Here is a 69,594-nt window from a genome sequence, read left to right as displayed (position 1 = left end):
CCGAGCGATTTGCATATCTACGAAGGTCGAGAGGGGGGTGCTTTGGGCTTGTCCCCTTGCTGCTCACAGCTCCCGAGCCCCCCCCCCCTGCGCCTGCCCCGGCCCTCCCCCCCTCCCCCCTCCCTTTCTCTGCCTAACTTTGATCTCTGCTTAACAACAGTAACGTCACACGGACTACAGGGGAGTTTTGTTGAAGTTGCAAAGTCCTGCAGCCTCCAGAGGGCTGTCGGCGCAGTAGCAGAGAGCAGCAGACTCCGCGCTCCGGAGACCGGCAGTAGAGCGCGAGGCAGCGCGCGCCAGCAGCAGCCACCCGAGCCCAACCAGGTCCACAGCCCTCCCCAGGCGGCCGCGCCATGGAACACCAGCTCCTGTGTTGCGAAGTGGAGACCATCCGCCGTGCGTACCCTGACACCAACCTCCTCAACGACCGAGTGCTGCGAGCCATGCTCAAGACCGAGGAGACCTGCGCACCCTCCGTGTCTTACTTTAAGTGCGTGCAGAGGGAGATTGTGCCGTCCATGCGGAAAATCGTGGCCACCTGGATGCTGGAGGTAAGGGGCTACAGGGGCTTAGGATCCCCTGGCAACTTATTGCCCCCACCCACATCTTCCTCCTTTCCTTTCCGACACGGAGTTTCCCCTGTGTGTTGGTAGGAATCCGGATTCTCAAAATAAATAGATACTGCGGGTCTTTGTGACTGAGGAAAGTGTAGGAGTTGGGGTGATGGGGCTTCCTTCTCCTGGTGGGGGGCAGTCGGGGAGGAGTGCCTTTGAGGGAGGACGGTGCCAGAGGGTGCCAGGGACACCCCAGAGGGTGCGGACTGGGCGCCTTTTGTGGCCCCTGCTTGCGCCCCATTCCTGTTGCGCCTCGGCCGTGGCCGCCTCCGCGCGTAGCCGCCAGCTCGGGGGGAGGGGGCATAGATTTGATTTTTAAATTAATATCCGTGGACACGTATGCAAGGGCCGCTCGTGCCAGTATTATGCGCCATCTTTGCTCCTTTATTGCAAAGCAAAAGTGTTTATTAATAATTGGGGGCAGGGCGGGGAGCGGCGGCAGGGGCGCTGGGACAGGCACGAGGGGCCTCGCGGCAGCCAGGAATCACTAAATAGGACATAGCGAGGGATTTTGGGGAGGGACCCTTTGTTCAAGCAGCGGACCCCTGGGCACCCCTGCACAGGCTGCCTGGCCCAGAGAGCACGCCAGTCTGCAAGGTCGCGTGGCCCCCTAGTCACTAGAGATTGACCGTCGTCCGCGCGGGTCTGCACTTGGGGGTTCCTACCCAAGTCAAGTCGGGGAACCAAAGCACATTTTCAGATGTTCAGTAGGAGGCTCAAGGGCCCCAAAGTATTTTAAAATAATTTCTAAAGTGCAGCATGGTGCCCTTGCAGAGGCACCCGCACCCAGCAAAAGGGGGGCCCCCAGAGTTTGAGTCGCTGGGGCTCATTCTCTAGCGTACACCGAGCTCCTGACCCTCGGGTTGTATCAAGGGTCGCCCGATGGTTATTTTCGGGCCTTTTTAAGGCACCTAGTTATTTTTTAAATATTTTTAAATATTTTTTGAAAAGATGACGTCTGGGAAATGAGGCGCGGCGGCCTGGGACGCCACCTTTGTGTCTCGCGTACGCGCGAGCGGCGCCCAACCCCCGGCTCCCTGCCAGCTCCGCGGTGGGATTCCCTTGGCCTGCGGCCTTCTAATTCCAGCATGGGCCGGGGTCCCCAAGGCCACCACTGCTGAGCTCCCCAGCGCCAGCTGCCCAGGGACTTTCCCTTTCAGTTTCAGGGTGGTGAGTGGGTACTAGCCTCCCGCGCATCCCGGGGAGTTTGCCACGACGACCCCTCTCCGCGCCCTCACCACTCATTCACTATGTAATCTAGGAAAGGGATGCAGGATCACATTGAGCCACGACCCTCTCCCTCATTCCCCTCCCCTGCCCCCCGTTGACGGTCATGGTCCCGGGTCCCCGCAGGTCTGCGAGGAGCAGAAATGCGAAGAGGAGGTCTTCCCGCTGGCCATGAACTACCTGGACCGCTTCCTGTCGCTGGAGCCCCTGAAGAAGAGCCGCCTGCAGCTGCTGGGGGCCGCCTGCATGTTCGTAGCCTCCAAGATGAAGGAGACCATTCCCCTGACCGCCGAGAAGTTGTGCATCTACACTGACAACTCTATCCGGCCCGAGGAGCTGCTGGTAACCGAGGACCCCACACCTGCCATCCTTCATTAGCTACGCGACCCCTGGATGGTGGGAGCTGCAAATGATAGGGGGCCCAGCCAGCCTCGGACACATATCCAGCCCCATGGAAGTCACCCACACTGCAGAACACCGAAGTGGCAGTGGGCAGAATCCCAAACCCATTCCACCTCTCTGGGCCCCCCTCTCCTCCTGGACTGCCCACCATGTCTAGCAGTGAAGCCACTCTGAAATGTGGGTGGTGTGCGCCCCCTTGCGGCGCTGGAGCTGCAGCGCTGGCGGTGGGGGGTCCTTTTTGTCTAGCACTTGTGGCCCACTTGGTCTTTATATATTTGTTGTTTACCTATCTGTGGTGCCCGGTTGAACCCACTCTCTAAACTTACCCCCAACCGGCCTGACCTCTTACTGACCTTGTTCTCTGTTTTCTGCAGCAAATGGAACTGCTTCTGGTGAACAAGCTCAAATGGAACCTGGCCGCCATGACTCCCCACGACTTCATCGAACACTTCCTTTCCAAAATGCCAGAGGCGGATGAGAACAAGCAGATCATCCGCAAGCATGCGCAAACCTTTGTGGCGCTCTGTGCCACAGGTAGGGCCCCCACCCCCACTCTTGTCCGGGAGACTTGCAGTTCCCTGGCTAATGCCTCTTGCTGTCTTTTCTGTACCAGGTGATAGTCTCAGGCACGTGTAGAAGGGGGTTCCCTCATCTCTATTCTGAGTCCAGAGTACAGGTAGCTTGTTGGGGATAGATGGTGCTGGGGGTCACACTGAAGGTTGGAGACCTAACTAGATGACCCAGACTCCCTGTGCCAAGCTTTCCACTGCCAGGTAGTGGTGTTACCACTGCATGCTTTCTGAAAAGGGTTTTGCCTCTGTTCCTGGGCTGCCTGTCCCCACCTACCTCCTGTCTGCCTGTGATTTCAAGGAGCCAGCTGGGGGAGGGGGGGGCGGCTCCTGGCTTCTTCCCAGTCTTGGCCACCTGCCAGGAGTGTTTATAGGGGCAGGACAAATGGCCTCATCCCCAGTCCCACAAGCAGGGTGACCAGCTCAGGGGCTTAGATCCCCCTCCCCAGGGGTGCTATAGGTTGGTTCTTTTTTGGCAGAGTCCTGGGAGGGCTGATTGGCAGCAGAGAGACAAAAATCTCCCCATGGTTCCTCCAAGGGACCCTCCCTGGAGCCAGACCCCAAGTAGACAGGCAGACTTAACTCAGGGTAGACAGACGTGCTGCAACACACACAGACATCTTGCTGCCTCTGCGTGTTCCTGATACTACATCTGGCAGCTGCTTCCCCATCTCTAATTGGAAGCCCCGGGGAGGAGGTTTAGAGATGCTGAGGGGTGTTGCACTCCCTCCCACCTGCTTAGGACCCCTCCACCCAGGTGGCCCTCGTCAGGCCTGGGTTGCTACATCTGTTTGGAGCTCAGGCTGGGTGACGTGTAGGGCAGCCAAAAGGCAGCATGGTGTAAGAGGGGCATGTAGTGTCTTCTCCTACCTGCCATCTCTGTGGCATCTTTTCATGTCTGGCAGCCCCCGTGGCTAGTGTTTTCTGCACAGCTTGTGCCGGATGTGAAGATTTGGGGACTCTAGCCTCCCAACTACCTGCTGAGGCTGCCAGCCCCTCTCCAGAGGCCTACGAAGCGGGGGTGGGGGGGGGGGGGGTGGCACATGGGAATGCCAAGGCCATCAGTAGCCTGGAAGGATCTAAGGGGCGGGGGTGGCCCTGCTGGCTGGCAGGCAGGCGTCTGGCTGGGGTTCCTCTGGGGAGAGCAGAGCCTTTGGAGGCTCCAGGAAGCCTTTTATGGAGCTGAAAGTGGCCTCGGAGAAGCTGCAGAGTTTCCCAGAGATAACATGAGGGATGGGGTGGCACAGCCTCCCCAGGACGGTTCTGGCAGCAAAGTGCCCCTCCCAGGACCCCTGGATTCTAGCAGGGAAGCCAACGAGCATTAATGCATTGTGGGTGTGGCTGGACCCAGCTTACTGTATGGCCTTTGTCTGTGATAGGGTCCACTAAGAGCCCCCAAAGACAGGTGGAGGGAGAGGACAGCTTGGTGAACTTCAGTAGTCCAGTGTTCCGGCCCTGGAGGCTTTGTCCCCCTAGAGGAGTAACCAGCTCTTCTGTCCCATAGAGGTCACTCCAGAAAGAGGCCAGAGGTCAAGGCCGGGAGATCTGCCATCTATGTGGCAAAGAGATGGGAGGATATGACTTTGCTTCTCCCTTCTGGATACCCCCAGACCTGGGTCCTGCTCGTGTGAACAGTGCACTAACCTAGGTTGGGGTTGGTCACACAGGCATGTATGTGCAGGTGACCAGAGTGTACCCTTGTGTGGATTCAGACAATGGGAGACTGAGCTAAATGGAGGATGTTGGTGAGTGTCAGCCATGTCACTGAGCTGGGTGACGGCTCTGCCAGCAGCAACCAGGCAGTGTGAGGAAGCAGATGTTAGGGCTCCTTACGGGACCTAGAGGATCATGCTATTGCACTTGGGAAGAGAAAAAACAAGCATCCGAAGGAGGGGCTGGGGACTTTGGTCCATGTGCCAGCTGCTGGTTGGAGTTTTTCTCTCTCTAAAAAGGGAGTGTCTGATTTGAACTTGTCCCATAGCAAGTTTGGTTTACTGGACTGAGCTTTGAGTCCCCAGTGCCACCTGGAGGTATTGTCTCCCTTCTGGGTGGGTGCTCTTCTTGGTACCTCTGACCTTCAACAGAGCCAAAGCTGTAGACTCTATCAGGGTGGTCTCCAAAGGGCCTCACAATAACAGCTCTCTCCCCTGGTGATTCCCATTCATTTTCTTCAAGCCTCCTTGTTCCCAGTCATGGGGTGACACAAGGTGAGGTCATGAGCACTGACACCTGTTCTTTCTTGTGTCCTCTGGCCTGGAACCCCATATTCACAGGCTAAGTGAGTGGCTGTCCTTGTCACCACTTTGTTGTATGTGACAGGAAAGCAGCTGGGTGGTGGGGTTGGTGGAGAGGCATTCCATCAGTGTGGCACACCACAGTTAATGCTGAGTCCATTTGGGTGGCAGAGGGGACAGCTGGTGACCCCCAGATAAAGTCCTAAAGTGAAACCCTGCTGCAATACTGCGGGGGAACATGACCCCAACATTTACTAGTGGACAGGCTACAAAGCTGGAACTCCCCTGGGCTTTACCTCCCACCTGGGGCCTGTGCATATGAGAGAGTCCCCAGGACTGTGGGTGAGGGAGGCTTCCTTCTCTAGGGACCCTGGCCTGGAGTTCTGGGTTGACTATTCCCAGCCCCCTCTGGGGCTACTTCCAACTGGTTTACCTGGTCTGGGGTCACATGTCCTCTTCCCTAACCTGGCATCTGTGAACCAGGAGAGCTAGCTCTGGGTTAAAGGGTTAAGAGCCCGCACCTTGGATTCTGTACTTTGCCCTCTTAAACTTTGAAGTGCTTAAAGGAACAAATGGGGGGTGGGGATTTAGCTCAGTGGTAGAGCGCTTGCCTAGCAAGCACAAGGCCCTGGGTTCGGTACTCAGCTGGGGTGGGGGAGTGAGGGACAAATGGGCCATGACCTCTTCCCTGGTGTTTGCTTGAGGTGCTGGGGATGGAACCCAGGCCATGGTCAGCGGCTCGGCTTTTTAAAGCGAGACAAGGCCTTACTGAAAGTTGAGCCAAGGCTCTGGCCTGGAACTCTTGATCCTCCCTAGTGCTGGGGGTAGCAGACCTACCTGGAGCACTATGCATGCATCTAGCGCCACCTAGGGGTCTCCAGAGGAGCTGGAGTTGCTTCTCGCATAGGGAGGTTTGGAGGCCGGGTTGAGGCTATGTTGAGAATTGGGTGGGAGCTGAATCACCGGCCTGTAGCTGTCCCTGCTCACAGCCACCTCTGTCCTTCTCTGCTGCAGATGTGAAGTTCATTTCCAACCCCCCCTCCATGGTGGCTGCTGGGAGCGTGGTGGCTGCAATGCAAGGCCTGCACCTGGGCAGCCCCAACAACTTCCTGTCACGCTACTGCACCACGCACTTTCTTTCCAGAGTGATCAAGTGTGACCCGGTGAGTGGGTCTCATGGAAGGGAGGGCCAGGGAACCCTGCTGGGGGCCAGTGTCAAGACACTGTGTGACCAGGCTAGGGCTGTGAGGGGTGGAGCACTCACCGGTCTCTGCTGCAAGGGGGAGCTGAACTTGGGCTCCCTCGCTAGCCTCTTCCCAGGTTTGAGGTTTAGGGAGCTTCCAGAAGCCATTGATCCTAAAGGCAGGGGCCGGGGGCGTGGTATAATTGGCAAGTAAAGCTCAAGTCTGGCCCAGCTACAGTAGGACCACATCTCCCTCAGCGCAGCCTTTGGGGGTGGAGTCCACAGAGGACTCTGGTATAGACCTTTTTCCTGCGGAAGACACACTCTAGAACTTTCTTAGTGGGGGGTGGGGGGAGTGAGGGCTTTGCATTAGGCCACATGTGAATACCTTCTCACTGAGGAATATGACTTGATGGAGCTCTAGCCACAACGGTGTCCTCGAGGACGTTGCAGGCTGTCATACACAGAAGGACAGACAAAAGTACAGTTCTGGCTTGTACTCAGCTGGGGGTTCAATGGAGGCCAGAGCCACTGGGCATGTGGAAGGCTTCCATGTGTGACAGACTCTGCCCTGTCTGACATCACCTGCGGGGACCCTGATCCCTGCACCCATCAAGTGTACCTCAGCATGTAGCCTCCTTCCCCCAAGCACCTAGGGCTCCTGAGAATGGAGGGTAGGGTATGTGAGCAGGTGGGAGCCCTTGGGCTTCAGAAAGGGATTCAAGGATGCCTGTGGGTCCATACCAAGGTACCTGGGCCTCAGTTTGCCCCTTCTGTAAAATGGGGCCATTTGCCCTGCCATCTTCCTTAGCTATGGTATCCATCAACCAAAGAGGAGCAGTACACAAATTCTGAATGTGGGAGCTCAGGGGTTCTGCAGAGTACTGCTGGCTTGAGGAATGTAGGCCATGCCCTAGCCTCATCCCAGCTAGACAGGACTTAAGATGTTCATGAGTCTCATTCCTGATGAAATGCTTTTTAGGCTCCAGTGTTACCACTGGAGCTGGCTTCCCTCAGGCCACCCAGGGGCAGAAGGCTGTAAGGGAGAGATAGGTAGGTGCTCCTTATGGGGAGTACAAAATACAGCCCCAAAAAAGGGACGTGGAGAGGTGCTTTCCCTCAGCCATTCAGAACCTGTTACAGGGGATCATGCTGGGCTAGGTTCACCTCCTGGAACCACCTACAGAAACTGCATCCGAAATGTGGAGTTCCCAGGACCTCCTGTTGAAGCAAGGGGGATATATCAGGCAGTGCTGTGGGAAGCCCAGGGAGGGATTTCTGCTGGGTAGACCTGGGGTGGACAAGCAGGTAAGTGTCCTACAGGCGATAGCCAACTGTCCCGTGGCTTGGGGGCAGAGGTTTCCAGGCTGAAGGCTGGGAACCGAAGGTGATGCTCTTGCTTTCTGGTCTTCTGCGGCTCTCTCACTGCTCACTGGATTTGGGGATGGCTCGGGGTGTTTCTTCAAGCCTTGTCCTTAGCAAAGCCTGCCTCTCAGGTCAAGGCACTGGCCACTAGCCTCTGGCTAAACAAGGACCATCTCCGCCTGCCTCTCCAGGACTGCCTCCGTGCCTGCCAGGAACAGATTGAAGCCCTTCTGGAGTCTAGCCTGCGCCAAGCCCAGCAGAACATCGACCCCAAGGCCACCGAAGAGGAGGGGGAAGCGGAGGGAGAGACTGACCTGGCCTGCACACCCACCGACGTGCGAGACGTGGACATCTGAAGGCCGCTGGGCAGGCGGGTGCCACCAAGCAGTGGCAGCCCGCGATGAGGAAGGAGCCAGCCCGGGGTGCTCCTAATGATGTCCCTCTTGAGGACATTTGTTACCAGAGGGGAAGTTTTGTTCTCTTTGTTGGTTGTTTTTCTTTAATCTTTCTCCTTTCTGTCTGACTTAAGCAAAAGAGAAAAAAAAAATACCTGAAAGCTGTTAAAGAGAGAGAGAGAGATAGAATTTGCATCACCCTAAGTGTAGGGCGGAGGGGGATGCTACAAATTTAGGATTTTATACCCCAGTAATCAACTAGTTTTCTATTAATGTGCTTGTCTGTTGTAAGAATAGGATTAACACCCAGGAAGTCTCCAGGAGGATTTTGATTTTATGTGTTTAAAAAGCTTAAGAAAAATTGCTTTAAAAAAAAAAAGAAGGAAAAAAAAAAGGCCAATAGAGAAAACCCTTGTTACGTAGAAGGGAGTTTTAGGTAGAGATGTACTCGCTTTGCTGAAAGGCACAGCTTTGGCGCGGTCCTCAGCCTCACTGCGTTTCCTGTGCTTTATCCCAGGGATGGGGCGACCTCTTCACCTTATTGATGGCCGCTGCGACCTCTAGCGGTCTCACGGCGCGTGGCACCGGGGCTCATCTGTGCCCTCTCCCAACCTGCAGGTTCACAGTGCCAGCCTCACAGCAGTAGGTGCCCCACTCTATGCAGTGTGCTCCAGTAGAGAGGGTGAGATAGTGACATCATATGTTTTATTTTTGTAATCTTCCTATTTTGTAGTTCCTGTTTAAAGAGATGCTGGTTTTTGCCTGGCGGCCGTGCAGCCCACTCACATCAGGTTAAACCCACAGCTTTTCTTTTGTGTGTATGGTTTGTTCTGTTTTGTTACGTTTTCCTTCTCTGTGTTCCAAAACCATTCCATTTCAAAGCACTTTCGGTCAGCTAGCTGGAGGCAGTGTTGCTGGGGTGGGGGGGGGGGGGGGGCGGTTCCTAATGGAATGGTTGGGGGAGCCACACACTCATTCAGATGGCTGCACAATGGATGTGTGGCCTAGTAGGGCTGGTAGCATGGGGTGCTTGGGAAGTTTTGTTGGGTCAAGAAGAGAGAACTCTGTTCTTGCACCACCAGGATCTGTCCTACAGAGAGGTTGAATTGAAGGGATCCTTTGGTGCCAGCTGGTGTTTGGAAGTAGGAACTGTGATAGCATTACTTGGAGGAGGAGATTCTGGAAGTCTTTCACATAGGAGGCTTTTAAACACTAAAATGTCTAATTTATACTTAAGGTTACAGAAGAGTATTTATTGGAAAGGCTGCCCAAGGCCAGTGTGATTTTTTTTTTTTTTTAAATAAAGCAATGTGATTTCCCTTGATTCAAGCGCACACCTTCTGCCCTTGCTGGCGAAGGTTCAGTGCCATGTCTGAGAAATTAGCCTTTTATTGGGGGTGGTAGGGGAGAGCAGATCCTCAAAAACCATATAAAGACGGGCATTTGGTTTGCTTAACTTTCCAAACCCAAGCAACCCCATTGGAGAGCCATCCAAACAGAGGGAAACTAAGGGATCCCAAAGGAGTTTTGATTCCGGCACATTCTTGCCGCCATCCCCCCCCCCCCCCCCCCCCCCCCCCACGCACCAGTAGGTAATTTGTACACCTTGGCTCTGCTTTTCTATTTAGGAAGTGTTGAAGGGAGGTGATAAGAGAGAGGCTGGAGAGAGGACTTGAGGGAGGAAGTGTGGAGGGTAGGGACCACAGGGGACAGGCTGCAGCTCCTTCCACACAGCGCTGCTACCAATGACTCCCAACATCCCAGACGTTCAGAACCAGATTCGCCGCGTCGCTCTGTATCTTTCACATTGTTTTCGCTGCTATTGGAGGGTCAGTTTTGTTTTGTTGTTTTGTTACAATGTCATAGACTGCCATGTTCAAGTTTTAATTTCCTCATAGAAGATTGTATTTACAGATGCCCTTTTTTTTTTTTTTTTTTTTGTACTTTTTAAATTGTTATCAATTTTGGCTTAATGTGATTACCGCTGTATTCCAAAAAAAAAAAACCAGGTTCCTGTTCACAATACCTCATGTTTCACCTAGCCATGCACGGGCCTAGCGGGCAGGTGGTCTGCCTCCAGAGACCCTGGGACTGATCTGGTGGGGATCATCCCCCTATACCTGTCACACTGGGCCCTTCATTTGATCTGGGACATAGAGCATCACAGCAGTCGGGACAACTCTTTTTCTTTGTTAATTATGAATATTGTTATTTTTGTAGCGGCCTGTTGTGCATGCCACCATGCTGCTGGGCCCGGAGGAATTTGTTCTGAGTCTCCGGTGCATCATTTATTCTGTTAGGTTCTAGTGTTCTGTTGTTTTGTTTTGTGTTAATTACAGCATTGTGCTAATTTAAAGACTTCAGCCTTGGCAAAGCCGGCTCCAGTGCCGCAAGCCTCCAAATTCCCTAGCTAGCTGCCAAACCAAAATGGTCACCTCCACGGTCACCACCAGCCTAGCTGAGGCATCTGAACCAGGCAGGGCCACTGGGTTCATGGTGATGGGTGAGGGTTTGGCCAAAAGGCCAAAGGCTGGTGGTGGGTCCACGGAGTCTGCCCTGTGACATGAAAGGCTTTGAGGGGCTCTGGCTGGTGGCCAGGTTGGGTTTATGTATTTCTGGTTGACACCATGGCGCTTCCCAGCACGGACATGTGACCAGCATGGTCCAGGAAAAAAAAAAAGACACAAAAAGTCTAGAAATAAAGTTGATAAAATCCCAGCATGGTGTTTCCTGTATTTTCTGGGCCTTGGAGACTGGAGTGGGTCATGTACCATTTTGATGCCATGGCCATGTGGGACCACCCTGTCCTCTGCATCCCAGAATGTTTGGCATCTCTGACCCTGGCATCAAGCTGGGATTCCCAGAGGAAAGGGTGTTTGCAGGTGGCAGCTGACCAGAGTGGCAGCCTCTGGCGTCAGGGAGGCCAGCGGCAGCCACTGATCAGAAGCGGCTCTGGGTCTGTTGCTGCCAGCTCACCCTCCTGCTTGTTTGCAGATGGAAGATCAACAGAGCCCGCGTTCACTGCCCCTTGTCTGGCGCAAATGGGTGTTTGTTCTGGGTGAATCACCATCCTTAGGTGCTGCCAAGTGCCCAGAGAGCGATGCTTAGTGTTAGGGCCAAGGCCCAAGGTGGCCTTTCACACAGTTTCTGGGGACCTGAGTGGCCTGGCTGGACTCCTTTGACGTCCTCTGGGTGGCAGTTGCTTATGACTGTCATTGTTTCCCAACCCGGGGGGGGGGGGGGATGGGTGGTATGACACTCCCTAACACTGCCATCACCTCATGCAGCCATTTGGAAGCCAAATGTAGACCCAGGTCTTCCTTTCTAGGCATCATCTACAAGGTGGCCTCTAGATCTCAGGCTGGCTGTGTTGGTGCCAAGCTGGCCCCTGCCCTTCTGGAATGCAGGGATGTAGTTGACACCTGGCCTGAATGGGCTGACCTAAGGGTGAAAGTAGAACGAGACTTGGTGGGGAGGCCCACAGTGACCCAGAAGCAGGTGAAGCCCCTGCCAGGTGACCTACCCCATGGGAGTTTAAGGGGACACCAGAGCCAAAGGAGACTCCAGTGTCCCTCTGGTGGCTTATAAAGGCACAGTCCCCCTGAGGGCAGGGTCCAGAAAGGTATTTTGGCAGCCCAGCTCTATCTGAGCATCAGAGCCTGTTATAAATAAGGCTGGGGACCCAGGAACCAGCAGATCTCTCTCCACAGCCTCACATCATCCAGGAGAGTGGACATGGAGACTTCAGCATTCCAGGAACAGACCAAAGGGCACTGATGGGGAAGAGCTGCTTTCACCTTGGATCTTGGATGCACTGTGGAACAAGCTTATGTTCAGATGGGCTGATGGGAAGGATCGTATGGGAGAGACAGGAAAAATATGCTGGGATGAAGGAGGCTGGCACATGTGTAGCAGAGTGGTCCTAAGGAGGCAGACACAAATAGCATGGGGCTGAGCATACACACTTAGGAAGGCAGGCTTCTGCTTCCCACCACTGCCTATCAAGGGTGGTTATAGAAGGACACCCAAGAGGAATGGTCAAGCATCACCATCGAATGCAGAGGGCTCACACCATGGTGCGGTCTCTAAAGGTGCAATTGGCTTGTCTCTTCATCCAGTGGTCTGTGGAGCCCAGCTATGGCTGATGTCCAAGCCTCTTTCCTTGGCTCAGCAGTGTAACCCCAGATAGCATTGACCACTCCAGGCTCTGATTCTAACCCTCAAATTTTACTGATAACTCTGGAGGGTAGATCCTCTGGGGGGAATCTGTAGACACTCCAAAGGTTCTGAGTTAAATTCCCAGCAACCACATGGTGGCTCACAACCATCTGTAATGAGATCTGGTGCCCTCTTCTGGCCTGCAGGCATACATGCAGGCAGAACATTGTATTCATAATAAATAAATAAATCTTTTTAAAAAAATTATTTGAGGACCCTCCGAAACAAAGACTCGGGAGCTAGCCCACCCCCCAACTGTCTTCTCAGAAGCCCAAGGCCAGTTCTCTCCATTCTCTGCCAAGCTTCCTACCCACCCCTCTCAGGGAGGCCAAGGTCTTGAACCTGCCTGGCCTCTGTGCACCTCAGCTTCCTGAACACTGACGACTGCCCTGGCTCTCCATTCTAGGTTACTTCACTGCCTGGACCTGCCTGGACCTTCATTTCTGCTCGGTCCTAGAGGGCTCAAAGTGAGTGTGGCCTCTGTGAAGCTTCTGTATCCCATTACACAGGTGACTATGCCCTCTCCTCCTGCCTTCACATTCCAGGACTTAAGTGTAAGGAAGTTAGCCTGTTGCTCACTGGCCAGCTCAACTGCTGCACTTTGTCTAGAAAGCAAGCCAACTTCACTGACCCTACAGAGTCTCTGGGCTCTGGGGCCCCACGAAATGCCAGCAGTGGGGGCTGAGGACTCCTGGGGTGAGACACAAGGCAGAGGAGTGGGGCTGGGTGCCCTCCAGGGAGTGCCCAGATCCCTTGCCATGGCGGCCCAGGAGGCAGACAACGCCTCAGGCTCCTCAGGCTCCACAGGACTGATCTGGCCTCTGTGTTTGGTGGCACAGCTGTGCAGGCCACCTAAGGCCAGTGTTGGGAGCTGGCACTACCAGGTGTGCTGGCCAGGCAAACCTGTACTTGGTCTGATGTGACAGCCTATGTGTGTCCAGTGTGGGGTGCACAGGCTGGTTAACATGAGGTGGACAGGCTTGTATACAAGGGCCCCACATGGACACAGCACAGTACTGATGGGATGCAGTACCCTTGGCTGAGCTGAGCTGGCCTCTCTTGCTCAGGACTGTCATCCCAGGAATGTCTTTGATCAAACCGTTGTGCAAGAGGGCGAAGCTGAGGGAGTGCAGGACCTCTAATCCCTTCCCAGTGCCCTGGCTCACAGGGCCCCTGCAGCCCAGCACACACCACAGGGCTAGTGGACAATAGCCTGGGGGTGGTGGGGATGGTGGGCAGGCAGCTTGGGGCTGCAGACCTTGGGGCTGCAGACCTTGGGGCCCACATCTGGGGACATTGTTACTCACAGGGCACATGAAGAGGACAGAGAGAGAGAATACAGACTGCTCTCCTGAAGGGGCTTCAGTGGGCCTTGAGCCTCTCAGACTGTGGCATCCATTAAGCCTCTGAATTGTCCCCAAGAGACAGCTGAGACAGCCTGTCATCTGGAAGCCACTTTAAAACTGAGAAGCCTCACCCTTGGGGTCATTTGTGTGGGGACTCGCAGCTCAAGGCTCACAGGGCATCCTTCCTTCCCTTGTTCTGTCTCTGGCTAGGCCTAGTCTCTAACAACTGGGCCTTTTTGGAACTGCCTTAGTTCCTTCCCCTGTTGCTGTGATAAATACCAGATAGATGCAACTTAAGGGGGAGCATTTTATCTGGCTCAGAGGTGAAGGTCTGGTCCATGCTGGTGAGAAAGAGTGGCGGCAGGAGCTCGAGGCAGCAGCTTACACCACATCCATAAGAGAAGCAAAAAGAGAGCACAGGTGTTCAGCATGCTTTCTCCTTTTTATTCAGTCCAGGGCCTCAGCCCGTAGGATGGTGCTGCCGCGCTTAGAGTAGGTATTCCCATCTCAACCCAGTCAAGACGGGCGGAAGGGATAGCCCAGTGGTTAAGAGCACTGGCTGCTCTTCCGAAGACCCAAGTTGGGTTCCCAGCACACATGGCAGCTCACAACCATTTGTAACACTGGTTCAGGGTATCTATCACCTTCTTCTGACCTCTGTGGGCACCAGGCATGCGCATGGTGCCCATACATGCAGGTTAAACACGCATACACATAAAATTAAATAAAAAAGAAGGAAATCTTGGCTGAATATTCAACATTTTTTTAGAGTAAAAAAAAATTGTATTTTGGTCAAACATTTTGATTTTACAGTGGTCAATGCTGAAAGTGCCACTTCACATAAATACACAGTATAAGAGAGCAAAAGCATGCATAAGGCCAACTCAGAAATTGGTAGAAATTCTGTCCCAATCCCAAGACAAATTTCACTGAACAATTTTTTATGGAAATAAAGCCATCCAGGCAGCTGTGGTGCACACCTTTAACCCCAACACCCAGGAGGCAGAGGCAGGCGGATCTCTGTGAGTTCAAGGTCAGCCTGGTCTACAGAGCGAGTTCCAGGAAAGGCACAAAGCTACACAGAGAATCCCTGTCTCAAAAATAAATAAATAAATAGATAGATAGATAGATAGATAGATAGACAGATAGACAGACAGACAGATAGATGAATTTAAACATTTTTAAAGAAAGAGAAAGAGAAAAAAAAGTTGGTAATTTTTGAAATTAGACATTCTAATACAGTCCAGAGTTATTCTAACTTCATGCATGCCGAGGCCTGATAGCACAACACATTAAAGGTCCTCGTTTGCTCTGAGGAAGCCATCATGTCTCTGTGAGAGCAGACAACTGTGTACATTAGGAACACTGTAGTTCCTGAACCAAAGTGTTCAGGTGGTGTGCACTGGTACTGTTGCAGGGACCGAGTAGAGCGGGGTGCAGAACTGTGGCTGTCATGGCGTCATGCACCTCTACACAGGTGAGTGTTTCTAGAAACACCCCGAGATTCAATTCACTAAGTATTTGGTGTACTTTATTTTTAGACAGGATCTCACTATGTAGCTTTGAGTGGCCTGAAAATCACTATGTAGACCAGGCTGGCCTCAAATTTGCAGAGATGCATCTGCCTCTGCCTCCTGGGTACTGGGGTTAAAGGCGTGTGCTGCCATGCTTGGTTTATCTGTCTGTTTGTTTAATTTATTTTTTATTCATTGCATGTTAGAAATCTCTTACTATTCCCATGTTTTTTGTGACCCCACACGGAATTGAGACCCATGGTTTTAAGAAGCCGGGCACTAGAGTACCTCTGCTTTACACAAAGCAGGCATGGAAGACATGAGGAACTGCTCTATCTAGAAAGACCTCTGTTCTAAGCCAGGCCCCTCTTCCAGGCACACTGTAGATGACCATGCAAACTGAGAGAGTTTGCTGGTCCATCAGCCATCTCCCCAGCGGCAGGCGAGGTGTGGGCAGCGGTCTCCAGCAAATGCCTCCTGGTCACTCCCATGCAGAGCCATGAGACATAATACCTCCTGGTCTGCCTCTAAAGTGTGGCACTCCTGCCACCTACCAGAAGGAGCAGAGGACACCAGGGAAGCTAAGGTCAGTCCCTCTGGGAAGAACCCATAGTGCCAGGCTGGGTCTGGAGTATGTGTCCAGCTCCTTCACATGTGGATAGAGAAATAACAATCCTGATAGGGAGAGATGTAGCAGGAATCTCTAAGAGTCTTATTAATAAAACCAAACCTGAGGCAAGTTATTGCGGTGAACGCTGGAAGAGCAGAGAAGTAGAACAAGCCACAGCTTCCTCACCTCGACAACTCCTCAGCTGATCCTATCTCCTCAGACTGGAAGCCTCTGAGTCCTCATCCAAATGGATCTCAGCTGAACTGCTGCTCAAAAGCCTTAAAGTTTAACCAGCCAAATGCTTCTAGTATCTGGTCCTCATGCCTTATATACCTTTCTGCTTTCTGCCATCACTCCCTGGGATTAAAGGCGTGTGTCACCTTGCCTGGCTGTTTCCAATGTGGCCTTGAACTCACAGAGATCCAGAGGGATTTCTGCCTCTGGAATGCTAGGATTAAAGGTGTGATTGCCACCATTTTCTGGCTCTGTATCTAGTGGCTGTTCTGTTCTCTGACCCCAGATAAGTTTATTAGGGTGCACAATATTTTGAGGAACACAATACCACCACAGAGAGAGACCTGGTGTCAGTGTCCTGGGACAGCCCTAACAAATGATAAATTACAGAGTTTCAGTAGTGGGAGTTCAGGGGCCTAAAGGGTAAAGCTGTGTATGGCTGGGCCACCCTCTGCTTCTAGTGGGTTCCTGGCAAGCCTTGGTGTTACTCATCTGAGCCTCCCCTGTTTGCAGGCTACCTGCAGCTTCTCATGGCCTCCTCTGTAGATGTAATTCTAAACAGTCTTATTAAATAAGAAACACAGAGCCAAATGCAGAGTTAAAAGCCCAGAGATCAGAGAGCAGAAGCCAAGAGCTAAGACCACCTTCTTACCACTCCTGCTGCTGTCCTTCCCCTGAGAAAGAGAGCTACTTCCTGTGTGTCTATATTTTTATTGCCTTTCTGTTCTGCCTTCTCATTGGCTCTAAACCCAATCACATGACTTCTTTGTCACTGCCTATCTATACAGACCTCCAGGTCTCTGTGGTTGGTACTGGGATTAAAGGCATGTTGGCTGTGTCCTTGAGCACACTGAGACTTTGCCTGTCACGTGATCGGATTAAGGGTGTGTGCTACCACTGCCAGACTTCTGCTAAATGGCTTGCTATTAGCTCTGACCCCCAGGTAACTTTATTTATTAACATACAAATAAAATCACACTTAAGCACTAATAAAATAGCGCCATACTCCTCATCAGAGTTTGTTTCCCCTCTCCCTTTTTTTAAAGGAGCCAGTTGCTTCCTAGCTGATACCAAGTATGGTAGTTTGAATGTAATAGCCACCATAATCTCATAGGGAGTGGCACTATTAAGAAGTGTGGCTTTGTTGGAGTGAGTATGGCCTTGTTGGAGGAAGTATGTCACTGTGGGAGCACGCTTTGAGGTTTCCTATGCTCAGGACACCACCTAAGTTGACTTCCTGTTGCCTGTAAGATGTAAGACCAGCTACTTTTCCAGCACCATGTCTGCCTGCACACTGCCATGTTCCCCATCATGATGATAATGGACTAAACCTCTGACACTGTGAGTCACCCTAATTAAATGTTTTATTTATAAGAGCTGCCATGGTCATGGGCGTCTCTTCACAGCAATAAAAACCCCAACTAAGACACCAAGTGTGATAGCTCCCAGCCATGCTTGAGCCTTCCTTACTCAAGTACAAACACAAGTAGACGACTCCATCTGAACAGGACTGCTAAGACCCACTCCAAAGCAGATGCAGTGGACCAGCAGCAGGCCTCTGAGCTCAAGAGCAGGTTCAGGAGCTTTGGTTTCAGAATTACACACTGGCAACAGTAAGGCCCCTGAGAGGAGAACTGGCCCAGCACTCCCAGGTCTTTAGTCCTGTCTTCAGACCCTTGGGTTCAGTTACACATGCATGCTCTCCAACAGAGGATATAAGGACCCCATCCATGGGGCACAGGGACAGGCACTCCAGTCTGCAACACAGAGGTGGACAGGGCCTTGGGAAAGCAGCCCTGGGAGGCTGATCACAGAAAGGCAAGGACATCCCTTATTGGAAAGCTAACTCGGGGTCCTAGCTGGCTTAACTTTCGGGAGAAGTGAACGAATCTCTATTCACCCCAGATGGAGCCCCAAAGACAAACCAAAGTACAATTCTGCCAAAGTCCAACTAATGAGTTTCTAGGTGGTAATTTCCAGGAGCATGGAGACCCCAAACAGCTACATTACCACAAAGTCCCACCCCATCACAGATGAGGATCTCATGATAATGGAGCCCCACTTCCCTATTTCCTATATACTCTAGCATCCTGGAAGATCTCTGCTGCTGGAGACAGCAAGGAGAAGTTATGGCTGGAATCTCAGGGCCCACCCAGCCTTCTCCTACGGGGTGTCATCCCCCTTACCATGACCTTAGATCTGGTTATCTCTGTGACTAGTTGCCACAACTCCCTACTCCACATCTCTACACCACTGTAAGATGGTGGCAGAGTGAACTATGACACAGAGCCACAGGCCACTGACCTTGGGGGCTGGATCCTGGTGGCCAGGACTCTGGGGTCCCACAACATCTCATTTCCTCCGACAGTTAGCCCTGTGACTTCAGTTTCCTGAGATACACACCCATTCCTGGTTCCGTCCCGACGATGGGAACAGCTGTGGAGAGTGGGGTGATCTCACTAGTCAGTCTACTTGGGTCATCTCTAGGTTGAACCTCCCTTCCCCCTGCCACCTCCTCAGGCATAGGTGAGTGCTCCCCTACCTTTGGGCTCCCAAAAGGTGATGGCATCCATCATCAAAGAGTTCACAGGCCAGGCAATGATGGCACATGCCTTTAATCCCAACACTCAGAAGGCAAAGGCAGGTGGATCAGCCTGGTCAGCTGATCCAAAAAAAGGAAGCTGGTCAGGCTCAGATGAGCAAGAAACCAGTCCGGAGCAGTGGGCACAGACTACTCTCCCCCACTAAGCTTTGTCCAGCCTGGAGCTGGTCACCTGCTGCAGCCACCTGCAGTTACTCCACAGCCCACGATGCCTGATTCTGCAGTCTGGCACATGTGGACTTAATGGTGTAGAAAAGTCAGGACCTGGCAAACAGAATTTCTTGCCCCTTCTTCTCCTCCTCCTCATCTTACTACGGAGTGAATACAAAATAAACAGAGCTATGATCTTGCTTTAGGGCAGTGGTTCCCTACCTAAGACCACTGGAAACACAGGTAGTTACATTACGATTCACAACAGCAGCAGAAGACAGTTATGAGGTAGCAATGAAGGTTATTGTACAGTTGGGGGTTGTCACAACATGAAAACTGTATTAAAGGCTCGCAGCATTAGGAAGGTTGAGAACCACTGTTTTAGGGTGTGGGGTGCTCCATTATTAGCCACTGTGGAGTTGAGAGCAAGCCCCAGCCAGAGCTTCTGGAGTGTTTTATTTCGCTGTGTCCCATCACTACAATCCTACAAAATCAAACTTCATTAACGGCAGGGCTGGTGAGATGCCTCAGTGGTTTGCTGCTCTTCCAGAGGTCCTGAGTTCAATTCCCAGCACCCACATGGTGGCTCACAACCATCTGTAATGAGATCTGGTGCCCTCTTCTGGCCTGCAGGGGATATGTGCAGACAGAACACTGTATCCATAATAAATAAATAAATGTTTTGTTTTGTTTTGTTTTTTTTAAAAGAGTGCTTGCTGCTTTGCAGAGGGCCCAGCTTTGGTTTGGAGCACCACATGGTTGCTCACAACCTTATGTAACTCCAGTCCTAAGGGATCTGATGCTCTCTTCTGACCCCTGCAGACACTGCCCCCATGTGGTGCAAGTGAAAAACTCATACACACTGAAGGGTCTAGCAGGCCAAGCAAGGCAAACACGGCTCTGGCAGGCCTTGCCCTCCCCCATTCCCTCTGCTTGCTAAAAACCATTAGATGACATTCCTAAAGCTAGCCACCAAGGTCTGTGCCCTTATTTGGCTGCCCCCTCCCCACTCCATGCCGACTACCAAGGTCCTGCAATCAAAAAACCCCTTGTGGTCCCCCTAATTAAGATGCCCAGTCAGAATTAAATACCTCATTCTAACATAGGGTTTCCCCTTTCCCTTTATAGACTTCCATTTGTCTATGGGCCACATCTGTCTCCTCTCTATGGAGAGACAGTCCTTTGTCCCTCCGGAGCAAATACCCTTCCCTGTCTCCTTTGTCCCTTTCCCCCGTCCTCTGTCTCCTTCCTGTCTTTGTCTCTTATTCCCTGCCCTTTGTCCCTCTGGGGCAAATACGTTTCCTTTGTGCTGATTTATATATGTATATAGGTTTTTCAAAACAAGGTTTTTCTATGTAGCCTGGCTGTCCTGGAACTCACTCTGTAGACCAGGCTGGCCTTGAACTCAGAGATCAGCCTGCTTCTGCCTCCCAAGTGCTGGGATTAAAGGAGTGTGCCACTACCACTCAGCAATAATCTTTATGTTTTAAAAAATCCTCACTAATATTAGCTTTGCATGGAAGAACTTCATTCTGTATTTAGCCTCAGGCTGAAATCAGCCCCACAGTCAGACAGGCTGCCTGTGTCCTTGCAGGCCTAAGGCCCTGGGTTCTGGGTTCAGTTACTGTGACAAAATACTCAAAAGAAGCAAGTTATAGGATGAAGGGGGTTTATTCTGGCCACAGTTTATAGGTGGCATGTGGGGAGGCATAGCAACAGGAGCCCGAGGCAGATGGTCACATTATGTCCATCAGGAAGCAGAGAGACATGGACGCTGGTACCCAGCTTGCTTTCTCCAATTCATGGACAGAGCACATTCAGGGCAGGTTTTCTCTCCTCAGTTAAGCCTCTCTGGAAACACCCTCAGTCATGCCCAGAGGTGTGTCTCCTAGGTGACTCCAGATCCTGTCAAAGTTGACCATCACAAGCCCTGCCCTGTGACTGGAGATAAATCTGTAGGTGATTGAGGGGGAATGAGGTCACTGGTACAGTCCCTGTTCAGTCAGGACACAGCTGTGCAGGAGACACAGGCAGCAAGCTCTGCGGAGAGACTTGGGAGGAGCCAGCCCAGACACCTCTGTCTCAGACCTCCAGCCTCCAGCATGTGACACAGTGACACTCATAAGGGAGGACATCAAAGCTAAAGTCACAGGAAGGTCACTCTGCCAGAAAGCCAGCCAGAACAGTGTGGGATGGGTAGCAGAGAACCAGCAGTGGATATGGTCTGAAAAGGCAGGGACTGGCTAGCAGCTCAGTAGTGACATTAAGGACACAGTGGTGCCTGACTCTGCCACACTCAGGTACAGCTTGACTACAGCTTCCCGTGGCTGTCTATGGCAGTTCCAAGTGTCACCTACGTGGGATGGCATCTAGAAGTAACAGCATCTTCCTCATGACTTACATCATCTTTCACAGCAGACACAACCACCTCAGTGGGGGAAAGAGAGGGCATGCCCACATGGCAGAATGGTCTCTGCACTCTGTCTACACTGTGATCCAGAAGACCTTTTGGGGTGACCAAAGCATGCTGGGGACTAGATGGGGCCCTTGGGAATACATGGGGTATCAGGCAGGCAGCTGTGGTTCTGCTGATGGGTGGAAACTCTAATACCTAACATGTACAAGGTGAGGGGGAAGCAGGCGGACAATAGAGGAACTAGTAACTGCCACCTATGGTATCAAATCCAAGGCAGAATGTGACAGGCATGGCGGGCCCACAGCTCTGAAGCAAGATCTGGACACCTCAGCATCTTGGTACTGGAGGACTGCAGCAGCTGTCAGTACAAATGATTCCAGGCAGACTATCACTTTAAAATACACAGTTTATTCTTTTCTCCAGATAGAAAAGTAAAATGGTCAAAACAGCAGCCACAGCTCTGAGCTCAGCACCCAGAGAAGCACACTAAGAGCAGCTGGTCCTGGAAGCAGCTGGGAGAATGGTGCAGGCCTCCTGAGAGGGGCTGCCAGACTCGGGGAGCAGATGCATGGCGCCCCAAGCCTCGAGCACCAGCATCACCCTCCCTCTGGTTCGCCTGGGCTGATGGAATGAGGGAAGAGCTCCAGCTTGTACAGAGGTCCCTTCTCTATCAAGATGCTATGACATGATATTAAAAACAGTGTCCTATGGTCAGAGGCCTGAGATCCCAGCACTCAGAAAGCTGAGGCAGGAGATTCACCCTCTAAGGCCAACTTGGGCTATATAGTGAGACTCTGTCTCTAAAAGAAAATTAAAACTAAAAAAAGAACCCAAAACTCCAAGTGTCACGCATCCACGGTGACCCCTTCACATCCTGCCCTGCAACTGAAATAGGGACAGTCAGGACACTGTGGGCCCACCCAGAGGAGACATGTCAACACATGCTGTCATGTGTGTCCACACCTGTGAAATGCCTGGGCACACTGAGCCTATTCCTGCCAGCTCACCTTAGACCTGCGGTGAATACCATGCGAGACTCGTAAGCTGCCGTTAAAGTAGTATTAGTGTCACACCGGCAAGACCCTGCATGTTCACAGCAGCAACCACCATCTGGTCCTGCTCTGGTTCCCAGGCAGTTCCCCCACCGCCACTTCTTCATGTGTAGAGCTCATCCCACACCTGTTGGGGGCAGCATGAAGGCCATGCCTCAGTTTCCTCAGGATCAGACTGGCCTTGTCTTCTCAGCGGGGCATCCAGAGGCAAACCATGCCCAATGGAGCCTGAATCCTGTGTACACTGCATGAATCTAGGTCTCCTGCAGCAGAGGACGGGGTCCCAATGGTGTAGGCAATAACGACACATGCTCAAGGCAGAGGCACCGTGTGGCACTGCAGGACGTGGATCTGGGGTAGCAGGCCATAAGTGGGTCTATTCATCTTCTCTAGAGTGGAGTGGGATCCACCTCTGGGCTGCCAGAGGGATGGAGAGAAACAAAGGAAGCCCACATGGCTGGCCAGCAGGGTCTCAGCACACAGAACCTGCTCGTTTGCCATTAAGTACGTTCACATCAGCCTGCCTCTCCTGAGTCCCACCCTCAGGGGAAAGCTACTCAGGACCACAGGAATGACAAGGCTACTCACTCTGGCCAGCAGCAAGCAGTCTTCCGAGGGTGCTACCAGGCCCCTGTGCAGAAGGCAGGGCAGTGAGACCTCTGCCAGCCACTCAGGAAGAACCTCAGGGAAGAGGCCATACTGGTTCTCCCACAGAACAATGAGTGCCACTCAAGCTGGCCTTTAATCACTCTGACACTTAATGTGCAGACATCTGCTCCTCTGAGTCTTCAAAAGGCAAGTCCAGAGCCTCCTGCAGTTACCTTGAAGTCTGGCTGCACGTTGAGCAGTGAGCACAGCTGGAAGCATCAGGAGATGAAGTCTCACCAACAGGGTCTCTCGCCTCCTGAACTTCTGCTCAGGTTGAGGACACACCTCTGCTAACCCCACTTTCCTAACCCAGCACCAGCTCAAGGCCATGTTGCCACATCATCCCCAGGCCATCTCAGTCATTCTCCAAGGGGCAGGGGAATGAGTTCCTCTGGATCTACACACGGGAGCACACTGCCCAACACTGCCATCATGTGAACCCCAGGGCCTGTGTCGGGCCTGCCTTTACAGCACACTCAGGTACACCCCAGACAGAGGCTATGGGGCACACACCTGTCTGAACTTCCCTCTGATTCTATCCAGGTCTTCATGGAGCTTCTCGTAAGTGGGGTCATCATAGGGGAAGTGTTGCAGCAGTGATATCAACGCCTCCACCACCTTCATCTTCCGGCTGCAAGGCATGGGGGAAAGGCTGTCACCTCGGGCGACTCCAGGTCCCACTCCCCACCACTCCATCGCATCTGCAGAGCAGTGGGCAGGCTAAGCACACCTCTCTGCTCTAGGCAGTGCTGGCCGCCACCTGCTGGGGAGCACTAACTCACCAGAGGGCTTTTCCTCCATCCGGAGACTGCAGGCTGGAGCAAGGGAGACCACCCCGAAAGGATGGCAGCCAGTCTCAGCTGTGACTGCCACCCAGGGGTGGCACCAACAGTCACCATAACCCCTCCTAGATCAGCCTGTCCAGTCACTCCTACAGTCATGAAGCTAAGACTCCTTGCCTTCTACCTGCTCACACTAAAGAAACCAACAGCCAGGCATGGTGACCCAAGCCTTTAGTCCCAGCACTCACAAGGCAGAGACAGGTGGATCTCTGTGAGTTTGAGGCCAGCCTGGTCTACAGAGTGAGCTCTAGGACAGCTAGTGCTATTACACAGAGAAACCTTGTCTCGAAAAACCAAAAAGAAGCCAGTAAATCATGTGATGGACAACCAGAGAGGGAACCCCAGAACCCCACAATTAGTCACAAACACCTTGCTCTTACTTTTGAGTCTGAGTGTGGTATGAGTCCTAGAGACTCAAAGTGTCAAATAAAAGGGTGAGTCCCACAGGCAGAGAGCTGCCATCCTCTTGGCCTGGCTTACTAATGCCCTCCTCCAGGCCCATCTGCACCAGGCCAGGCCAGCAGGTGTGGGAAGACTGCACAATGCTAGCCTAGCCCTATGCCTCTGTACACAAGGGCAATATGGCTTTCACTTCAGGGGTCCCCCCCACCCAGCCTTGGGAAGCAGGCATATGGGGCCGCTCACAGGGCCAGGCAGGCAACGCACAGTAAGGCAAGGTACCAAAGCTAACAAAGCTCAAAGGACAGTGACAGGCACTAGGGGCTGTGTGTGCCAAAAAGGAATGCTTCAGGATGAATTCTGGCTGGCTGTGGTGGTACATGTCTGGGAGGCCAGCATACAAGATGCTGAGGCAGAAGGATGGCTATGAGTTGAAGGCCAGTCTGGGGCGCAGTGTGAGCCCCGGGCTCCCAAAAAGATAATACTGTGTTCTGGTTGGCGACACCACAGACAAGAAAGCCAGCATTTCTTTTCTTTCCCCCATCCCTGGTCCTGGCTGTCCTGGAACTCCCTATGAAGACCAGGCTATCCTTGAACTCACAGAGATTTGCCTATCTCTGCTGAGATTAAAGGTGAGCACCACCACACCTGGCAGAGTCAGCATTTTCGAGGCCTCATTCCACTGACACTACTACAGCTGTTATCAGAAGCCCAAGTGAAAAATGGACAGAAAAATAGGATCCATCTGACATTACCTGAGGTGTGACATCACCCAGCACTCATTGAGTACCTATGAGGTGCCTGGTACATTTCATTTATTATTCTTTGAATAACAACAGTCAAGGCGGCCATTATTATTTTCTGTATGTACTAATGATACAGACAACCATGCACACATTAGGAACACTCAGAGCTCCTCCTGGCCTTTGTACTGACAGCATGCTGATGAGAGGTGGGAGGGAGAAGGAGGTGGGAGGGGAAGGAGGTGGGAGGGGAAGGAGGTGGGAGGGGAGGAGGTGGGAGGAAGGAAGGAGGTGGAGGGGAAGGAGGTGGGAGGGGAAAGAGGTGGAGGGAAGGAGGTGGGGGGAGGGGAGGAGGTGGGGAGGGAAGGAGGTGGGAGGGGAAGGAGGGGGGGAGGGGAAGGAGGTGGGAGGGGAAAGGAAGGGTGGAGGGGAAGGAGGTGGGGGGGAAGGAGGTGGGAGGGGAAGGAGGTGGGAGGGGAAGGAGGTGGGAGGGGAAGGAGGTGGGAGGGGAAGGAGGTGGGAGGGGAAGGAGGTGGGAGGGAAGGAGGTGGGAGGGGAAGGAGGTGGGAGGGGAAGGAGGTGGGGGGAGGAGGGTGGGGAGGGGAAGGAGGTGGGAGGGGAAGGAGGTGGGAGGGGAAGGAGGTGAGGGGGAGCCTCAGCCTCACCTGTCTTTCTCACCAGCACCGCTGTGTAGGAGACATTTCCATGCAAGAGCAAACCCACGGTAGCACCCAATCTGTGAATTGAAAACCAGCCAGAGTGAAGGCGGTAAGCATTCAGCCACACCACACCAATTACCAGGATCTCAAAGCTTCGGGCCGGGCAGAGGGCTGCCTCACTGCTTCTTTAGCTATTCTGGAACCTGTGAGTTTTGGGCAGAGGTGGGCTAGAAAAAGCAATGCCACTTTTGCTTTGCTTTTACTGGTTACTTGCTTAGGGGTAACATGAGGACACCTGAGCAGAGGACACCAGTTACAGCTAAGCCTTCAGATGAGACTGGAGCCCTACTGACACATGGCTCCTTACCTGCTGACTCTCGCATACTGTGTGGTATAACAAAGATGGCTGGCTGTTTTAGGCCCATCAGTCTGTAGAACCTGCTTTATGGCATCAGGTATCTGATACTGTCATGACCTCCTCTGCCAGTCAGGGTCAATGATCTGGAGATGGCTAAGCAAGGACAAAGGTAACAGGAGAAAAACTGTGGGGCTTATGGAATTTCTCTGTAAACATGGCACCCCTCTGGGTGAAGACTGAGCTGGCTGGAGACGTGAGACAACACTGATACTCCCATAACATACTTTGGTGGTCCTGTGCTAAGAATTTTCTGTCTGGTCTATGAACCCCCACCAAAGGCCTTGCAGTAAGAAAAGGTTCTATGCTCTAGCATCAACAGCAAAGGAAACAATTGTAGAGGAAAAGGATCCATGACTTTTTTTTCCGAGATAGGATTTCCCTGTGCAGTTTTGGTGTCTGTCCTGGATCTCGATCTGTAGACTAGGCTGGCCTCAAACTCACAGAGATCCACCTGCCTCTGCCTCCTGAGTGTTGGGATTAAAGGTGTGCACCACCACCGCCTGGCAGGCCATTGGTTTTCAACCTGTGGGTCCTGACCCCTTTGGGGTCACATGTCAGATATCCTGCATATCATATTATGATTCATAACAGTAGTAAAATGACAGTTATGAAGTAGTAACAAAATAATGTTATGGTTGGAAGTCACCACACATGAGGAACTGTTTTAAAGGGTCACAGCATTAGGAAGGTTGAGACCCACTGCTCTAGGCGATGTTTCAAAGCCGTGGCCTTAAACATGCTGGGTGCATGTTCTGCCACTGAACTACTTCTCCAGTCTCTGTTCTTTGAGACAGGATCTCAGTCTAGCCCAGGCTGGCCTAGAACTCCTGCCTCAGCTTTCTGAGGGCTGGGATCACAGGATGGATCACCATCCTGTAATGGATGATGGATTACCACACTCGTCTATGAAGTTACTTCTAAGTGGCCCTCCCACTTACCTCTGATCCAATTTTGGCTCCGTGTAATGTGCCATACTGCCTTCCTTCAACGATTCCCAAGCTACTGCCTTCTTCATAGCCTTCCTGATATCCCTCCCCATGGAATCTGTGATAGAAAAACATACTTCATCAGCTAAGACACTGTACCTTGAAAAATCTTCCTACCTGTATTATGCAGATCCCACAGGACACAGCAGACTATAGGAGTAAAGGCTTAAAACTCAAGTCACACAATGCAGGTTCTAGGTCTAGCTCTTTCTTTTACTCCCTGGCCCATTACTGTGCCCCCCACCCCATTTTTGAGACAGGACTTCACTATGTAGCCCAGGCTACAGCCATCAAGTAACTCTGCCTCCATTTCTTGAATGCTGAGATTACAGGTGTGTGCTACCCCCTCCATGTGAAACCTTGATGCTTATGGTCTTCATGCATGATATGGAAAGCACTCTATCAACTGAGCTACAGCCCCAAACCCTAGAGACCTTCTCATTTGTAGGAGACTCTCCTTCATCTGTAACTCAGAGTGGGCTACATGAGTGACTTCCAAACCCGGCAGAGCACCAAAACCCACAAGAAAAATGTAAAGATACAAACTCGGGGCTGGAGAGATGGCTCAGAGGTTAAGAGCACTGGCTTGCCGGGTGGTGGTGGCACAGGCCTTTAATCCCAGCACTTGGGAGTCAGAGCCAGGCGGATCTCTGTGAGTTTGAGGCCAGCCTGGGCTACCAAGTGAGTTCCGGGGGGGGGGGGGGGGGGAGCACTGGCTGCTCTTCCAGAGGTCCTGAGTTCAATTTCCAGCAACCACATGGTGGCTCACAACCACCTGTAATGAGATCTGGTGCCCTCTTCTGGCCTGAAGTCATACAAGCTGTATACATAATAAATAAATAAATCTTTAAAAAAAAAAAAAAAAAAAAAAAAGATACAAACTCAAGCAAGCCTGGAACACACAAGAAGTCTAATTTTCAAAACAGGGTAGGTGCCTACATGCCATCGTAACAGACACTGAAGTCGTCTGTTCTAAAACATTCCAAGGACACAGGACTCTTCACCACACCTCTTTAGAGTAACAGAAAATGTCCCTAAGATCATCACAATATGCCACGGCTGCGATGCCCTGAGTAGAAGGGTATTGTCCCTGAGGGATCAACCGGAAAACTGGCAGTGTCTTGCAGCCTGCACTGTGGAAGGAATGCTCTGGAAACCTTCATGATAAGTGAACAGCTCCCCGCTTGGCAGGTGGGTGGCCCGGGGAGCGCCTGTGTCTCCGCATATGTCAGGATCCATAGGCAGAGCTCGAGCAGCCACCCGGGGAGGTGAGCAGCCAGCCTGGAAAGGCCATGATGCCCTGAGCCACCGCCCCGCCCAGGCGTTTCCCGGGGGAACTTTCCGCATCCAAAGGGGCTTGCCCGACACATCCATCAGCAGGTCCATGAATACTGCCGTATGTGCGGCAATTAAAGAACAAGAAGATGTGGCAGCTCGCAGATGGCGAAGGCGGGTGTCCCCGAGGACACGCGGCTCCGCCGAGCAGCTGCCGGGGCGGGGCGGAACCGGGCCGCTGCCTACCTCTCATCCGCCATCACGACAGCATCGAGCATGTCCTGCTCCACGGCCATGGCGGCGGCCCGGCTCTCCTCGGGCCCTCGCACTCCTGCCATTCTGTGTAGTAGTCACCACCCGTCGAGGCACGACCACAAACGCCCGGCTTCTCAGCCGGAGGAAACCACTTCCGTGTGTGCCGCGCGGAGCACGGCGGGTAAGGACGGCAAGCGAAAGAAGCCAAAAAACAAAAAAATCCTTTCCGCGCATGGGTAGATGCTGTGGTGGATGGGGGCTGGTCCAAACGAAGACCTGCTCCTCCTCTCCTCTGTGAGTTCCGGCCTGGCAGAGATTGTCCGCTGTGCGGCGCGCGGGGGCCCAGGCGAACATTGCTTTTCTTTTCAAAACCCAAACAGATGGGACCGAATTCACAAACGTAGATCTTAAAGAAATGAGACAAATTACCAAAGTTCTAGCACAGGGGCATTCCCAGGAAGTGGGGGGGGGGGGGGGCCCCAGCTGCAAGCAGCACCGAGGAGGGTGGAGCTTCCAGCATCTTCAGCTGTCACCTAGCTGTCAATCACTACATCTGCACTGTGCCCCACAGGAGCCTTTTCTGCGGGCTGGAACCGTTTTGTGACTGCGACATCCTAAAGGACAGATAATAAATATTGCTCCCAGCCAGAAAAATGTCCTTGAGTGCCTTTGAAAATGAAAAAGGTTGTGTGTGCCAGTTACCTTGTTTTTTTTTGGTCTTTTTTGTTGTTTTGTCTTTTTTTTTTTTTTTTTTTTTTTTTTTCCAGAGCTGAGGACCGAACCCAGGGCCTTGCGCTTGCTAGGCAAGCGCTCTACCACTGAGCTAAATCCCCAGCCCCGAACGTTAGCTCTTGCTGCCAGTATTTAAAGCAAAACTGAAGTATTTCATACACAGTCAAGTATCAGGTGGTACCGAATGGCTTGCCAGCAGGAGGAGCTACTCTGTCCAAGCGCTCCAATCCTATAGACATCCACCCTCCAAAAAGCAGAAGTTGAAGTTAGTTCTTTCTCTTCATTTCCATCAGAGATACCTTCCAAAGCAGAGCTTTAAAGAGTATTCCAGACTGTCAAGACAAACACCTGAGATACCAGGAGTCCTCATGTGCAAATAAGTCAGGGGAAGACAAGAAAATTGTTATCATGCAAGATTAGGCACCAAGAGGGGCACTGTCACTACTGCAGATGTGACCCCCCACCATGACAGTCAAAGACGTCTGAAATAGCAATGGATGAGATCCACCAGCCATAACCTGAGCCGGAGTACTGATGAAAATGAGGCCTTCCGGGGTCACAGTAAGTTTCTTTTTTTTTTTAATTTAAATATATTTATTTATTAAAATTTTTTCATTTTACATATCAACCCCAGTTCCCCCTCTCTCCCCTTCTCCCGCCTCCTCACCTCCCTCCCACTCTACCCCCATCCACTCCTCAGAGTGGGTAAGGCCTCCCATGGTAGTCAACAAAGTCTGGCATACCAAGTTGAAGGAGAGCCTAGCCCCTCCCCATTGTATCAAGGCTGAGCAAGGTATCCCATCACAGGGAATGGGCTCAAAAAAGCCAGTTCATGCACCTGGGATAAGTCCTGGCCCTGCTGCCAGGGACCCCACAAACAGATCGAGTCACATAGCTGTCACCCACATTCAGCAGGCCTAATTCGGTCCCATGCAGGTTCCCAAGCTGTCAGTCCAGAGTCAGTGAGCTCCAACTGGCACTGGTCTGCTGTCTCTGTGGGTTTCCCCATCATGATCTTGATCCCTTCTTCTTCTTCTTTTTCTTCTTCTTCTTCTTCTTCTTCTTCTTCTTCTTCTTCTTCTCCTTCTCCTCCTCCTCCTCCTCCTCCTCCTCCTCCTCCTCCTCCTCCTCCTTCTTTTGAATGCCGAATGTTATTTATTGAAGGAAGGCACAGTAAGTTTTTTAGACCACAATTGCTAACAGATTAAATAGCCTCTATGTGAAGGAGACCAGAGATACACCGTCATCCTGGGTTGGTGGACTGAACAAGTGAACAACAAGAAAACTCCATGGGATTCAGAAGATGCCTCAGTTTCATCTGTACAAATGAATCCTTAACTGTAACAAGGTGGTTTTTGAAAATAAGAACTGCCATATCAGATACAAATAAAGCTTAAGTGTCATGATGAGCATAACAAAGTGTTGGTTGGAGAAGAGATAAGCCTGGGGAACAGACTAGAAAGCCCCAAGGGTGAAGTCTCCTAGGAGTGAAACTCCACATTGATAAAAACAGAATCACAAACTCAGGGGAGGATGGGAGCATTAACCACTAACCATGTTGGGGATGTATTGGTATCTCAGAAAAAACAAGTCCTGTGTGTACCTCACATCACTCATCAGGATAATTCCACGTGAAGTAAAGAGTTAACCAGGCGATGGTGGCACACACCTTTAATCCCAGCACTTGGAGGCAGAGCAGACAGATCTTTGGGAGTTTGAGGCCAGTCTGGTCTACAGAGTGCATTCCAGGACATTCAGGGCTGATACAGAAAAATCCTGTCATGGGAAGAAAACAAAAGTTTTAAAAAATTGGTACAAAATAGATTCATACTAGAAGCAGGTCTGGTGGTTCCCACCTGTCATCCCAGCATGTAGGAAGCTGAGGCAGGAGAACTTTCATGAGTTTGAGGCCAGCCTGGGCTACAGAGTACATTCCAGGCTGGCCTGGGCAAAAGAATGAGACCGTATCTCAAAAAAAAAAAAAAAGTTTGCTGGGCCGTGGTGGCACACTCCTGTAATCCCAGCACTCGGGAGAGGCAGACGGATCTCTGAGTTCGAGGCTAGCCTGGTCTACAAAGCAAGTTCCAGGACAGCCTCCAAAGCTACAGAGAAACCCTATCTCGGAAAAAAAAAAAAAGTTTATCAATAGATAAATGAATAAATTCACCCTAGTAGGGTAAAATAACAGGCTGGTGGGCCTTTTGTGAGTCACAGCACTGAACAACAGGTGTCTGGCCTTTAAATCAGGGAGAGTCTCATGAGGAACAGAAGGGATGCCAGGAAAAGAGCAGCCAGAAGCAACATCTCCTTCTGAGATATTTAAACCCCTGCTACCTTTCTCTGTCTTGGTAGAATAAAAGTTGTTCACCTCGGTATCAATTAGAGCTGCCTTTTGGTCAGATGGTTCAAAAAGATAGGAAGGTCATCTGAATACTCTGTCCCCTGTGACGTGGTTGTTACATATTTTTGGATTTTTGTCTCTGGGAAGCAGTTAGAGAAGAGTGGAGCTCTGACATCCTATCCTGAGCACTGTGTTAAGACTTATAAAACTGAGCTGGGTTTGATACAGATAGAGAACAGCGCACTCAGGCCCTCGGAGACTTGCCTAAAGTTAACACGTAAAACAACAGAATGTCAACTGTCCCCGCTCAAGATTTGGGGATCCTGGTGACCTTTGGACTTCTTCTTTTGTGTTCCTGGAACATCCATGATTGTACAGTACAAATCTGTTACTTCTGCATGTTAAAAAAAAAAATCCCAATTTTAAAGATGGAATGAAATAGGTTCTCTGCTATTTCCTAAATGTCTTTTACATTTTTATTTTTCACGACCAAATAAAGTCATCAAACACTGAAATGCAGAGAATGGGTAACAAGCAAGAAAAATAATGTATTTCTCCAGCCCCTGATTGCCATTTCTTGGGCTTTGTTTTGTTTTGTTTTGTTCGAGACAGGGTTTCTCTGTGTAGCTTTGGAGCCTGTCCTGGATCTCACTTTGTAGGCCAGACTGGACTCAAACTCACAGAGATTTGCCTGTCTCTGCCTCCCGAGTGCTGGGATTAAAGGCGTGCACAACCACTGCCCAGTGCCTATTTCTTTTTGTTAATATTGAAATTAGCTTTTCCTCCCTGATTTTTCTCCATAAATTTATATCCCCCTTTCTCAAAATGTACACAGCATTATGGTCTTGACATGTCTCCAGGACAATGCACTTATTATTGTATGTATATTTTGAGCATAAAAATTATTAGTAGCTGGGTGGTGGTGCACACCTTTGATCCCAGAACTGGGGAGACAGAGCCAGGCAGATCTGTGTGAGTTTGAGGCCAGCCTGGTTTACAGAGGGAGTTCCAGGATAGCGAGGGCTGTTACACAGAGAAACCCTGTCTCAATACCAAATATATATATGTATGTATGTATATGTATATATATATATATATATATATATATATATATATATATATATATATAAGCTGAAATAAAATAAAATGTAGCTTTTGGCATAGGAAGATGGTTATGGGGAGGAGGAGGAGGAGGAGGAGGGTAAAGCCTGAGGCTAGGGTTCTACACAAGAAGGTAAGTAACTTAGTGTCATATATATAATTCTGCAAAGTGTGGAGAAATAATATATATCACAAAACTCCAAACTGTTGGTTCTGACTCAATTTAGAACATGGCTTTGGTGAGACTCACCCCTGCTCACCTTGGCTTAGGCCATCCCAACATCAGGAGCAAAGAGACCCATTATGCTTACTTGAAATTTGAAAGTCATGTTTGCAAATTGCTTTAGTCTCAATAAGGTCCAGACTTTAAAAATGGGACCTTAAAAGCAAGAGGGGGGGCACTGGGGGTGTGGCTCAGTGGCAGAGCACTTGCCTAGTGTTCAGGAGGCCCCGGGTTCAAGGCCTAGTTCAGTCAAAGGAGCTTCCAAAGAACCAGAGGTGGTACCATTTTCAAAGTTCAAATATTATTGCTTTCAAAATTCTTACATAAATTTCTAATTCATTGTTCATTTTAGTCACTGAACATATTAAAACTGTGTGGGAGAAATCTGAAATGCTCTTGCTGATGACTGTTTTCGGAGGAACCAATTGTGACACTTTGGTAACGGGAGAATTGCAGCTCAAATGATAACGCTGGACAGATGGCATGAGGATGACTGGGGGGCCAGGGTCAACGACAGACCTTCTAAGCATGTTTTCAGGTGTCTGGAGAGCTGTGTGAATTCTATTTAGGCCAGTAGTTCTAAGATGCTTCTGTTGGACTAGGGATATGGCTCAGTGGCAGGGCACTTACCTACCACACAGAAGGCTCCCGGTTCAATCCCCAGCTTTACCAGCATGAAATTATTGTTAATATTTCATTTTTGACAAAATGTACAAATGGGATGGCAAATCAGCTTCCAGAAATCCAACATATTAAGACTAAACATTTTCTTTTTTAAATCTCACATCTTCTTCGGGTTTAGAGAAAAGCCAAGACAATATAACCCAAATAAAAAGCAAATTCCTCCAAGTTCAATATTGAAATGTACTCACTGTAGTAACTGGTATCTGTTGTTGTTTTCTTGGCTGTTTGTCTGTTTGTTGCTTTGAGGCAAGGTCTTTGCAGCCCAGGCTGGCCTCAAACTCAGGGCAATTCTTCTGTCTCAGTTTCTGGAGTGCTGAGGTTATAGGTGTGAGTAATCATGCATGGTTTAGCAGTTGATTTTTTTTTTTCTGAGACAGGGTTTCTCTGTGTAGTTTTGGGCCTTCCTGGAACTCACTTAGTAGCTCAGGCTAGCCTCAAACTCACAAGATCTGCCTGCCTCTGCCTCCCAAGTCCTGGGATTAAAGGCGTGCGCCACCACTGCCCGGCACAGTTGATTTTTTTTATTAATGTTATATCCATAACAAAACAGTAGGCAAGTGCCAAACCAAACCTGGCCATGAGGGCCTACAGTAATTAGCCTGGAAGCAGGCATTTGCTCTGATTTTGGTTCAAGAAGAGACCCTAGAATATAAATGGGTTTTCAGATCCGTGTTCAAAAGGCAGGACTCCTGGGATCACATGGTAGTTCTGGGTAGTGGATTTTTTTTCCTTATGTGTGTTCTGTATCTGGTCATTTGGAAAGTGTGCTCTTTACTTTTGTGTGAAGCAGGTAAGCCTTCCATATTCTGTGTGTGTGTGTGTGTGTGTGTGTGTGTGTGTGTGTGCGCGCGCCATTAAAATCCATTCCCTTTAAAGGGCTACATTTGTACCTCTAGTAGTCATTACAGGTAAGCGACAACACAATTGGGAAGAAGTGTGTTAGTTAGGTTCATATTGCTGTGCAGAGGCACCATGACCACAGTAACTCTCCCTCTCTCTCTCTTTTTTAAACCAGAGGTACAGAGAGCTTTATTGGAAGGAAGGAGGGGATAGGAGAGAGGACAGCCAGGCCTGGAGAGAGAAAGATGGTGGGAGCAGAGCAGAGAACAGAGAGACCACAGTAACTCTTTTAAAGCATTTAATTGGGGTGGCTTGCTTACAGTTTCAGAGGTTCAGTCAATTATCATCATGGTGGGGAGCACGGTGGCATGCAGACAGACATGGTGCTGGCTACATCTTGGCTTTCAGGGAACAGGAAGTCAACTGAAACACTGGGTGGTGTCCTGAGCATAGGAAACCTCAAAGCCAGCCCCCATAGTGAGACACTTTCTCCCACAAGTCCACACCCACTCCACCAAAGCCACACCTCCTAACAGTGCCACTCCTGAAGCACGAATCTTAAATGTTCTTATTAATTAAAAACAAACCCAGAAGCGAGATATTGCAGTGAACGCTGGAAGATCAGAGAAACAGAACAAGCCACAGCCAACCTCATCTTGCTAATTTCTCAGCTGATCTTGTTTCCTCTGACTGAAAGCTTCTGAGTCCTCACACAAATAGATCTTAGCTGATCTGCTGCTCAAAAGCCTAAAAGATTAAAAAGCCTCTAGTTTCTGGTCCTCAGGCCTTATATACCTTTCGGCTTCCTGCCATCACTTCCTGATATTAAAGGTGTGTATCCATTGTTTCCAGTGTGGCTTTGAACTCACAAAGATCCAGATGGATCTCTGACTCCAGAATGCTAGGATAAAGGTGTGTGTGCCACCATTTTCTGGCCTCTATGTCTGTCTAGTGGCTGTTCTGTTTTCTGACCCCAGATAAGTTTATTAGGGTGCACAATATATTGGGGGACACAATATCACCACACACTCCCTATGAGATTATGGGGCCAATTACATTCAGACTACCACAAGAGGCAACTGGGAGGGAATCAAGGGTCCAGACCCATTTGAGCTCTCTACATGAACCCTCTTCATGCAGCTTCCCAAAGGAAGAAGTCCCATTTTCTACCTGCCTGCTGGGGAACCCCTCACATGCCACAACACACATATGGATGTAGAAAGGCATATTGCTGAACACCTGCCTGTCTAAAGAAGAGTCCTGGCCAGCAGGGATATCTCTGCCTTGCTCACCCCAAAGCAGCTAAGAACATTCATTGACTAGTATTGTGGGTGTCTGATGTGCTCTGCTGAACTGGGACAGGGCTCTGAACTCCAAACTGGGGTGGGGGGGTGTGATGGAAGGGGGAGGCAAGACCTCTGTGACCCTAGACTACTCTTAGAGAGATCCTTCCCCACTTACATAGAAGTAGAGGGGCCTTGGGAACCCAGATTTTCTGTGCACCCTTGAGTCATCATGTTGGGTAAGGCCTGAGAGTTGGAGCCCTTAAGTCCTGAGGGTTGGAGCCTTGAGTCACTGGAGGCAGAGGCTTTCAGCAACTCCTCACATCTTGAGATCAGGAAAACAAGGTCTGACTCTAGGAGCCTCATCCCTAGGGTCACATCATCTAAGACAGCCCCGCTAAATGAGGGAGTGTTCCAAAATGAGAGATTGTGGGGGACACTTTACCTCCAAGCTGTGTTGACCGGTGAGGCTGAGGCTCTCATGTAGGTAATAGTTGAAATAATAATAATAAAAAGTAGGTGGGATGTCAGTGGGGACCGGGAAGTTCTACTTCCCCACCAGGGGCAAGGGTGCCACCATGGGGCAAGCAGCAGAACAGAGCTCCAGAAGTGGGGACTGGGAGGACGCATTTGCTCACAGCCTACGGGTCAGAGTTGGTCAAGTGGCCCCCAAACAACAAGGAAGCTTGGGAGATGGAGTTCTTGGTGGTGGGGCAAAGTAGCGCCTGTGCAGTGTGTCCTTATTGTAATTCTCCGTTTAAACTTTGGGAGTGTGTGACTTCTTAAGTTTAAGAAGAAAGGCGAGAGCCACGTGTTGTGGCAAAGCCTGTGATCCCAGCACTTGGTGAACAGGAGGGTCAGGAGCTAGCGGCCATCCTTGCTGAATTTTAGGACAGCCTGGACCCTAGGAGACCTTGTCTCTGCAGAACAAAAAAGGGAGGGAGGGGGGGAGAATGGAGGTGAGCAGCTGCTTAGCTGTTGTGGTAGGAGGGGTGGGCTAGGTGAACTCTCCTGGCCTATTTCAACAAAACACCACGGATCTGTCGTCCAGGGTTGTCAGAACAAAATCCTACTGAAAAGAGCAAAAAGTGAACTTCTTCAAAGCTGCCGCCTTCCTAAATTTGTGGCTAGCATGCTAACCGTTAGCCGGCACAGCACCACAGAGCTGACCTAGGATCAGTACACAGTGGTGCTCAATACCAAAGAAGATTGTGGAATGAATAAGCAAGAATGCAGTGTGTGGGTAACTGAGATCCCTCTGGCCTGTCTCCTCTCTGAGGCAGGGAGGAGAACAGAGGTGGTGGTAGGAGCTTGACCGTGACCTTAGAGTCAACAGAGAGGACTCTGTGTGAGTAATTTTCTTATCAGAGCTCAGAGATCTTTTCCAAAATGGAATCAGCCTCAGAGCAAGGTCCATCTCTCCCATGAGATGAGAAAGAGGGGTACAGAGGAAGAAGTACCAGAAGGCTACACAGGACTTGTGGGTAGCATACACCAAGCTCTATCCTTGACCTTGTCTGACTATGTAGCAGGCATGTGTTACTCCCGCTACCCCAGCCGGGTCTTCCACTGTGACCAGCACTTGTTCACCTCTTGACTGGCTCTCAGCTCTGGGTCTCATTGCTCTGCCCTCCCTCCATCAGGGAACCCCTGGCTGGTTTTTCCTCTCGCCTGCCTGTCTGCCGTGGTTGAAGTTCCCTACAACACATGCTTTCCCAGAACCCCCAAGCCTGAAGGAGACTCCTTGCTTCCCTCCAGTTGTGGAATATTAGTTGAAGGCGTGTTCCATTCATTTATGCTGTGGAATATTTGTTTAATGACACAAAGGTGTGCTGCATTCTTTTATGTTGCATTTGTTTAACTCTGTGAAGCTGGGTTACTTTGCCTGCCTAAAACATCTTTTTGTTCTAATAAAGAGCTGAATGTCCAATAGCTAGACAGGAGAGAGAAATAGGCAGGGCTGGCAGACAGAGAGAATAAATAGGAGGGAAATCTAGGTTCGAGAAAGGAGCAAGGAGCAAAATGAGGAGGAGAGGAGGACACCAGGGGCCAGCCACCCAGCCAGCTACAGAGTAAGAAGGAGAGAAAGATATATAGAATAAAGAAAAGTAAGAAGCCCAGAGGCAGAAATGTAGTTAAAGAGAAACAGGATAATTTAAGTTAGAAAAAGCTGGCCAGAAACAAGCCAAGCTAAGGCCAAGCATTCATAATTAAGAATAAGTCTCTGTGTATTAATTTGGGAGCTGGGTGGCTGCCCTCAAAGAGTAAAAAAAAAAAAAGCCAACTACATCCTCCTCTGTCTAGTAGGAATCCCCTTTCCACTCCCGTCCCCCCACCCTCTCCCAGGCACCAGATATGGGGAGGGGGCAAACGTCAACCCAGCAGTCAGGAGGCTGAGGCAGGATTTCCACGAGTTCAAGGCCACCACTTCCCTTCTATAGGCAATATTCCCCACCAAACTGGACCAGAACCTCCAGGCCAGTCCATCTAGACCTATACTGTTTCCAGAGCTTGCAAGAGAACCCATGGCCGCTCGCTGTCCTTCTCCTTTGCGCCTCTAGGGGGCAGGCTGGCTCAAGCGCCAGCCTTTGAGCTTTTGTATTGCTGACTAGGAAGCTGCTGTGCACAAAATGACGTCAGCATCTGTATTTATCGCTGGTCATACAAATAAGTACTCTAAATAGCAAAGAAAGTGTGTGTGTGTGTGTGTGTGTGTGTGTGTGTGTGTGTGTGTGTGTGTGTGTGTAGGGGAGTGTGTGTTTTGTTTGTTTGGGTTCTTTTTCCTTGTTTGCTTGCTTCAAATTTTTCTTTTTAAATGTATTTATTACATGGGTGGGGGAGAATCCCATTGCGTGTATGTGGAGGTCAAAGATCAATTTTCCGGAGTGTATTCACATATTCCACCATGTGAGGCCCGTGAATGCAACTCAGCTCATCAGGATTGGTGGCTAATGCCTTAACTCCGCTGTCTCCTCTGAGACCCTTGTTTGCTTGCCTTTTGAAAAATGGTCTCATGTACCTTAGGCTAACCTCAAGCTCACGATGGCTGGCCGTAAACTCCTAATGCTCCTGACTCAAGTCAGGAATGCCGTGGTGACAGGTAAGCAACCAGCACAGTAAACTCTTTTTGGTGGGGAGTGGGGAACGGTTCAGGACAGGGTTTCTCTGTGTAACAGCCCTGGCTATCCTGGATCTCGCTCTGTAGACCAGGCTGGCCTTGAACTCACAGAGATCCACTTGCCTCTGCCTACCGAGTGCTGGGATTAAAGGCGTGCGCCACCACCGCCTGGCTTACAGTAAACTCTTGATGCTCGCCACTCTGGGGTTGTGGAAGGGACTGAGCACTCTTAAGCTACCTATGGGCTTCAGCCACAAAGTAAGACCTTCAGAACCTCTGAGCATTGTCTGCAACTGTGGGTGAGTAGAAGTGGTCGCCGCTGTAGATCAAACTGCTCTAAGGGCCCAGCGTGTTGTACACCCGTTGAATTCGTTCTGGGTCACCTCACAGCTTGCAGGTACTAACCCCGCGCGTTGGGGACGTCAGACTTTCGTTGTCGGACGCGCCCACAGATCCTGCACTTACGCGCGGCGAGTTCCGTGCATGACCACTAGGGGACGCGCCTGCGCTTCGAACGCTGCGCGGCGCCCCTGTTAGCGGTTTTGCCCCAAACCTTCCAACTTCATTTCCTTCTTTCCTCCCCTAGCCAGGACTGTTAAGGACCACGCTGGAGTCAGGCCTTACTTTTAGACTGAGGAGGGATATGGCCGGTGTCACTCAGGACACACCCTGAGTAAGACGCCTGGGCAGGCACAACTGGACGTCCTGCCAGTACAGACACATTGGGGTCCCCCCTCAGCCTTTAGTTCAGGGCACTTCAGCATCCCCATGAAAATATCCAAACTGGCCCATGCTGGCCACTGCAGGGTGCCCTACCCACCTCCTTACCTGGCCTCCAGCTGTGACACAGGAGGCACACAAACTTCTTGACCACTCTAGGCCTCCACCTTCCCGCCTGGAAAATGGGAGGTTGGATGCATGTTGGTGTCTGCTAGGACAGAACAACATCCCACAGAGAAGTGGGTTAAATGGCATTGTCACTCTGAGGTCAAGGTGGGCAGGGCTGGCCCTGAAGCCTGTGTCCTGCCCACACAGCCTCCTCACAGCCCTATCCAGAAGACTCTCGGTTGTCTTAGTTACTTCTTTTTATTTTGGGTTCATTGTTTTGCCATGAATGTCTGTGTGAGGGTGTCTGGAGTTACAGACAGTGGTGAGCTGCCATGTGGGAGCTGGGAATTGAACCCAGGTCCTCTGGAAGAACAGCTAGTGCTCTCAATCGCTGAACCATCTCTCCAGCCCCTGCCTCTGTTTCAGTCACTATGTAGCCCTGGCTGTCCTGGAACTCACTGAGTAGACCAATCAGGCTTTGAAGTCACAGACATCCTCCTGCCTCTGCATCCTGAGTACTGGAATTAAAGGCATGTGCCACCATACCACATCAGGCTTTTTCCCCCCCTTTACAGGCTCTTATTATGTGGTCCTGGTTGGCCTGGAAGTCACTATATAAATCAGAACAGGCTGGCCTCAAACCTCAAACTTAGCTCCACCTACCTCTGCCTCCCGAATGCTGACATTGAGCACACACACACACACACACACATAACACACACACACACACACACACACACACACACAGAGAGAGAGAGAGAGAGAGAGAGAGAGAGAGAGAGAGAGAGAGAGAGAGAGAAGCACAGGTGCCAAGCAGAGGCCAGAGGTGTGGGATCCCTGGATGTGATCCTCTGCTAGAACAATAGGAACTCTTAGCCTCTGAGCCATCGCTCCAACCTCCAGATTACATGTATATATTTTCTGTGTGGGTGCATGTGCCATGGCCACATGTCAGGGTCAGAGGACAGTTCCTGGGAGTCAGTTCTCTCCTTCCACTGTGTGAATCCCTGGGATTGAATTTGGGTCATCAGGCTTGTGGGGCAGCAAACACCTTCATTCTCTGAGCCATCTCCTCTCTCTCTCTCCCTCCTTCTCCCTTTTCCTCTCTCCCATGGCTTTCATCCCAGGCTGGCCTGGAACTCCTTATGTAGCCAAGGGTGACCTTGGATGCCCCAGTGAGTGCAGGGATTGCTTGGTTTCTGTGGTACAGGGATCCTCTACAGGAGTTCATGCAAGCAACCTTCCCTCTTCATGGCCTGTTGGTCTCCATGCTCAGCCTCGCACTGTAGAGGAGTTCTGGGGAAATGCAGCTCAGCCCATTGTACTCTGGAGATACTGTTGGGGATCCATCTCAAGCCCTTAGGAATGCTGAGCACTCACTCCCACTACGGAGCTACTCCAGGGCCCTCTTTGTTGTTGTTTAATTTAGAGCTGGATGGTGGATCACCCCTTTAATCCCAGCACTTGGGAGGCAGTGAACTCTGAATTCAAAGTCAGCCTGGTCTACAGAGCTAGCTCTAGAATAGACAGGCCTACACAGAGAAAGCCTGTCTTGATAATATTATAATATATTATATTATTTTATTTTATTTTTTATTTACTTTGAGACAGAATCTCTATATATAACCCTGCCTGTCTGGAACTCACTCTGTAGACCAGTTTGGCCTAGGACTCACAGAGATACGTCCTCACATATATTTGACTTTCTAGCCTGCTCTTATTTACCTCTCCCCCGTTGCCTTTCCAGCACTTCCTTCAGTGCTTGCTAGCTTGTTAGCTCACGTGTGTGTGTGTGTGTGTGTGTGTGTGTGTGTGTGTGTGTGTAACAGGCAAACGTGGGTGTGGAGCCCTGAGGCTGATGTTGGGAACCTCCAACATTCTTCCACTTAATTCTTTTTTTGGAGCTGAGGATCGAACCCAGGGCTTTGTGCTTGCTAGGCAAGTGCTCTACCACTGAGCTAAATCCCCAACCCCCACTTAATTCTTTGAGGCAGTCTCTCACTTAAACCCAGAGCCCACGATATGGCTAGTCTCCCTAACGGGATTGCTTGGGGAGTGGAGACTGGAATCACAAGTGGGTGTGGTGGTATTGTGTTCCCCAAAATATTGTGTACCCTAATAAACTTATCTGGGGTCAGAGACAGAACAGCAACAATATTAAACATAGAGGATAGGCAGTGGTAGCACACGCCTTTAATCCTAGCATTCCAGAGTCAGAAATCCATCTGTTCAAGGATACAGCCAAGCATGTATCCTTTAATCCCAGGGAGTGATGGCAGAAAGAGAAAGATATATAAGGCATAAAGACCAGAAACTAGAAGCATTTGGCTGGTTAAGCTTTCAGGCTTTGGAGCAGCACAGTTCAGCTGAGATTCATTCGGATGAGGACTCAGAAGCTTCCAGTCAGAGGAAACAGGATCAGCTGAGGAACTGCGGAGGTGAGGAAGCTGTGGCTTGTTCTGCTTCTCTGATCTTCCAGCATTCACCTCAATAACTGACCTCAGGTTTGATTTTATTAATAAGAACTTTTAAGATTCCTGCTACAGGTGGGTGCCACCCTCACCCCAGTTATGTGGGCACTGAGATCCAATCTGTTGCCTCTGACAACTGCTTTAACTACTGAGCCATCCCCGAGACCTCTCCTTTTTTTTTTTTTTTTTTTTCAGGTCCAATTCTATTTTCTTCCTCCTCCTGCTCCTTCAGGATCTCTGTCCTCTCATGACCCCCTGTCTAGTGTTATGACACACAGACACATACATTCATAGAAATACATACACAAAACTTTTCTTATTTTTAAAAGATTTTTTTAAAAAAAAATATATGTATTGGGTGTTTTGCTTGCATGTATGTATGTGCACCACATGCATGCAGTGCCTGAGGAGGCCAGTAGAGGGTGTCAGATCCCACAGAACTGGAGTATAGTTGTGAGTCACCATGTAGGTGCTGGGAACCAAACCTGGATCCTCTTCAGGAGCAACCAGTGCTCTTAACTGCTGAACCGTCTCTCCAGCCTCCACATATGTATGTTTAAATCTGGATTCTGTGTATGAGAGAGAACATGCAATGTTTGCCTTTCCGAGTCTGGTTTTGTCTTCTAAGCATTTTATGTATTTTGTGTGTGCATACACACATATGGAAGTCAGAGGACAACTTCCAGGAACCAGCTGTTTTCTACCATGTGGGATCCAGGGACAGAGCTCAGTTGTCTGGCTTGGTGGCAAGCCCCTTTACTCACTGAGCCCTCTTGCTGGCCTGAGTCTGTCTCATTTTCTTTAACATGATGGTCTTCAGTTTGCTCCTTTTCCTGCAATACCCCTCCCCCACCTTCAGGTCCTTTTAAAATGGTTTTGAGAAAAGAAACGCAAAAGAGGGTTGTAGAGAAAGACTTCCTCCACCTCCTTATCCCCAGAGGCAAATTCTTACCCGTGTCTTTTCTTTTCTTTTTAAAAGATTTTTTTATTTATTATGTACACAGTGAGTGTTCAGCCTGCAGACCAGAAGAGGGCGCCAGATCTCACTATAGATGGTTGTGAGCCACCATGTGGTTGCTGGGAATTGAACTCAGGACCTCTGGAAGAACAGCCAGTGCTCTTAACCTCTGAGCCATCTCTCCAGCTCCCATTTCTTTCTTTCTTTCTTTCTTTTTTTTTTTTTTTACAAGATGTTCCGAATAGAACCCAGAGCCTCTTGCTTGCTCAGCCTGGAGTCCACCACTGAGACCCATCCCTGGCCCCTCTGATTCTTATGCCTTCTTTGCCAATGTTCTCTGCATTGGGTGTATGTGATGTATGATTGTGACCATCCTTTCATGTAGACATGCTCTTACCTGCTCCTTCTACCGTACAGCACACTCTGAGACTGTACCCATGAGGCTTGGCAGTCACCATGAGAGGCAGGCCTCAAACCTCTGTGACTCCACAGAGCTGCCTGAGGTTTGCTCCCCAGCCACTTGCCTTATCCACTGCAGGTCTAGGGATGATGCTCCACATGGTTGTACAGGAACCCCAAAGCGGGTGGCGGATGCAGGGCCACCAGACATTGCAACATCCTCCAAGAGCGAGGTGTGAAGAGAACACGTCTGGGGAAGGGGCTGGAGCTAACCATTCAATGATGAGCATGTATAGGCTCCTGAGGCTCTAGGTTCCATCTCCAGCCCAGACAACATCAAAAACTCACACATCATCAGGAATGGTGGTGCATGAAGGCAGAGGCAGGAGGACCTCTGTGAGTTTGAGCCCAGCTTAGTGTACACAAATGAGTTCCGGGAGAACCAGGACTACACAGAGTAATCCTGTCTCCAAACAAAAACAACACACAGCTCTGTGTCTGGGGTTCTTTGTCAGTTACTCACAGATGGACTCATATGTATGGAGACCAACCGTGTCCTCCGCCCCTCAGCCCTCAGCCCTCAGCCCTCCACTTCGACTGAGATGAGAATACTCTCAGCTCTTGCTCCACAGCCTGCAAATACTTCCCTGGGTGTTGCTGACAGGGGCCATTTTGCTCTTTTAGTTGGGGACTGTAGCTCAGTGGCAAAGCTTTTGCCACTTGTTCATGAGGTCCTGGGTTTGATCCCCCAACACCACCACAAATTTTTTTTTGTTTATTGGATTTGTTTTTTATTAATTGTATGTATTTGTGTGCCTGCATGTGGTTGTATGCACACATATGCAGGTCAAGGGAGCCAAAGGCCTTGGATCTCCTGGAACTGGAGTGTTCCAGGCCATTGTGACCCACTGTGTGGGTGCTGGGAATGGAACCTGGGTCCTCTGCAAGAGAAACCAGTGCTCTTAACTGATGAGCCATCTCTGCAGCCTCAAGATTTTGGTTTTTTAAATATAAAATGTTACCTTCTCACCAAGTTAACATTATGTAGTATGCAGCTTGAGTCCATGTAAATCAATTTCCACAAGGCACATCCCTGAAGCTGCGTAGCAAGGCCCCTGTCTGTCATCCCAGTGCCTAGGTGAAGCAGAAGGCTAGAGAATTGGAGGCCAGTCTGAGGACTGGAGACCCTCTGTAAAGAACCCCAACCATTGCCCAAGACCCTAGGTCCAATCACTAGCATCAACTTAAAAAGTTTAAATGCAGCCAAAAGAGATGGCTCAGTGATTAAGAACACTTGCTGCTTTTGCAGGGGACCCAGGTCCAATCTCAGAACTCACAGGATGGCTCTCAACTATCGATAACTCTAGGGGATCCTATGCCCTTTTCTGGCTTCCATGGGCACTGTGTGCATGTGGTGTGCTGATGTATACCTAGACAAAACATACATATACATAAAATAATAGTGAGACCCTGCCTCAGAACAACAATAAAACCAAATCACAAGCCAAGGAGTACGAGCATGCACAGTAAGAGTGCTTGACAAGCCATGATGAAATTCCTTGAAACAAATCGAAATGTGGAAAACCTCTGTGAAGAAATGGCCTTTAAAAAACACATAAACAAACAAACAAACAAACAAACAAACAAATAAACCACCAAGTTGCTGGGTGGTGGTCAAGCATGTCTTTAATCTCAGCACTCAGGAGGCAGAAGCAGGGAGATCTCTGTGAGTTTAAGGCCAGCCTGTGCTACAGAGCTAACTCCAGAGCAGCCAGAATGAGACAGGGAGACCCTGTCTTGAAAACAAAAAACAAAAAAACAAAACAAAACAAAAGCAAAAGCACCAAGTGGAAGGTGCAGCAGACACAACAGACTGGTTACTGACACCCTGCAGAGCCTCTCACGGGCCACTAAGTCGCTATCACACGGCCTTTGCTGTGGGGGAGGGGAGCCCAAGTCTGAGGAAGAAAAAAACAGCCCCATTCCGTAATGTCTATTTACAATGCAGATCCCTTTCATGGTCTCTTACTTCTACCAGGTGACTGGCACAGGGACACCCCCTCCACATCAGTTCTGCCACACCTGCCCAGGGTGGTAGCAGCAGATCCCACTGGTGAGGTTCTCCACCTGCAACTCAGCTAGGCTTCAGCCCCACCAGTTCAGTGCCCAACCCTGACCCCTCTTTCTGGGGTTCCACTAATTTGATTTACCAACCAGCAGACCCTGTATTTATTTTGATTTTTTTTTTAAGTTTTACTTATTTATTATGTATACAGTGTTCTGCCTGCATGTATACCTACTCCCCAGAAGAGGGCGCCAGATCTCATTATAGATGGTTGTGAACCATCATGCGGTTGCTGGGAATAGAACTCAGGACCTCTGGAAGGAGCAGCCAGTGCTCTTAACCTCTTGAGCCATCTATCTCTCCAGCTCCCTTATTTTTATTTTTATTATTATTTTTTTTTTTTTTTGAGACGGTCTCAATAGCTCTGGCTCTCCCGGAACTTACTCTGGAGACCAGGCTGGCCGCAAACTCACAAAGATCTGCTTGTGTCTGCCTCCCAAGGGCTAGGATTAGAGGTGCGGGCCACCCATACTCAGACTATTTATTATAAAGGACACAGATGCAGGAAGCCAGGGTGAAGAGGAGTTTCTGTGCTTCCCAGACCTCCCAGGTGCTGCCTGAGCTACAAGTTCAGAACCTTCCAGAAGCTTCTCTGACCCCAGTGCTAAAGATGGCTATGGAGACTTCATGAAATAGGCATAATGGATGGGATCACCCACCCCCCCCCACCCCACCCCCACGCGCGCCTTGGCGTCAAACATCAGTTCCTCGGCCTCCCCGAAGTCGGGGTGGGTGGGGCTCATCCAGGGTGAGGGTGAGGGGTTCCAGCTCAGGAAGTCTATTAGCATACTAAAAGACGCCTCTTCTCCAGGACTCCTGGGATGTCAGAGCTGTCTGGCAGGAAATGGGGACCAGGACAAAAGACATACCTCAGCAGTGCCACAGCCAGGCCCCTTTCCATCCCTGGCTCCAATTCCCCTGGCCACTCAGCCCTTCCCCATCGCCCTTTCTCCTTTCTGGTCCCTGGAAGCTTTTCTAGTCAGTTCCTAATCTAGAAGAGGTAAATCAGAGCTGGGGGTGACTCCAGTGCTCAGAGGGACTAGAGGTCTGAGCCTTTTGTTTCCCTTGGGGACGCCACTCACCTCTGCTTCTCTCAGAGTCCCTAGGGGATAAGGACTGGCAAAGGCCCTCAGCTGCCCCCTCAGAGCCACCCTGCTCCTGCTCCTCCTCCAGCAATCAGAATTGACTCCTCACTGTTCTTGAACCCGCCACCTGAGTGCGCATGGCCATATGGCCGTCTCCATCATCATCCTGCCCCACTTCCTTGATCCATTTGTTAATAGCACCTGCAGACAGGACAGGCGTCAGGACCCAGGCATAAAGCCAGGTTTCCTTTGCCCTTGATACTGAACATAATCAGGATTCTGGTGACATCCTCACTCTCCAAGACATAAACACATAAACACACACACACACACACACACACACACACACACACACACACATTTCGTAGCTGGGTATGGTGGCACACACCTCTAATTCCAGTACTAGGGAGGCAAAGGCAGGTGGGTTTCTGTGAGTTCGAGGCCAGCCTGATCTACTTATCGAGTTCTAGGACAGCCAGAGGTATAATAGAGAAACTTTGTCCCATAAAGACCCAAAAAATAAAAGGGGATGTAATTTTTCAACAAGCCTCCCCCACGCCACCAACCAGTGTCCCCCAGTAACAAAAGCCAATGGTGAGGCTTTCTGACTTACGATAGTGTGTCCTCCTGGCCTGATCTGATGAGGGGTCTGTGAAGCCAGAAAGGGAGCCACCCATTGCCAACAAAGGCACCAGGCCCCCTGTCTAGACAAGGCTGTCACCCTGCCTGTGGCTCTTTAATGTCTCATTTGTATCCCACTTGGAACAGAACACTTCTGCTACAAACCAACTCCTTTTTAATGTAGAAAACAAATGTCACGTACATAAATACGATCTGGGGCATAAATAAAGTAAGAAAATAAGAGATGTATACAAAATAAATTACTTATAAATATCACGCTGCCAAGTAAGTGCTGTGGAAAGGACTCCACATCCCCCCTGCAGTCGCTGGAAAATTTAGGGCTTCCTAATCTTGTTGTTCATTTGCAAATGAGGGGTGCAGGTTGGCACAGGCAGCGGAGGTCACACTGATCCACACAATGCTTGGTGACCAGGGGTAAGAGCCAGGAGCTGGGGGCAGGAGGGCACAAGTGGATGGCCCATGAGCTCCGTGCTCTGAGCTTGGAGAGCCCAGGTGAGCTTTGAGAAGGGAAGTGACATGGGCAGATCCAGGCCCTGGAAATCTGGAGGCACGTGACCAAGTTAAGCTGCTGGGGCACAAATGGCAGCATTACTACCCACTCAGCTGAGTCCACGCCTGGCCTGAGCCTGGCTGAGGGTCACTTCCATCCGACATCTAGAAGTGGGGGGGAAGGTCAATTAAGTGGTCAGCTGGAATTCTTAATCCCCAAACCACCCTGCAAGGCTCCCAAGATTTTCCCGGCTGCCCTTTGTTCCAAGTTTGTGACCCCTGTCAGTTCTAGCCAGGGGCACTTGGGGGGCAAGTTGAGACCCCACAAGGTCCAGTCAGTCAACACACACTTCAGAGCCCACCTCCTGCACATGGATTTTAAATGACTTCGTACCTTCAGGCTGCCCTGCTGGAAATGTCCAAATTACATAGACTTGGCTCAAAAATAAGAATGTTTCCCAGGAGTGAGTTCCCCATTAGTAGAGGTATTCAAACAGAACTGGAGGAACCTAACCACAGGTCAGCAGCCACACTAAGTCAGCTCGGATGGCAGCCAGGCAGGTGGTCAATTTAGGTTCATGATCAAGTCTAGCCACTAAAACCACACATGGTCAATGTGAGACTTAGAATATGTACAGCCTCTAGCCCATCTTCCTAAAGGGGAAGTTCATGGGACACTAGGGTTTTCTTCACCCTGCGAGAACCGCGTCACTTCTGGAAGCTGGGGCTCTTCATCTCTATGTCCTCCACCATCCCAAACGGATCCATGCTGTCGGGATCCAGGGGCAAAGAAAACAGTTTAGACTCCAGCTGGTCCCTGGCTTCCAGGAAGGACCGGGGAAACATGGGGATAAAGTTTGAGGGTCCTTTGCTCTGGAGCTGTTGCCTGTATTTGGACCTGATGAGGATGATATGGAGGTGGTGCTTTGGGGATTTGTACTGATTGTAACCTAAACAGTCCAGTTCCTCCGTGAAGCTGCAGTCTTCTGCCGAGTAACGAATCTGTGGAGACAGAAACAAGAAGCTGTGAGCATGAGCACTGAGGTGGTGTCCCGGCCCCACCGCCACCACTGTGCTTTCCTATCAACTGCCTTAAACACACAGAAAGTCAAGCAAGGTGGTGCTCACCTCTCAGCCCATGACTTGGGAGGCAGAGGCAAGTGGTCAGTTCAAGGCCAGCCCAGGTTACATGAGACTGTCCCTGTTAGCTCAACTCAGAAGTATTCCAGTACTTTCTCTTGAGACAGAGTCTTACTACAGGTAGCCCTGGCTGGCCTGGAACTCATTGTGTAGACTAGGTGAACTCAAAGATTCACCTGCTTCTGCCTCCTGCACACAGGGATTAAAGTCATCCATAACCATGTGAGGCCTGGATTTCCATTCTGAATGTCTCACGTTCCCTAGGCTGACCTTGAACTCCTGATCCTCCTGTCTTCACTTCCCAAGTGGTGTGATGACTGCTGAGCACCACTGTGCTGCATTATGCGGGGCTCAATTGAGCCCAGGGTTTTGTGCATGCTAGGCAACAAGCCCACCAGCTGAGCTCCATTCTCCAGCCCTGGTATGTTTTGAGCCTGGGTCTTAACCTCACAGCAATCCTCCTACTTCAACTTCCGGAGGGTTGAGCTGGCAGGTGTGTACCAGTTATCCATCCCAGTCTTAGGCTGAACAGTACACGTGCAGCCACTGGCAGGCTGCAAGTCTCCTTGGCTGTTAACCACTGACATTAAAGTCTGGTGGTTATTGGTCAGCTTTGTGAACTCTGTGCTCAGTTTAGTTTCCCAAACTACAGCTTTGTCTGAGGCGCTGGGGAAAAAGCGAGAGTTTCTGCCTAGACCGGCAGCACAGGAAGCTTTTCTAATGCTGAGGTGGTTGAGTCTCCTACCATTGTGAGTAGAGAAGCCCCCTCACAGGCAGCTTGCCAGGATCTGCCTGATAATCCGCAGCCCCTCCCCCACACCTAGGATCAAGCCCGGACCCTGTGGGTGGCCGGAAATGTGTACTGCAGGAAGCAGCCCCAGGTCCTCATCCTCAATATCGAACATTCCTAGTCCCCAGGATTGAGGGACCAGTGTCAGTCTCCCAAACTGGTGCCACATCCCTTTGGGGAGCCTGGATGGTTCAGTAAACACAAGCTGTTTCTCCTGAGCCTGCCGAGGTCGCTGAACTGCAGGTAGAAGAGCGGTGGCAGATAAGGCTCTGATAACAGGCTAATTCCAAGAACCCACTGGCTCCTGCCCTGGCTGATGGCACGGAGACAGAGCCGCCAGGCAGCAGGGGCCATGTTCCCTGAGAAATGTGAAGTGTAGATAAGCACAGGACATATTTCTCTTGGAGAAATTTTTTAGGGAGAATTGGTCACCCTTTCTTCATATAAGAACGATAGATTGTGGGCCTTCTATTTAAAAAGAGAGGTCAGGGGGGATTTGTGATGGACTATGCCCAATAGATCCGGGACAGCACTGGGGTTGAGGGACAAAGCTCCCATGGGCCTCCCCACCCCATTTTGATTAGGGTAGAACGGGGGTCGAACCCCCCTCGCAGCACCCTCGCCACAAATAAGTATCTCAGGAAGACACTGGTGGGAGATTGGTCCAGGCCTGCGGTATCAGCTTTCAGACAGGCATCGGACCCCCTACTTTGTAAACCGGTTCCTCTGCAGACCCCTCCCTTCTCTGCAGACCCCTTTCTTTTCTTTGTGGTCTTTTCATGTAGATAAATCGACCTCAGAGCCACAAAACAATTTTGAGACTCTTAGAAAACAACAAAAATTTTGAGCGCGTTAGCCGTTGTTCCCCCACAGGGAACCTCCTACCCCGAGTCCCTGCTCCTCCCAGGAGCCCAGGGCTGGATAGGAGGCCTTGGCCAAGGGACCTCACACGGCCTCCTCTTGTACTGCCAGAGGGACCGCTGAAGGCTGCTTTGAATTCACAGTCTTTGTTCCCACAGAGCCCTAGCCTCCCGGATTCAGGGGTTACCTGGACCTGGCCATTGCCCCCACCCCCATTCCCCCAGCTCTCGAGCAGGTGAGCCCCTTAAGGACGTTCTAAAGTACCCTAGCCCTAATCACTCCGTGTTACTAGGACATAGAAGTTGACTGAAAAAGACACTTCCTTTCTTCTTCTCTTTTTCTTTTACTTGAGGATAAGAAAGGAAATCGAGGACCACACACACGCAAAGGCTAGGGATGAAGAGGGCGGAGGTGGGTTTTCCTGTTCAATATCAAAGGGGCCGAAAGCTGAATGAGACTCAGCAGCCAGCCGAGCCAGCCTTTGGGAGGATTAGACATGCTCCGCTGGCCTCCTCATTTCCCTGCTCCAGCTTGGGGCCATCACTTTCCGCGGGAGGGGGGGGGGGGGTTTACATTAGCTTCCCTAGCACTAGCTACCTCGCCCTCGAAGTTTGAAAAGCCCCAGCCAACAGGGACCCAGCGCGGCCTCGAGCATCCCGCCGCGTGGGGACCACTCACCAGCCCCCGTATCTTGCCGTCCGCGCTCATGCAGAGGTACCGCACGCTGCTGACGTCCTTGATGGCAATCGTCTTCAGAGCGACCGCGCGGAACTCTAGCAAACCTGCAAGCAAGAGAAGGAAGAAGCTGCAGCCGGGACCCAGCAACACGTGGGTAACGGCAGAGCCACGCTGTTTCGCCCGACCCAGTCAGAGAGTTCAGGGGATTTGTTAAGGCCTTGATAGCACGCCCGCGAGCTCCTGGGGACGTAAGGGACCCCGAGGGGACGCGCTGGCAGACACTCACTTCGTTCGTTTTGTTCGTCCTCGCAGTCCACGGAGCCGTCATTCCGGATATTCAGGAAGCAGTTGGAGATGTGGGGACCAGCGGCGTACAGGTGCTGCAGGCGGGTGCTCTTGCCCCAGCCGTAGAGGATGAGAGGCTCTTCATCAGACAGAGCCAGGGATCGGCGAACCAGGGGACGCCCAGCCACGGCCAGCCACAGAGTGGCCAGGACCAGGGCTCGGGCCACCGCACGTCCGTTCTGCGTTTTCCACATGGCACCTCGGGAGAGGTCGCGAGGCGCGGCTATAAGGGTGGCGCGGAGACTGCGATGCAGTGGGGACGCGAATGGCAGGCACAGAGCCGCAGTAGCCAACAAGGCAGCCGAGCGCTTGCGGCGCGGGGCGCGCAGCGCTGCTGCTCCGACGGCTCTGTGGCTCTGGGCACGCTGCCTTATATACGTTTCGTCCCGCGGGCCCGCGGGTAGGTGACCGTGGCATCAGAGCATTTCTCCTCCTAATTGCATCAAGTCTCCGCCTCCCCCGCACGCACCCACCCAGGCCCAGCCCAGTGACCCCGCCCAGGCCGGCCAGATCTGAAGGAGGAGGAGGAGGCCCCACTCCCCTCGCGACCCGGTCCCGGGGAGCAAGTGCTCAATGTGTAGCATCCTGGTGATTATTGAATAGACTGTTTTAATTTTACTATTAATTACTAAGGTCTCCCGGCCCTGGGCTCTCAGAGGGATGCGCTTGGAACGGTCACTAGAGACAGCAAGGCGCATAGAGCTCTGCTTCCTTGGGCCCCAGTTCGAGTCTTGGGCCTTTTCCCTTAGCTTGCCGTCTCAGATCCGACCCTTTCACGTTCTCCTGGTCCCAGACCTAGGTCCCCTTTTCGTGGATATTTGCCCTGTACAGTGGAGACGTCGTGGGAGCGCACTAGGTGGCGCTTCAGCCCCAGTTTCGGCCTCCACTGAGCTGCCAGCCGCACTCTGCGCGTCCACGGCCAGCCTCGCGCGTGGTCTCCACAAGGCGAGCGTCAGTGGGGCTATGACTTTCGAGGAGGGTGGGCTAGCCAACTTGCAGAGGCAGGACAGGCCGTGGGACCCCTCTTGTGTCGGTGATCAGGCCCCTGAGTCTGCGCGCTGGGGACAGCTGCCTGCCGGTGAGGAGGGGGCCAGCTAGGAGCAACGGTGGACGCTGCTGGCGACGGGTCAGGTGGGAGGAGAATAGGGGGCTCTCCATGAGCCTCTCGTGCAAAGAAAGGAGGCAGCCTGCAGAGAATTCCCCGGCCTGGAAGAAAGGGTCTTCGCAGGGGGCTTTGGCTCAGCCCTTATCCTCTCTCATTATGCCTTCAATCCCCCAACTCCTGGGTGTGGGGCCCCCGAGAGGCTGGTTTGGGGAAAGAGGTACTGGCCTCGCTCCGTGGTGATGGGAGGTCTGTCTGCAGGGGCGGGACAGCAGAGAGATGGCAGGTCTGATGAATCTCAATGAGGAACACGCCACATTCAGACGCCATCAGTGACTGGCGTTAATGACGGAGCGCTGGGAGAATGTCACCAGGAAAGCCTTTACAAAAAGACATCATCGAAGGGTCTCTGGACCGGGGACTCCCATGCTGTGAGGCTTGGTTTAGAGAGCGGTGCCTCCTGTAAAATCTAATTACTTCCCCCTTGTGATTCTCAATCGACAGCGCAGACTATTAATCTTAATTGCCTTCTCCTGCCGCTTTCGTTTAAATGTCCGTGATAAATGTGGGGTGCCGGGGAGGTTGGCAGAGGCTTCACTGAGGGGTCCCCCAAATTGGGCTGGAGGGTGGGATACGGGTGATAGTATCCCGCTCCTTTCGGCTCCCTTCTCAGAGATACCTGAAGAGTTGGCAATGTTGGTAATGGAGTGCTCAGAGTCTGTAGGGTTCCCGGTGGCCCCCATAAGAACATTCTTCCCTGTGGTGTGGGCTTTACTCCCACCTCTGAATAGATGGGAAATCGGACTCTGAAAAGTGACAAAGTGTTGACATCAATGTGAGGTGAAGATGGAGCCTTGTGTGTGACAGGCAGGGTGGCCTGTCTCAGGGCTTGGGGGTGACAGCAGATCCACAGCTGGCCACATGATGAACTCTGGACTAGCTGCCATCAGCCTGCTTCTGGGCTTGTCTTGTGGGTTATATGGAAGAATGGGCATAGGGTGCTCAGACCTTTCTTCATATTTAGAACAAGAGCCTGGGTTGTTCATACAGAGAACGAGAATCAGTCATAACTGAACTTTCATAGTTCAGCAATGATCTGGAAGTGAGGGGTGATTCCTGAAGGAAACAGGCTTACAGAGATACCAGGGGGTGTGCCCTGGCGATCTGGGTAACCACTCCTAGGTTTGGGCGGGTACCCTAAAGAGTAAAAAGGAGAATGAAAAAAAAAGAGCGATTTTGCCAGCAGGGGGCGCTGTTGCCACCTTACAGACTCCAGGTCTTCCTTCTGTAGCTTCTAGACCCAGATGTGGTCCCCAGAATTTCCAGTGCCCTGTGTGGTGCTAAGACTGTTTCTAGACTGACATCTCACCGAGTGAGTGCTATGGGCATCAGTGAGCAGGACTCCTGGACTCCTGTGACCTCTGCTGTTTCCTTAGGGCCCACACAGGGGCCAGGAGGGCCAGGAGGGCTTGGCTTGGGGTCTGTAGATTAGGGGGAAAAACATTTTTTTTAAAGTTCTTACTATTTTTTAAAGTTATGTGTATGTGTGTCTATCTGTCTGTGAGTGGGAATGTGCTGCTAAACGCAGATGCCCAGAAAAGCCGGAGGTGTGATATGCCTTTGGAGCTGGTTGTGGCTGCCCAATGTGGGTGCTGGAAAGGGACCTCGGGCCCTCTGGCAGAGCAGTACATGTTCTTAACCACTGGGCCATCCCTCCAGCGCCAGTTCCACACAGTTGTGTCCATCATGTCCATCTACCTCTACCTCCCTTCAACTCCCTCTAGAATCCCCTCCAAAATCTCCCTTCCAGCTTAGTGTCCTGTTATTTTTTTTTTTATTTATTCATCGATTTCTTTATTTATTGTTGTTGTTATTGTTTTAAGACAAGGTCTCTATGTAGCCCTGGCCGTCCCAGAAATAGCTATGAAGCCTAGGCTGGCTGTGATTTCCTGGCAATCCTCCTGCCTCGGTTGATCATGTGCTGAGATTACAGGCCTAAACTGTCATAGCAGGCTTAATTATTTCTTTTAAAATTCAGTGTCAAGCTTAGGAAAAGACAAGACAGAAAGCCAGTCCACAGTCAAGGGGGGAGACTGACCACTAATGGGGGAAAAGGTGATTGTAGGTCACTAGAATGTTCCATATCATGAATGTGGGGATAATACTTGTTAAAACTTTCAAAACTAGCCTTGTGGTGGTGACGAATACCTTTAATCCCAGGATTCTGGAGGCAGAGGCAGGTAGATCTCTGTGAGTTCCGGTTCAGCCTGGTCTACAGAGTGAATTCCAGGACAGCCAGGGCTACAGAGACAGACCCTGTCTTGAGAAACCAAAACCAAACAAACAAAACAAAACAACAAACAAGCAAACAAAAGCTTCTTAGAGTTGTGCTCTGAGGTGCCTACTAGATGACTTAGCAGATAAGGGTGCTTACCTGAAGCCTGAGTTCACTGCCCAGGGCCCACATGGTGAAAGAAGAGAACCGATTCCCACAAGTTGTCTTCCGACCTTCACACATGCACCATGGCATGGACACACACACACACACACACACACACACACACACACACACACACACAATTATGTTCTTCAAATCAGGGTGGAAGGTGGAATTTGTGGTGGAATTTCTAAATTTTACAGAGTGGGCTGCGTCTGAATTTTAAAGGTATGTTCATTTAGAACCTGTGTTTTTGTTTTGTTTTGTTTGTTTTCCGTTGTTGAGACACACTACCCAGAATGTGCCCAGTCAACTGTTTCCCAGGTGTGGCCTAAGGGTTCCTGTCTTTACCTCATCATAGAAGTAAGTGTCACTGGGTGTCTCCAGGACTCTTTTCAACTTGGAACACGAAACTTGTCAGAGGGCACATTTTATTTTAAATCATACCTTCAAAAATCTGATGGGAAGACCCCCTGGGTGTCTTGGGAATGGCCCTTGACCCAGCTTCCCAATCTAGGAAATGCAAGAAGACACTGCTGCAGGGGATATCCGAGAAGGTGGGTGTCTGCCTCTGACTACAGGAGTCTAGGCCCACAGAGCAGGAAGGCAGATCCACCACAGGCAACTCTGACTGAGCTAAGCTGATGTAGGGACTCACGGCACCCCCCAGCTATCCCTGGATTCACCACTAAGGGCTCCCATCACCACCAAATAGACGTGGTTAACATTGGTCTGGTTCCTGGCTTCCCACCAAGGGCAGGCCAGGGTGTGAGAGCAAATGCCCAGCTCAGGTTGTACAGGGTACCTTTCCACAGCCCAGGGGAGGTGAAAGGGGCATCTGGTAGCAAGATGGACAGACAGAGAAAGGACTTTGCTTCCTTTACTCCTTCTGTGTCCCTTTAGGGGCTGTGCTGGCTGTCAATCATTTAGATGGGGACAAAGTGCAATTCTAGCCACAGCTGGGAGGTTGCTCCTCTGAGGTCCAGTGCCCAGGATGCCAGTGAGCTAGGGCCAATGTGGCCCTAAATTAATATGGCTCTGTCTCCTGCTGTCTGCCAGTGGAACTCTTGCTGGTGATGCTCCGGGGAGCCCAGAAAGGTGGGTGGAGTCACTGGAGTAGAAATACATCCCTGAGGACAGAGCAAGCGCTCCATTTTCAGTTCCTGATTCCCACGCCTTCTGTTTGTTTTAAGGGATCCTTCTGGATGCTTCCTCATGAGACACTTGGAGTTACAGTCTCTGGTCCTCTTGAACTGGGGCCTGGTGGCTTTGAATGTGTTTATGTGACATTTCCAGGGATACAGTGCTGGTCTGGGTCCTGCTCTTCCCCTATCTGGTGCTGGGTTTGCTGTGAATGACTATGACCATAAACACAGTTGGTAGCATCTGAAGACCCCCAGAAGCCTCCAGTGACTTGCCAGAGCTCACACTGAAGACCCTCCTGAAGGGCAGCATGGCATCTTTCCTATTCCAGAAGCTCCTGCCCAGCAATGATCAGCATCTGTGAAAAGGCCACAGCCATTTCAGGACACTGGTCACCTGGAAGCCCTTCCAGAGTGATGGCTGATGCTCGTAACAACCGTGGAGGGATGATTTCCCCACACCAGTCAGTTTGCAAGCAGCAGGGCTAGAATCCAAACACAGGCCACAGGCCTCTATGAACCCCTTCAAGAGTGGGCAGCAAATAACCATTGACTAACAATGACTTTCATAGAGATTGTCTTTCATCAAGACATGAGCAGGAGCCAGGTGTGGGGGTGTATGCCTGTCACCCCGGCATTCAAGAGGTAGAGGCAGGAGGACCAGGAGTTCAATGTCATTCCTTCACTACATAGTGAGTTCAAGGCCAGCCTGGGCTACAGGAGACCTTGTTTCAAACAAAATAATAATAATAATAATAATAATAATAATAATAATAATAATAAATAGGGTGAGGGCTGGAGAGATGCTTAGCCATTAAGAACACTGGCTGCTCTTCCAGAAGACCGGGGTTTGATTCCCAACATCCACATGACAGCTTGCAACTGTCTATAATTCCAGTTCCAGGGGGTCCAATAGGTATGTATATAGTGATGCATGTAGCCAAGACATTTATACACATAAAGCAAAATAAGTATAAATCTAAAATATATTTAAAATAAAAGAAATAATGGCTATGGGCAGGCTTTCCTGTTTCCAGGCACCAAGGCCTGTTCATCAGCCTTGCTGGCTCCAGGTCCCCCTCACTTCAGAGGAGCCTCACTTGGCCTTGGCCTTCATCTCCAAGTGGTCTCTGCTTTCTTCCCATCTCTCCCTGATTTGATATTGGCTATATGTTTTTGAGTTTAGCCCCATACTCAGCAAGGATGTGGCCTCTGTGTGTGTGTGTGTGTGTGTGTGTGTGTGTGTGTGTGTGGTTTTGGAGACAAGGTCTCACTGTGTACTTCAGGCTGGCCTCAAACTCACAGAGATCCACCTGCCTCTGTCCCCCAAGTGCGGGGACTGAAGATGCATGCCACCTCACCCAGCCTGTTTGAAGCTGTTTTGCTCCCTGCAGAAAGGTCCTTTGAATGTGGGGGGCTGGAAGGATGCATCCTGGGGAGCACCACTCAGCCTGGCATAAGCCCTACTAGTCAGTGTTCCTCCCTCCCCACCTTCCAGGTGCTTTCCCCATTGCCTGAGGAAGAAGTGGTGGGCAGTGGGTCCCCAGAGTGTGGACATCAGCAGAGAACTCCCTGGGTGCAGTCTCAGGGTCCAATAGTCAGGAGCATCTTGGAAGGAGCTGACAGCCCTAGGAGGCTGGACTCTGAGAGTCACTCTACAAAGGACCCTCACTAAGTGACTACCACCATGGCTCCCTGAACCTGCTCCCTTGTTGGCCTGACCCTGTCTGTCTCCAGCACATTGCAATCTCATCTGTGATGGGATCCTGGGCTTTCTGTAGCAGGGGAGGCCTGTAGGAGGGTTGAGCAGAGTGTCCCCAACTCTTCCTCCCCTGGAGAAATTCACCAGAGGCAAACAGGATGGTGGGTATCGCACAGACAGCAGAGGTTCCCATCCTCTGGGCCAGCTCCTGTCTTCTGAGAAGCACTGGGCTCCTCCTCGGGGTACACCTGCAAAGCCTCTTCAGCTGAGCACGAAGGGGGGGTGTCCCCTCTTCAGCTGAGCACGAAGGGGTGGTGTCCCCTCTTCAGCTGAGCACGAAGTGGTGGTGTCCCTTCATGGTTAAAACAGCTAGAGTGAAGGGCAAGGCTTCCTCTTACCTCTCAGCTGACCTGGCTCACCTAAGAGGGTTGACAGGTGATACACTGGAGACCCCCTGGCATGGCTGCCTTTTTCCAGGGCCTACTAACATGTCATTATCCCCACTCCAACGTTCTGTGTTAAGGGTCCATCTTCAGTTCCCACCAGAACCAAGATGGGATCCGACATCTTGAGTCTCATTCATGTGGAAAGAGAAGAGCCCAGAACTGCAGGCCCTGGTAGAAGAAAGGCCATACCTTGCTCTCCAGGCTCAGGGCTGCATACACGGTTTTCGGGTGCTCAAACTCAAAGACAGAAGCGGCCATAACACATCTCAAAAAAAAAAAAAAGTGCAAAAATATTCATTGGAGCCCAGTTCAGAGCAGATGACAAACCCCTTTCTGTAAAGGGCTCTGCTACAGGATGAGTATTTTGGCTCTGAAGGGGTCTACAGCTATGTTGGGGGAATGGGGAGCTGGTTCTCTCTTGTCTTGTTTTCCATCTTTTCTCCCACATTCCCCATAGTGAACAGACTGCTCTCCTCGTCACAGCCCAGAAGCTGTGAAACCTACAAATGATATTTTCAAAGTGACCCATGGCCACAGACAAAGAAGTCCGCGACGTGGTTGAGTGATTCATCAGTCAGCACTGAGTAGCCACATTCGGGGACGTCAGTGCAGCTCCAGTGGTCAAAGGCACACGGACAGCACTGTCTCACACGTCCCTGAATGTCACCTTCCTCCTAAACAAAGCCCTAGGTCCCTGCACAATGGCCTTCCAGTCAGGCTTCTCGGGCCGGAACCATCCTGGTGTTTTCCTTCGAGGGTCAGAGGCGCTGCCCTGGAGTGGAATCCGAGTCTCAGCTCCGTTCCTCAGCAGCCCGGCCTGTGACCTCATGGAGCCACTTTCGGGCTACTTTGTGCCTGCTGAGGAGCCTTTTAACTTTTCGCAGCTCCAGCCTGACGTCTCCAAAGTGCTCATGAGATTCTCAGGGACCCGGCAAACCTGGCGAATCCCCAGTGCTTTGATTCACAGAACAGATGTTTGCCGGTGACACTGTGGGGTGGAGGGAGGCGGGGTGGAATTGAATAAGAATAGGGGTGTCAGCTCCCAAATCTGCCAGAGTTCTGCTCCCGGTTCAGGCTTTTAAGGGGTGGGGAACAAATTGGGGCTACCACCTGTGGTCCAGCTGGTGGGGAACTGACAGGGATGTAGAGGACCCACAACAGGTCAGGACTGGCCAGGACTTCCTCAGACCCAGAAACTGCCTGGGTCTCTTCTAGGTCTCAGTTTGCCCGGGTCTCTCCACTCTGCAGGACTGTTCTAGGCATAATGGAGAGGTCCTCATTTTTTTCTTTTCTTTCTTTTTTCTTTCTCTTTCTTCTATGTTCTTTTTTCCTTTTCTTTCCTTTCTTTTTTTCTTTTCTTTCTTTCTTTCTTTCTTTCTTTCTTTCTTTCTTTCTTTCTTTCTTTCTTTCTTTCTTTCTTTCTTTCTTTTCTTTCTTTTTTTTTTTTTTGACTCAATGTCTCACTATGTAGCCCTGGCTGGCCTGAAACTCAGTGTGTAAACCAGATTGGCCTCAAACTCCCAGAGATCCACCTGCCTCTAACTCCTCAGTGCTGGTGGGATTAAAGTATGTGCACCACCATGCCAGGCGTAGGTGCTGTTACTTGTTAGTTCTGTCCCCTAGCCAGTCACGAGGGGGCCCAGGAGAGGTTAAGCACTACCTTTCCCTCCTACAGCCAATGGCTTCTTTTATTTTATTATTTATTATTTGTTCTTTTATTCTATTATTTGTATGTATTTGTTATTTTTGTTTATTTATTTGTTTGTTTGATACAGAGTTTCTTTGTGTAGCTCTGGCTGTCCTAGAACTCACAGAGATCCACCTACCTCTGCCTCCCAAATGCTGGGATTAGAGGTGTGTGCTACCACTGCCCAGCAGGCTTCTTTTATCTTTGATTTTAAAAAATTATAAGCTTTTGCTGGGTGGTGGTGGTGGTGCACACCTTTAATCCCAGCACTCTGGAGGCAGAGCCAGGCAGAAGATCTCTGTGAGTTCGAGACCAGCCTGGGCTACCAAGTGAGTTCCAGGAAAGGCACAAAGCTACACAGAGAAACCCTGTCTCGAAAAACCTACACACACACACACACACACACACACACACACACACACACACACACACACACACACACACAATTTTAATGATACGGGAAGGGATGTGAGCATATTGGAGCAGTACCCACAGAGGCCAGAAGAGGGCGTCAGAGCCCCTGGAGCTGGAGTTGCAGAAACTTGTAGGCCTTAGAACATGGGTGCTGGAAACAGAACTTGGGTCCTCTGAAATCAGCAAACGTTCTTAACCACTGAGCTGTCTCCACCCTACTGGCTTATCTTACCACTGGAGCTACTGGAAAGGCTAAGCTTGCAGCTGGTCCCTGTGAGATAAAGGGACCAGGGATGCAGAGAAGCCCTGCTGTAAGGCCAGCTATGTTAAGGCAGAGGTAGTACACTGCACAACTCCACAGTTGATGGACAGGTAGTAGGCGGGGAATCATGGTGGTCACGCCTGGATAACTGGAGGCTTGCCAAAGGATTTAGTGTGGTGAGCACAATCACTAGAGTGCCCAGCTTGCAACCCTACCATGGTGCAGCATGACCCTTTTATTTGTGTGTTTATCTTCTCCTTGTAGCTCCCTTTTCCACTAGCCCCTCATAGGGCAGGCAGTGACCTCTTTCCCCAGCCCTCCAGCTGCTCTCTAGCACCTAGCTGGGTGCTCAGGCATTGCAGGTGCTCTAGAAGTGTATGTGGTGTGGAGGAAGTCAGGTTGTAGTGGACGGCTGGAGAGAAGGGAGCTTAGCCAGCAGACAGTGGTAAGAATGTCAGCAGATCTGCCCAGAACAGGAAAGCTACAAGATAATCTGACTGCCTGCTACCCCAGCATTCGATAGGCCAAAGCAGGAGGATTGCTGCTAGTGTGAGGCGAGTGTGGATTACATGACAAGACAATAGACTGTGGGCTGGAGTGACCCAGAGTAATGGGAGCCAGACCACAGCAGCTGGAGAAACCATGGACCACCCCCTCCCCCCCCCCCCCCCCCAGCCCCCCCCCCCCCCCCCCCCCCCCCGCACAGGCCGAGGCACACTGTAGCATACTTGCAATGTGGGGCAAAGCACAGACCCTGGGGAGCAGTCACTAGCTGTCGGGACACAGGAACACCTTCCTCTCTCCACAGTGTTTTGTAGCCCATTGCCAACAGAGTTTCGGTGACAGTTGCTTTTCTCAGTGGCTGCACACCCCAGGGCTCACAGAGGAATCCTAATCCTGTGTTAATCTGTGTGTGTGTACAAACGCCTCCTGTCTTTTTCTTTAATCATTTATTTTTATTTATTTGGTTTTGTTTGTTTGGGGTTTTTTTTGTTTGTTTGTTTGTTTGTTTGTTTTTTGAGACAGGGTCTCTCTATGTAGTCCTGTCTGTCTTGGAACTCATTCTGTAGACCGGGCTGTCCTCCAACTCAGAGATCTGCCTGCCTCTGCCTCCCTCGTGCTAGGATTAAAAGCATGTTGCCACCACACCCGGCTTCTTTTTCTTTGTAAGGTATGTATGCAGGTTGAAATCAGAGAAAGACCCTGGGTGTCATCCCTAGGAACACTGCCAACTCCCTAAGACAGGGTCTTTCACTGAACTAAGGCCGGGCTGCCTGGCAGAGAGCCCTAGGCACCTTCCTGCCTCTGTCTCTTCAAAGCTGGGGTTGCAAGTGTGTGATGTCACACCTGGCATTTCTGTGTGGGTTCTGGCATTGAACTCAACTGAGCCATGTCCCCAGCCCTAATTTTGCTTTTGTGAGGTACAGCTAATGGGCCACTGGTTCTGTCAAGTTCTGACATCACTGAGACCCCAAATGGGTTCCTAGAAGTGACAGAGACAAATAGACAATAGTGGTGTGGAATATTATACAGTCAAGAAACAGGAATAATTCTTACACCTATGAGTGAATCTGAGAGATGTGATAGAGGAGGAGATGGCAAATATGCACACACACACACACACACACACACACAGAGAGAGAGAGAGAGAGAGAGAGAGAGAGAGAGAGAGAGAGAGCAAAGATGAAAGGCAGTCTCTAGAGAGGTGTGTCTGGGCTGTTAAACTACAAAGCAGGCAGTGAAGGGGCAGAAGGAAGGTTCCCTGGGGCAGGGAGGCCAGGCTGGGGTCAGGAAGGGCATAGGGTGGGGGGCTGTGGGCTCTTCCTGGTGTTGGCTGCTGTTGTCCTGTGGGCATCTGCTTTAGGGTGACTCCTAGAGTCTCCCTGTGTGCTATTTATTGCCTTTACTCTGTAGGTACTTCTCAGTGTCCCAGCTGCTAGGCGAACAGGGAGGGGTGAGGCCAGTGAGCACCGAGGGGTGGGGCCAGGCTTTTCCACTTGGATGTTAATGATTGGAGACCATCCCCAAGCTGTGCAGGGCTATGGCTTAACAGCTGGCCTCTAATTCCCACCTCCAAACAACTGAAGAATGGTGTTTATGGTCCCTGGTCACACCTGGAGGCCTGAGTCCAAGGAGGGGCCTCTTTCCTGGGCACTTTGCTCTGAGCAGTGCAGAACAGTAGCCATGCTTGTCCTGACCTCTGGTGCCAAATGGCTGGGTCACTGAGGCTCTGAGGTTGTCCTGGGTGAGGGACTGCACTGTCCTTCCTGGGTGCTACAGGCCAATTCTAAGGCACTTTGAGGCCAGCTGGCAGCAGGACACAGAGTCACACCCTCAAGAAGTTTCAGAGGCCCAGAAGCTGCCCAGAGGTGGTGGCAGCTGGGGACACTAAGGGCCAATTCATAGGGGGCTGCTACTTTTCTGAGGTGTGGCATTCCACAAGGTGATGGCCTCAAGCCCCTGGGCTGGGGACCTAAACTGAAGGTGGTCTTGGTCTCTGAACGGGTCAGAGGTCGCGGGTAGAGTTACATTTCAGAGGTAGCCATCAGAGGGGCCAGTTTCCGTAGAGCCGGTGCTGGGTGTGGCCCTGGACAGTAACAGAGTGGATGTTGGCTGACACCTGCCTACCCACCAGCACTGGGCACCAACACCATGTGAGACTCTTACCTCCTGTCCCACAGGGATCACAGCCTCAGGTTCTGCCATGCACCTACTATGCTGTGGCTGCTGGACAGTTAAGCAACATGGGGAGCCTATCTATAGGTCCCGGGTTTCCTGTGGGGAACTGAGGCTGAAGCAAGACCAACCCTCCAGGGCCCTGCAGAGCCCGGAACCAAGTGCTGTGGTCTTCTCTGAGAAATTCCAAAAAAAGAAAAAGAAAAAAAAAAAAAAAAAAGCTGTGGGGTGTCCCAGGGGACACAGCCTGTGACATGCCTCCCTCCTAGGATGAGTTCAGGAGGCATTTGTTCATTTGTTTTATTTATTGTTCACTTGTTTTTACTGCTGGGAGTTCAACCCAAGGCTCTCCACCACTGAGCTAATCCACATCCCTCTTTCCATTTCATTTTGAGGTAGTCTTTTTAAGTAGACCAGGCTAACCTTGAACTCATTCTGGAGCACAGATAGGCCCTAAATGTTCCTCCTGCCTCAGTTTCCCCAGTAGCTGGGATAACAGGGCCTGCTAGTTGTAGGTGTTCAAAGAACCTCAAGTTGGGTGTTCATCCATAGCCAGCTCAGTGGTCACACGACCCTTTCCTCAGTTGCCTGCTGTGGCGGTCAACCCATGGAGGCTGGTGCCAGCTGGACCCAAGCCAAAGAACTTCTTGTACCTGTAGGCAGGAACCGGCCTGGTGTTTTGGGTCGTGCCCAGGGAACTGGAGACACTGTGGATTCTATCTGTGTGACACTACTGTCTGGCCCTGCCTGTCTCTGGTGGGGACATACTGAGAGCTGACAGCCCCAAACTCACTCTAGCTATAAAAGAGCTAGAGAGACAGGTGTGGGGGCGTGGGAGGACAGCCAGCACAGGCCTTGGAGCATGGTTGGCACAAAGGGGAGAGTTGGCAACTCTGAAGTCTTGCCCACTGCCACAACATCTGTGCTGTAGGGGGGAAAGAAAGCCACTTGTGCTGGGCACATGGCATGTCAAGCAGCGTAACGCTGGCCAGAAGCCAGGAGACCTTGCTCGGGCCACAACCTGCACAGCTGTAGAAGGCCTGCCTGCCTGGACAGATGTGTGGGATCTTCCCCACCTGTGTGTATGCATACAGGTGCAAACTGTCCAGAGAAATGCAGGCACATGCATATACACGCACACGCACACGAATTCTCACAACCTTTCAGTTGCAGGATGAGGGTGGATAGATAATGGAAGCCCTTGGAAGTTCCTGGGCCAATTAAACCTGAGCAGTGGTTCTCAACTTTCCTAATGTTGCGACCCTTGAATACAGTTCCTCATGTTGTGGTGACCCTCAATCATAAAATTATTTCTTTGCTACTTCATAACTGTAATTTTGCTACTGTTATGAATTGTAATGTAAATATCTGATATGCATGCGATGCCAGGGGGTCGTGACCCATAGGTTGATGACTGTTGACATCAAGCCTGGCCTGGAGACTGGGAGACCCAGCTGCTCACCTAGGAGCTTGGTGTAGCTGTCCCTATGACCCCACTACAGCATGTGGAGGCTATAGTTGACCCCATTGTCGAGGCATTGACAGGCTTGCCCAGCTCCCAGAAGTAGGCAGGAGGAGTATTCTGGGCCCAGGGTCTCTGTGTCGCCTCTGGCTGGAGCTGCATCCTGCAGAGCCCAAGACATGGAGGAGGCACAGGAGGACCTGGCATGGAAGTGTGCCTGTCCATTGCATGCCCTGGCACTGTCCAGTGAGCCACTGTCCTGAGTCCCTCCAATCTCAAGCTCCAGAGTCAGGTTTACAAGCTGAGGTCAGAGGTCATCCAGACATCCATGCCAGGCCAGAGGGCTGACCTTTTTGTGACCAAGTCAGAGAAGCCCTGGGATTCCAGTAAGAAACTTCAGACCCCTTGGCCACCATCTGAAATACTGCTTGAGGATTGATCCTAATCACCCCTAATTTAGGGGACAAATGGCCAATTAAGGGACCATTTGAGAATCAGAGAAGCAGAAGGGTAGTGAGGAGACAGACAGACGCGACACAGTCCCCCACCATCACATGGTCAGAGAGTCTGCCTGCCAGCTGGGTGGAAGGCACAGTCTCCTCTCCGGACATCAAGGAACGGGGAGGGGTACCCCTAGAGCCACCAAAGTCCCCATGGCAACACCCCCTAAGGGCTCCGCAGCTCCTGTAGCTCCTGATTCTGCCTCTGACACTCAGTGATAGAGATGTCCACATGAGGTCCACCCTGGACACTTGGCTGGGACAGCCGAAGCCCGAGTGTAACCTTAGTTTTATACATGCATGGGTGGGGCTGGAAGGGGGCGAAGAAAAAAAAAAACGAACAAGAGCAGACAGACAGACAGAACTGGAGTGATAGCTACCACACAAGTATGAGGACCCAGTTCCAATGCCCAGGTCCCGCATGGAGACAGACATGGTGGTGGCTGTCTGTAATCCCAGGAGTCACAGACAGGAAACTCTCCAGAAGCTAGTGAGCCTGCAGGACTGGGGTCCATGGCAGAGAACAGGAGATCTTGTTTCTTGGCCCTCAACACCACAGAGATGCTGGGAGACGACCAACCCACAAGCAGGCCCCTTATGGAGGAAGCCCCATGATTCCTTCAGGCCCTTGAAGGCTAGTATCTTAAGTGCCCCTCTGTTCTTGGGTCAGGTGTCCACTGTGGACTGGTGACCTTTGGTGACATTCCTGCCTCCTCATTGATCTGTGAGGCCTTCCATGGCAGGATAAGCCCTGTTCATCTGATGGCCCTGGCTCAGTCCAGGCCTGGCTGGTCCTTGTAGTGCCTGTGGAGCAGATGACTAGGGAGCCTACTGTCCACCAAGGCCTGTCTAGAGTAGATACAAAGCACTGAGGCAGGAAGCCAGCTGGCATAAAGTTTCTGCTCCTGGCAGACCCCTGGTTTCCTCAGCACCCAGCAAGGCAGGGATGTGGGGAGGGATACTCCTAGGAATCTCCATACCAGTTCACAGCTGTCTGTAACTCCAAGGGATCAGATGCCTTCTGAAGGCATAGACCTACATGCAGGCAACACACACACACACACACACACACACACACACACACACACACACACACCAAGTTTAAAAGAAAAAGAAGAGAAGGAGGAGGGAGAGAGGGCAGCTTTAAGTGTTACTGCACTGCCCAGAGAGGAAGAATGAGGACTTTCACGGCCCTTGGTGGCAAAGGCACAGCAGAGGAATTCCAGACCAATGACCTTTGCGGGAACAGGCCACTCCTCAGCTGCCCAAAGCTCTTCGGGCGTCGCCTGTGGCCTCTCCAATCTCTAGACCACTTGTTTCCCCAGCTCTGACATCTGAAGACAGCTCCAGCTGGGGATCTGCTAAGGACCTCAGCTCTCCTTTCTGAAGGACAAGATGGGCCGACAACCAATATTATCTCTTTGCCCAGCAGACTGAGCCCTGACTTTGCTACTCTTTCCTCCCCTACCCAAAGGAGTCTTGGGAGGGGCCTGTGACTGCATCTGCAGGGGGGAGGTGGTGAGCATGCTCAGTGGCAATGACCAGACCTTGCTATGACCTCCGCTTTGCTTTGATTTCATGGCCAATTTTGGGGGGTATTTGCAGTTTTTCTCATCTCTTGCTACATGGCCTGCCTCCCTCAAACTTAGCTTTAGATACCCACCTTGGTACTGAGGAGACGGTGTACTCAGTTTGGATCCCTTGTACCCATGTAAGAAGCTGGGCATGATGGCACACATTGGAGCCCAGGGGAGATGGATTCAGGGGGAATCCCTGGAGCTCACTGGATAGCCAGCAAAGCTGAATCAGTGAGGTCCAGGCTCAGAGAGAGACAGGGTCTCTTTCTGAGACTGACAGGATTTCTCACTTGTCTGTAACTCCAGTTCCAGGGAATCTGATGCCCTCTTCTGGTCTCTGCTGTGTGTACATGGTGTACAGACTTACATGCAGGCACACACTCATACATATAAAATAAAAACACATAAACCTTAAAAAACAAAAAGAAAGTGAAGAATAATAGAAGATGACATGTGACATTGACATCTGGCCTTCACATATGAATGCATGCATGTGCACATTCAATACACACACACACACACACACACACACACACACACACACACACACGCGCACGCGCACGCACACGCACACATGTACACAGAACTTGTGTTGTGAACAGGGCCAGTTAATCACTTATGTCTCAGGAGGAAGTTACAGTGAACACTGGGATCATTTGAATCTGATATGCTACCCACAGGCTCACTTTGTTGTTGTTGTCTGTTTGTTTGTTTTCCTTTTGAGACAGGGTTTCTCTGTGTAGCCCTGGCTGTCCTGGAACTCTCTCTGTAGACCAGGCTGGCCTTGAACTCACAGAGATCAGCTTGCCTCTACCTCCTGAGTGCTGGGATCAAAGGTGTGTGCCACCACCACCCAGCAGGTTCACATTATAAACATAGAATCCACAATGGTGTTGCTATTTTAGAAGGCTCTGGAACTTTTAGGAAATGGGACCTAGTTGGAGGAGGAAGGTCACTTGGGAACATATTATCCCAGACCCCTTTCCTATCCTTTATTTGCTTTCTCGACAGCATAATATGAACCAAAATGATCTGCCTCAACCTCACAAGTGTTTGGATGACAAGCATGGGCCACTAAGCCTAGCTTCCAAAGGTGACATTCTGAGGCTCCATACAGACACTAATTTTGGGGATCATGATTCACATGAGCATTTCTTTTGGTGTTTTACCTCCAACTGTGCTTTGGAGCGGAACTGCAGGCTGCCCTGTTATTCCTGCCCACCATTAGGAAAAAAGACCCAGCTAGGCAACGTGCCTGACTGAGTGCTCACATCAAGTAGGTAGCTGGCAGAGTAGAAGTCAGTATTCCCATGCAGAAAGTGACTCTTGGGTAGGCTATCCCACCCTCATGGCCATGGCCTCCACTGCTGGCCAGGGCTACTGCTGGCCAGAGTCCTGGCTCCTTCTGGTGTAATCCCTGTGAGAGCTGGCACTTCAGGTGGCTGCCCTGCGGGCCCCTCCAGGTGGGCTCCAGGGCCTTCAGAACAAGGTAATGATCAGGAGTGTTCTTTATCACATCCCCCTTAATGGTCCATTAAAGACAAGCTGGGGCCTAATGATTACAGGGAAAGTTCCGCTGGCTGTGCCTTTGAAATACACGAGGCTTGCGGGCACTGGGCAGAACACGGTGTTTGAAGTGGCGGTCTTTCCAGGAGCATCTGGAAGGCTGTGCTGCCTGTATTACAGACATGCTGGGCACAGCCGGCCTCAGAGGGGCCCAATGCTGGCCTGTACTCTGCAGGTTGGTGTTGGGTTTGGAAAGCTGGCGTGGTGGTGCAGATAGGAAGGGGGGTTATTTTTCATTTATTTGTTTGTTTGTTTGTTTGTTTGTTTATTTATTTAATTTTTTTGAGACAGGGTTTCTCTGTGTAGCTCTGACTGTCCTGGAACTCACTCTGTAGACTAGGCTGACCTTGAACTCACAGTGATCTGCCTGCCTCTGCCTCCCAAATGCTGGGATTAAAGGTCTGTACCACCACTGCCTGGTTTCAGGGAGGGGATTTTTTTTTTTTTTTTTCCATTTATCTCTGAGTTGAACTTTAAGAATTGTTATCTCCAAAGAACCAGACTTGGCTTATTAATTCAGGTCAAGTCAATAGGTTACTATGCATTCTGGCAACAAGTTTAAAATAAACCCACATTTGAGGCCCAGGGCATCCCCATCCTGATTGAAGGCCTAGGACAAAAGACTATTCTGGGGACCAGCAACTTCCATTTTCCCATGGCAAATACTTATCAAACACCTAATTTTGCTCTCTCTAGTGGGGACAGCCACAAGACACTCTGGGGCTGAGTGTTTGGGAGAGTCATTTGGTAACTATCAGGAGAACCCAGGTAAGAGATGACTTGGGGTGCTTTGAAGCATGCTTTGAAGAAAACCAAGGCAGGCTCCCCTCAAGTGGAGATCTGAGTGTACCTTTTGGTATAGCTCACCGTCATTCCATTTAATGGCCACCTTCAGCACAACCCGGGCCAGTTTCTATTTGGTTTTCTTCAAAGCACACAGTGAACCAGTGTAAAGGGTCAGAGAGTACATGGAGTATCACACCTTTGCCTGTAAGAATAGTGTGGCTGGGCTGGAGAGATGGCTCAGAGGTTAAGAGCACTGACTGCTCTTCCAGAGGTCCTGAGTTCGATTCCCAGCACCCACATGGTGGCTCACAACATCTGTAATGAGACTTGGTGCCCTCTTCTATAT

The 69,594-nt window shown here is 50.9% G+C and overlaps 3 protein-coding genes across 5 annotated transcripts in view; 1 reads left to right on the top strand and 2 right to left on the bottom strand.

Annotated features, from left to right (window-relative positions):
• Positions 1 to 8,114, top strand: part of Ccnd1 (cyclin D1) — an 8,140-nt gene extending 26 nt beyond the window's left edge. The window contains exons 1-6 of the mRNA XM_036175722.1: positions 1 to 25; positions 161 to 551; positions 1,968 to 2,183; positions 2,618 to 2,777; positions 6,061 to 6,209; positions 7,786 to 8,114. The exon at positions 1 to 25 is cut by the window's left edge and continues 26 nt beyond it. Coding sequence (XP_036031615.1) covers positions 354 to 551; positions 1,968 to 2,183; positions 2,618 to 2,777; positions 6,061 to 6,209; positions 7,786 to 7,950 — 888 coding nt within the window. The 5' untranslated portion in view covers positions 1 to 25; positions 161 to 353 and the 3' untranslated portion in view covers positions 7,951 to 8,114. The remainder of the gene's footprint in view (positions 26 to 160; positions 552 to 1,967; positions 2,184 to 2,617; positions 2,778 to 6,060; positions 6,210 to 7,785) is intronic.
• A 13,747-nt stretch (positions 8,115 to 21,861) lies between these two features.
• Lto1 (LTO1 maturation factor of ABCE1) lies at positions 21,862 to 28,534 on the bottom strand. 3 transcript variants are annotated; one of them, XR_004943954.1, is made up of 6 exons: positions 28,348 to 28,534; positions 26,779 to 26,884; positions 25,429 to 25,499; positions 23,293 to 23,410; positions 22,720 to 22,988; positions 21,862 to 22,258 (listed from the first exon to the last, which is right to left on the bottom strand). XR_004943954.1 is itself a non-coding variant. In XM_036176700.1 (5 exons), the coding sequence occupies exons 1-5, from the start codon at positions 28,437 to 28,439 to the stop codon at positions 22,920 to 22,922; spliced, it is 456 nt and encodes a 151-aa protein (XP_036032593.1). In that variant the 5' UTR covers positions 28,440 to 28,534; the 3' UTR covers positions 21,862 to 22,919. The 3 variants fall into 3 exon arrangements, 2 of the variants coding, with proteins under 2 accessions (XP_036032593.1, XP_036032602.1); XM_036176700.1 differs by having other exon boundaries at positions 21,862 to 22,988; XM_036176709.1 differs by lacking the exon at positions 22,720 to 22,988.
• A 19,849-nt stretch (positions 28,535 to 48,383) lies between these two features.
• On the bottom strand, positions 48,384 to 51,683 carry Fgf19 (fibroblast growth factor 19). The gene is made up of 3 exons (XM_036184477.1): positions 51,431 to 51,683; positions 51,145 to 51,248; positions 48,384 to 48,677 (listed from the first exon to the last, which is right to left on the bottom strand). Exons 1-3 carry the CDS (start codon positions 51,681 to 51,683, stop codon positions 48,384 to 48,386), a joined length of 651 nt encoding a protein of 216 aa, XP_036040370.1.
• Positions 51,684 to 69,594: the final 17,911 nt, after the last annotated feature.

This window comes from Onychomys torridus, chromosome 1 (assembly GCF_903995425.1).
Source record: "Onychomys torridus chromosome 1, mOncTor1.1, whole genome shotgun sequence".
Taxonomy (NCBI): Eukaryota; Metazoa; Chordata; class Mammalia; order Rodentia; family Cricetidae; genus Onychomys; species Onychomys torridus.
This window is presented reverse-complemented; position numbering and strand designations above follow the sequence as displayed.

Bases quoted from the DNA above. Each gene is read 5' to 3' on its own strand.
- Fgf19 (XM_036184477.1), bottom strand. From the start codon at position 51,683: ATGTGGAAAACGCAGAACGGACGTGCGGTGGCCCGAGCCCTGGTCCTG. The intron at 51,249-51,430 runs GTGAGTGTCTGC...TCTTGCTTGCAG, and splicing joins GGACGAACAAAACGAACGAA to GTTTGCTAGAGTTCCGCGCG. The intron at 48,678-51,144 runs GTGAGTGGTCCC...CTGTCTCCACAG, and splicing joins ACGGCAAGATACGGGGGCTG to ATTCGTTACTCGGCAGAAGA.
- Lto1 (XM_036176700.1), bottom strand. From the start codon at position 28,439: ATGGCAGGAGTGCGAGGGCCCGAGGAGAGCCGGGCCGCCGCCATGGCC. The intron at 25,500-26,778 runs GTAAGTGGGAGG...TTCAATTCACAG, and splicing joins GAGCCAAAATTGGATCAGAG to ATTGGGTGCTACCGTGGGTT. The intron at 22,989-23,292 runs GTGTGTGCCCCA...TGATGCTTCCAG, and splicing joins TCAGAGGGAAGTTCAGACAG to CTGTGCTCACTGCTCAACGT.